Source organism: Doryrhamphus excisus, chromosome 15, assembly GCF_030265055.1.
Source record: "Doryrhamphus excisus isolate RoL2022-K1 chromosome 15, RoL_Dexc_1.0, whole genome shotgun sequence".
Classification (NCBI taxonomy): Eukaryota; Metazoa; Chordata; class Actinopteri; order Syngnathiformes; family Syngnathidae; genus Doryrhamphus; species Doryrhamphus excisus.
This window is the reverse complement of record NC_080480.1, coordinates 8,399,561-8,465,535: the sequence shown is the minus strand read 5'-3', so window position 1 is coordinate 8,465,535 and position 65,975 is coordinate 8,399,561. Positions and strand designations below refer to the sequence as shown.

The 65,975-nt window shown below is 40.4% G+C and overlaps 2 protein-coding genes across 6 annotated transcripts; one reads left to right on the top strand and one right to left on the bottom strand.

Moving 5' to 3' along the window:
- The first annotated feature begins 6,573 nt into the window (after positions 1 to 6,573).
- On the top strand, positions 6,574 to 13,397 carry LOC131103249 (transmembrane ascorbate-dependent reductase CYB561). The gene is made up of 6 exons (XM_058049355.1): positions 6,574 to 6,778; positions 7,454 to 7,658; positions 10,217 to 10,315; positions 10,447 to 10,550; positions 10,893 to 11,050; positions 11,876 to 13,397. Exons 2-6 carry the CDS (start codon positions 7,454 to 7,456, stop codon positions 12,066 to 12,068), a joined length of 759 nt encoding a protein of 252 aa, XP_057905338.1. The 5' UTR covers positions 6,574 to 6,778; the 3' UTR covers positions 12,069 to 13,397.
- Positions 13,398 to 15,444: 2,047 nt separating this feature from the next.
- Positions 15,445 to 64,961, bottom strand: tanc2a (tetratricopeptide repeat, ankyrin repeat and coiled-coil containing 2a). Of its 5 annotated transcripts, none has more exons than XM_058049171.1 (29): positions 64,671 to 64,961; positions 47,768 to 47,845; positions 46,520 to 46,630; positions 37,268 to 37,410; positions 36,925 to 37,096; positions 35,859 to 36,176; positions 33,915 to 34,040; positions 33,577 to 33,843; positions 32,306 to 32,430; positions 30,982 to 31,213; positions 30,021 to 30,193; positions 28,993 to 29,073; positions 28,705 to 28,905; positions 28,480 to 28,614; positions 27,811 to 28,007; positions 27,604 to 27,712; positions 25,915 to 26,037; positions 25,634 to 25,771; positions 25,454 to 25,552; positions 25,158 to 25,349; positions 24,729 to 24,822; positions 23,670 to 23,803; positions 23,279 to 23,402; positions 23,030 to 23,205; positions 22,820 to 22,952; positions 21,644 to 21,735; positions 21,426 to 21,560; positions 21,218 to 21,318; positions 15,445 to 20,178 (listed from the first exon to the last, which is right to left on the bottom strand). In XM_058049171.1, the coding sequence occupies exons 2-29, from the start codon at positions 47,823 to 47,825 to the stop codon at positions 18,438 to 18,440; spliced, it is 5,730 nt and encodes a 1,909-aa protein (XP_057905154.1). In that variant the 5' UTR covers positions 47,826 to 47,845; positions 64,671 to 64,961; the 3' UTR covers positions 15,445 to 18,437. The 5 variants fall into 5 exon arrangements, with proteins under 5 accessions (XP_057905154.1, XP_057905157.1, XP_057905156.1 ...); XM_058049174.1 differs by having other exon boundaries at positions 35,859 to 36,146; XM_058049173.1 differs by lacking the exon at positions 64,671 to 64,961 and adding an exon at positions 48,562 to 48,735.
- Positions 64,962 to 65,975: the final 1,014 nt, after the last annotated feature.

Here is a 65,975-nt window from a genome sequence, read left to right as displayed (position 1 = left end):
ACTGAACAGCGTGTGTGTTCATGTGTCAAAATGTCCGCACAATGCGTAACGTTCTGCACGATACACTCCTCCACGCTGTCTCCCTTCTTGCCTCCCAGTCATGTGTGTAATTCTTTCATTTTGTGATCCCTGCTGAGCTCTTACCAAAAGACGTCTGCCACCTTGTGGCCGTTTTTATGGCTTAAAAGTGCTCTGAAATGTTAATGAATTAGTGGAGACTTGCATCATCTTCTTGCGCAAAAAATGTCAAATATGTATCAATAACCCTCAACCTGGATTGTGTTGTGACTGAACAATGGCAATTGAAGAGAGAAGGGGCGGGTTCCAATCTAATAATGTAATCATTTTTATTGCAAATGATCCAAAATTAGAGAATGGAGGGGGATGGTGATCTCAATTACTCGCTTTTTCCTTTCGCTGATTGTCCTGGAACGCAAAATAAAAACAAATAACATACGTAGACTAGGCCCTGAACGTGACACAGACGGGTTGGATGGGAGGATGAGGGAGAGGCGTCTAGATGAAGAGCATAAGGAGCTGTGGAGGTGGAAAGAAGGGAAGGAGAGAGACCGAAATAGAGAAAGAAAAAGCTATTCTGGTAATGATGTTGTTGCCATGGAGATGCTATTTCTCAGTCAGACTCCACAGGTAACTTGTGGGTATTTTTTTTTTTTAAAGACGTCAATGATTGGTGGTGATATTTAGAAAAGTGGCTACAGAAAGGTTGATATGCTAACCTTCAAAACTATTTGCCTTTTTGTGGCAACTTAAATTGTACACTGCAGGCACTTGGATACATTTTGTGTCTTACAGATGCTAAAACCAATCCAGTGTGGGTTAATACATATATATACTAAGCCAGGATTCAGCAAACTGTGTTGCACGGGCCACATCAGGCACGCCAAACGCCTTCATCTCATCCAAATGCCTTTTTTTTTTAACCCTAAAAAAACTTTTAGAATTGAAACTGTACCTGGCAACATGAGGTAACAACCAACAGCCACCACATGGACATACAAACAAATATCTACCCACAATAAATGCCATTAAAAAACACACATATATTCCCGCTGCAAGGCATGCTGGGTAGCTTGTTATACTGTTTCTCCCAACATTTTGCTGTGTTTGTTGCATATTTGCTTGATTGCAAAATAGGTTGAGGAGGTCGTCAGTGAAGTAAACAAGGAAATAACATACTTTTGATATCCAATGTTTTATTGGTCATATTTCTCAGTGTTGTTGTAGCTGGATGACCCAGCATGTCTTGCAGCATTTGGAAATGACAGTTTTAAGTTTTTTTATTTACGGGTTAACTGCCGTGGATGTTTTCAATTTGTTGCACCGTGAGCAAGTATGTCGTACCGCTGGATGCCACCTACGTATATCTAGACTGCTCCGTCACCATTATTGCAGTGAATAGCATAAAGATTTAAATATGTAGAACCTGTGGGCTTTTTTAAGTTATCTATTATTCATACATTATTACTGACTTATGATGAATCAGATGTATTTTCTACGGCAAACGACCTATTTTCTTTCCAGAGTATATAATATACACAATGATGTGAACATTTTTTTGCATGTTTGTAACACTTGAATGTTTCAGATCATCAAACAAATTTAAATATTGGTCAATGACAACGCAACAGGAATTTTGTCCCACTCATCAGAATTGTTGTCATTCAGCCACATTGGAGGGTTTTCCAGCATGAAGCGCCTTTTTAAGGTCATGCCACAGCATCTCAATAGGATTCAGGTCAGGACTTTGACTAGGCCACTCCAAAGTCTTCGTTTGGTTTTTCTTCAGCCATTCAGAGGTGGACTTGCTGGTGTGTTTTTGGAGCATTGTATCATTGGATCATGCTGGCCGGACTTGCTTATTCAACAAAACAGCCCAGACCATCACACTACCACCACAATATTTTACTGTTGGTATGATGTTCTTTTTCTGAAATTTGGCGTTACTTTTACGTCAGACCTAATGGGACACACACCTTCCAAAAAGTTCAACTTTTGTCTCGTCAAGACCAGAGTATTTTTCAAAGGTCTTGGGGATCATCAAATTGTTTTCTGGCAAAATTGAGACAAGCCTTAATGTTCTTTTTGTTCAGCAGTGGTTTTGGTCTTGGAACTCTGCCATGCAGGCCCTTTTTGCCCAGTGTCTTTCTTATGGTGGAGTCATGAACACTGACCTTAACTGAGGCAAGTGAGGCCTACAGTTCTTTGGATGTTGTTGCGGGGTCTTTTGTGACCTCTTGGATGAGTCGTCACTGTGTTCTTGGGGTCATTTTGGTTGGCCAACCACTCCTGGGAAGGTTCACTACTGTTCCACTTTCAGGTCCTGTTTAAAACCCTTTAAGTACCAAAGTCAATCACTTTTTCCCACAGGGCCATGTAGGTTTGGATTTTTTTTCTCCCTTTAATAATAAAAAACTTTCATTCAAAAATTGCATTTTGTGTTCAGTTGTGTCTTTGGGATGATCTGTAACATTTGTGACGTACATACAGATACACCACAGTATATCTGAGTCATTTATTATGTAAATGAATGATTCCAAGGCCAAGTATATTCTTTTTCAACGTTACTCTTTCAGATGTGAGTGGGTTTAAGAAATTCACTTCTGGCTTTTTGACTTACTGTATTTCTGGTTATGAAATTTGCTCCAACTTCTTTAATACTTGGACTAGAATGAAATGAAGTGAATGTGATATGAAATGAGAGGTTTTGCCTCGTTTTATCAGAACGAATGAATAACAGACATGATGTAACATAGTTCAAACCTACTGTCAGGTACCGCAACAACAACTGTAGTTGTAGCAGTGACACTGGCAGCACACAACATTGGCAATTTGCACGCTTTGAGGAACAGAAACAACACTTTTTCCACTTTTTCATTTTTAAAACCCAACAAAAATTGGGAAAATTTATCTAAAAGCACTAAGAGAAAAAGCTTGAATGTTGACACGGTTAAATAACACAAAGCTTTGTCTTGAGTTGTACTGTACGTTTTGTACAGTGACCCTTTTACAAAACAAAAAAAAACAAAAATCAAAGTGGCCTTCCCATCACTTACAAAAAAACTTCAGCTGTAACATTTTATTTGGTGTGTTTTTTTCCAAATAAGAAAGAAGGAATCTCATCGAACTCGTCCTGTTTGACCCTCGGCTCGTACCATACTTTGAAGAAGTAGCGGTGACCGTGGCTATTACTAATATTCAGCAGAAATGGACAAAAAGAGGATATTTTGATTGGTAAGTTTAGCTTTAAAGGCCTAGCAGATGGCTCTTGCAACAAGACCAACATTTATTTACACCTACATACATACATTGGTATCTTGGCATAGGAGATATGAGGTGTAAGAAAAAGGGTAAAAATAAGATATATGATGCGTTTAAGGACCGTCAAACACCACTTGTTTTAAAAAAACTGGGGGGTTTCTAACTGTATATTTTTTTTAATACAACAGTGGCCCATATTTCCAAAATTGAGAGTTAACTAAGGACAAAATGTGTAAAAAAAAATGCAAAAAAAGTTACAAGATAATTGTATAATATATTTGTTTGAAGTATTAAAGGTAATAAAATTCCACAGGCCACATAAAACAATATGGTGGGTGGAAATTACACAATGCTACACAGTGATTGCACTATCTCTCTTGCAATGCCATTATAAATAAAGCTTTCAAAAACCCCCATCCATACCAGAAACACTATCACTTCTGCACATGTGCAAAACACGTCAACATCCGGTCAGCAGCTTGTTAGCCTATTTGACATAACTCCAAGTGTTACTATTGAAGTTCGTGCCATGTTTGTGTGTGTGTGTGTGTGTGTAAAACTAAAATTGTCAATGTATAATTCGGCAATCATCACATCTGATTTGTGCTATGTATGTGCAGATGGAAGAAAAGAATTTTAAAAGTTACCGCATAATCAATCGGTTTCTGTTCTCACTGAGCCTGAGAGTTCCACTCCACCCCGAAGCAGCAACTAGCGATCGATTAGTGCACAGTCAGCTTCCATGCCACACTAAGAACATAGTGAAGCTCTACTACGTGCCCCCCTGCATCCAAAGTGCAAATGAATCACGCATGCATGAGGCGCCATGCCAAATGGGGTGGATCCCACCCCGTTTCACAAAGCGGGATCTACATAAATGTTTCTGAATCTACATTAAATTTCTACTCATTCAGACCCGGTCACTTACCTGGTCCAATGTGTGCCTCTGTGACTTGATCCCGGTAGCTGTAGCTCAACAGGTCCCAGCCAAAAGTACAGGAAGGAATGGGAGTCCAACCCTAATTTTAAAGGTTGGTTCAAGCCATGTATTGTGGACGATACAAGGGCATGCTGCCTCTTTTGTAAGACAGACTTTTATGCCCAAGTCAGACATTAAAAAACTCATGACAACACAAAGGCACATTCAAAAGGCAAAGACTTAGAATAGTTCCAGTCACACCAGGCTGCTGGTCATTATAAAAAAGATGACTCAGGAAAAAAAGCTAAAGATACAATAACATTGGCTATTCCCAAGCATTGTTCCCTGCTAGCATCGGATCGGGGAAGCATGCAAAGCTAATACAAAAAGCACACGAAAAAGTGTATACTAATGATGCCATTCTAGAAAAGTTGCTTGCAGGTATACATACACTGTTTCTGTCTACAAATGTGTACTTTAGGGACACAAAACACACAACTGTCCACATTTTCGGAGGGAGGAGATACCAGAGATATAGCCCGGGCTGTTTTAGTGTTCTTGAAGAAGTGTTGTCTTAAATAAGACAAACTACTGAGCATCGGAGCAGATAATACCCCGATTATGACAGGGATTAATACCGGGCCTGATAAAGTGCTGAAAGAGGAGCATGGTCTCCAAGATCTGGTACTTGGTTGTGTGTGTCTGTCTCTGCAACTTGCTGGAAGTCATCCCTCCTCGTGTGGAGTACTTGGTAAGGGAGACTACTTTTCTTACTGAGCAGTTGGCAACAGAACTCAAGTCAATAAAAGCGCTGGTCCTGATTGCATCTGTGGCCGCCTTAGCCCTATCTTTCATTCATTCATTCATTTTCTACCGCTTATCCTCACGAGGGTCGCAGGGGTGCTGGAGCCTATCCCAGCTGTCTTTGGGTGAGAGGCGGGGTACACATCACAGGGCATATATAGACAAACAACCATTCACACTCAACCCTTCACAAACATTCACAGTCGCCAATTAACCTAGCATGTTTTTGGAATGTGGGAGGAAACCAGAGTACCCGGAGAAAACCCACACATGCACGGGGAGAACATGCAAACTCCACACAGAGATGGCTGAGGGTGGGATTGAACCCTGGTCTCCTAGCTGTGAGGTCTGCATGCTATCCACTCGACCGCCGTGCAGCCTCTCTATCTTTCATTTTATCCTCAATGCTTCCTGGCAGGAGCAAACCATACCTCAGATATGGAAAGATGCCACGGATCTTCCTGTCCCCAAAATTAAATCGGCCAAGATTTCATACCAGTGGCCCTTACGTTACTTTTAATGGAAATGTAATGAAAACATCACTTTATTGAATTTGGGTTTGAGTCACTCCGATTGACTGACAACCAGTCCAGGGTGTACCCCGCCTCTCCCCTAAAGACAGCTGGGATAGGCTCCAGCATACCCGGGACCCTAGTGATGATAAGCGGATGCCCCCAATTTCAACAAGAATTTGAGCAGCGCATCAGACACATAGAACGTAGAGAACAAGGGTCAATGGAGTGTTGTCTGATTCTATCTTTAGTTCTGCTGGTTCACCACAAGAGGGTGCTGTCCCCTTTTACTTGTCATAGAGTAAAAGCTTGCTCCAGGATGGGGGAGGAAAGCCATGTAATCATTGACTCTGGGCTCTTGGAAATATGTCTGACTGCCCTGAAGATTGTCACATGGTCTGGCAAGTGGATTGGACAGTCAGGGGTGAGCTTGGAATCACTTTACACCAAACACCAAGCTCTAGCTTTATGCTTTATGACTTACTCAAAATGCTTTTTGTCTCACTCCCATTTCTGCCTTTTGTATTTTGAAGCTCTATTTCGAACCTCCTTAAGATCTAACAATTAAAACCGGATTATTGGATGAAGATGAGATGTTTTATTTTAATACCATTACCGTGTATTTTTTTTGTAAGTATATGAAGTATTTACATAAATGACACTGCTGGCGTGGCAGTATTGATTCAGTGTCAGGCACACCCATATCCATCTCCTTCTTCCTTGACATTCCCATCGCCTCCGCGTTGCCAAGCAACCAACCATTTACGTTAAAGCTGCTCGTCATCAATCTGCACAGTCGCCATTCCATTTGATTTGCCATTTTCTTTCGCCCTCCACATTTAAACACTATTTGGCGCATATCTGAAATCCCACAACAGAGAAAAGCGTCCTAAAAGTGATGGCGGCAACATCCTGGATGTTATTTCCGCACCTAGGGTCACGTGGGTGGGGATTGTTTAGGAAGTAGAGGTGGGGGATATTTGATTTGGACTTTTTTTTGAGTCATAATATAATCAGACCAGAACACGTATCAACAGGTATTTGAGAACATTTTAACTACGGTAACGCAACAATTACGCTAGTATCGATCCGATACATGGTATCGGTGCTATTGACATTAGAATCGACCCGCCCACCCCTGCTGAGCACACACGCAGGTTGGCGAGGGCGTGTACGACTTGAGGCAGGAAAAAGGCGGATATAAATCCACACACTCCGGGAACACGGCTTTGCCAACCAAGCGGTGCACGTTGCCGTCAGCGACGTAAGTATTAATATTAAGCAAGCTATTTCCTTAAATACTCATTTTTTGTTTTTTACTGTTAAAATGAATGAGGCACAATGACGGATATCAGTGGGCGCTCGCTATTATTATTATTATTATTATGACTATGACGTGACTATTTCATGTATTTATTAGATTTATTAGAGAGTAAGGAGAAATCTGATGAGTCTTATGAGTCACAATTGGGATATACGTATATCCACGCATGCAAAGAAACTCGCACATGCGCAGCGAAAGTCGAGTAAACACGGGAACATGCATGCAAAACTGGACTGAAAAAGAGTCAACACACAAGCATTATTGTCTAAACAGCTGACCAAAGTGCCAGGTACTTGCAGGTAATGGCGAGTTTAACCAACATCCTGGCTTTTGATTTTGACAACTAATGTTGCCATCAGTCATCCAATGCCAGGGGCGTTGACATTAGCAGGTTCCGCTATATTGTGTCTTATCAACTGGTGCAAACTCATTAAAGACATTATGTAATGGATGCCAGACTAAAAATAATATTTATATTGGACAAATAAATCAGTTTACTGTGTTACTTGATGTTCTGACCTTATCTATTCCATAAGTGGATTTGGTGTACAAATAGCAGACATCCAGACATTGCTCTTTTTTTTTTTTTTTAGTGATCTGTCTCTCTCTCCTCAGATGGACAGTTCTGGTCCACGCTCTGCTTGCTCCATGTTTGCCTTGCTGGTGGGAGGCTCGCAAGTTTTGGGTCTGGCATCAGTGGTGCTGACCGGCGTGTGGATGGGTCACTATCGCGGGGGCTTCGCTTGGGACGGCTCCGAACAGGAGTTCAACCTGCACCCTCTGTGCATGGTGCTGGGCCTGGTCTTCTTGCAAGGAGACGGTGAGCTGTCCAACACACTACTCTAGCTTTCTGGGAAAACAGTAGGGCTGCAGCTATGGAATATTTTAGTCAAGAGTATTCTACTGAAGATTTTCTTGATGAATCGAGTCATGGTCTCGTTGGTAAAAGTTCATTCATTAGTTCTGTTTAGTTCTAATCTCGCAACATCTCCTTTATTTCAGAACTAGTACCAATTGTTTAAATACTGTGCCACTCACGAGTCAGTGTGGAAATGATCATTCTTTTTTTGGCAGGAGACAATCACAAGCTATCAGAGCACTCATAACAAGCATGTCAACCCATTGGAAATTGCAGGAGGTCATTATATAGAACAGCTGTGACCTTACTAAGAACACTAAACTCATCACACAGCAACTTAACACTCAAAACATTTACCTGAGGAATATGTACACATGTACCAATGCATTCATTCATTCATTTTCTACCGCTTATCCTCATGGGAGGTGCTGGAGCGTATCCCAGCTGTCCCAGGGGTACACCCTGGTCGCCAGACAATCATAGTTGGCTATTAATTTTGAGTCGCCAATTAACCTAGCATGTTTTAGGAATGTGGGAGGAAACCGGAGTACCTGGAGAAAACCCACGCATGCACGGCGAGAACATGTAAACTCCACACAGAGATGGCCAAGGGTGGAATTGAACTCGGGTCTCCTAGCTGTGAGGCCTTAGTGCAAACCACTCTAGCTCCTTGCAGCCTTGTACCAATGCAAGTTTAAAAAAAACACTCCTTTAAACATTTCCCATAATGCATTTCATCTGAGCAATGCATTCATTGGGGCGCTGCAATTATGTCAGCCCCACCATGGTCTCCTCTGGTGGAGCAGTGCCATCTAGCCATTTATTATGTTGCTTGTCGTCCAATGAAATGCTCTGCTCAAATGAAATCCATTATGGGACAACTTAAAAATGTGTTTTAAAACTTGTATTGGTCCATTGTTGTATATTTCCGAGGTGTACGTTTTGACTGTTAAGTTGCTGCGTGATGGGTTTAGTGTTATTTATGTGCTGAAACCATGAGTTGTTGCCTCATACACCAGTGCAGCTTATATATGCACAAATCTATTATTTCTTGTGAATTTAGTGAGTGCGATACATATTTTATGCATGTTGCTGTCATCCGGATCAGCTGTTTGGTCCCAGTGATGATTTCAGTCGTGGTTGTATGTATAGCCGCATTCTTTGACCATTTACACCCCCTATACACATTTAGTCCACTGTATATAACAGATTACACACTGTCAGACTTGTCTGAAGCTGATCTTTGAGTTAAAACCTCATGAATGTGATGCAGGTGGATTTGTGTGCTTCTATTGTTCCTGCAGCTCTGTGTAGAATCGTATTGTAGAAATAACCACATTAGTTGCACTGCTTCAACTGGACAGCTGTCTGTTACAAAGACCGATTACATTAAAGTGATAACAGCAAAGGTCAGCTAGACATTAGCGCGGGACTCACAAGTGATGGAAAGACCCTGAGGGCAGTCCTCATGCACAGACACACAAACATGTCCCAGTTGTCTCATTTACTGCCTCCAGCAGTATCCACACCCATGAATCCACATTAGACCAGGTACTGTCTTCAGTCATCACTTGTTTTGAAACATTCGCTTGTATATACGTTGTTTCTTTTATTTACTAATCATTTCCATAATTGACCTGTATATTAACCAAACTACAGTGATATTGTTATTGTAGCAGCTAATACAAAAACTCTATTTGTCTAGCAGACTAGCACGACGTCTCCCTTTTTGCTATAGCGGACATTGTAAGTGGCGTCTCTGTTTCTACTATGCTGCTGCTGTGAAATCGCCAACGAAACAAGTTTCTGTAATGTTTTAAGTCAGACAAATACGGCAAGATACTATTACATATCATACATACAATCTATGTACTTGTTAATGCATGATCACAGCATGTATATATAAAACATTTTTTAGAGGGCTTCATAGTCAAAATAGGTAATGGTAATGGTTTTATTTCATTTGAACATGCATCAGATTACAATTGAGTGTATCCCATAATCAGTTCACAGTTCCACATGTCCAAAAGGAGTAGGAAGAAGCAAAGCTTATTAAATCCTACCCCTCCATCTGGTACTTTTACAATCAGTAACTGTTACATTTGTTCACTTCCTGCTTTCCTAATATAGTTTAAGGTTTTGTTTTTTTTTTATTTTTTTGTCACATACCGAAGTACGAGGTGATATGACCATCCAATGACATAATGGGTACCATAGTAAGTGTCAATATAGTGATATATATAGCACATCATGACTGGTTCAAGACTGGTTCAAAACATCAACTGCTTGTATTGTATAGGTATGTCCATTGACGTTCAATGTTTGCTGACTAACTTGTTTTCTCTCATTGGAATGCATAGAAAAGGAAAAGAAATGTGTGTTCATGTTTCACATAAGGATGATGGACAAAATTCCCCAAAAAGTGCATTTCCCTTTAAGAGTCAGACATTCTGGAAGGGTTTAATGATGCTAGCCAGAATCCCTTCATCGCACTAACTCTCAATGACTTCCCTTTGCAGCCATCCTGGTTTATCGAGTATTCCGTAATGAGGCGAAGAAAAACGTGAAGCTGCTTCACGGCATCATTCACTTGCTTGCCCTCATCATCAGCATCGTTGGTAAGACGTCCATTATAAATTATATTTATTTCAAGAATGCACACACGTTCAATAGATGGGCAGTTTCATTTTGTGTTGACTTTGCAAATAAATCCAGTGTACAGTGAGGGTTGTGTGTCTGTTGTGTACAGGTATTGTAGCAGTGTTTGACTCCCACAGAGCAGCCAAGTATCCAAACATGTACTCCTTACACAGCTGGTGCGGGATGGCTACTTTAGTCTTATTTAGCTTGCAGGTAGGTGTATGTTTACATGCAAACACATACTGTACAGTTGCGGTCAAGAGTTTACATACACACATCATGGCCGTGAATGTCAATAATTTGGTGCCCAAGTCTGAATTTATTTTACAGTTTCTCTAATTCACACGGGGTAAAAATACAGGCTCAAAGAAATACAGGTAGAAAATGTATATAACAATATATAATGCATCTGTGGTGCTCCAAATTTATCAGTGGCGGGCTGCCGAAAATAAAATCCACATGAAACACTGTTAAAATGTGTCACGGCCATGATGCATGCATGTAGCCTTCTGAACACCACCATAAAAAGTCACATTTATCTTTATCTCTCACCAGTGGGTCATGGGTTTGTTGTTCTTCCTGTTCCCTGTCTCGTCGTCATGGTTGCGAGCCTCGTACCTCCCCGTCCATGTGTTCTGTGGTCTGGTTCTGCTGGCCATGGCTGTCGGGACCAGCTTGCTTGGTATCACAGAGAAACTCCTCTTCAGTATCATGTATGTCTGCGTCTACGTCAGTCACTATGTCACCCATCTCTCTGTATGCTAGGTACTACTATGATGTACTAAACATATCCATAAATAAGGTTGATAAATGATAAATGAAATATATTGAGACTGGCCTTCATGCTTCTTATGCTTTTGATGAATAATTACTTGAATTATGAATTTCATAATAATTATATATTATCATACACAGTATTATAATGTAATAATAATATCAAATTTAATATTACCTCTCATACTATAGTTATGGACTATTGGGGTATCTTTAGCCATAGCATGTCGGCTCGGCAGGCACTGTTGCCAATCCCCTAGTAAGAGAAGTAGCCATTGGCTGTCATAGAAGACGCCAATGGCTTATTTGCATATGTACATCTCGTAGGAGAGACAAGAAAGTGAGTAAAGATACCTTAATTACGTTTATAACTACAAATAAACTCTTCGCACTTCAAATAACTACACACTACATATAATATTTTCAACCCTTTAAGCGCAAAAGACGAAAAATTGTGACAAGCAAAGTTACTTACGATAAGCAAATTGATGAAATGTAGAAGGTTCCTGGTAAGAAAGAGATTACAGGTATTTAATCTTTTGCAGTGTAAGCCTCATGGGCATTTTAATTAGCAGTTTGCATGAGCTCACTAACAGCTGAGGGTTGCACAGAATAGGTTGGTTGAAGTGAAAGAGGTGGAAGAATTGTTGTTGCTTAAGGATGATAAATTGTTTAGTAAGATAGTTAATATAAGAAAACTCAACAAAAGAATTCACGGTTGGAATAAAATGCATGAAACTGTATTTTATTTATGTCTGGTCCAGGTCAACCTATTCCATGTTTCCCCCTGAGGGGGTGCTGGCCAACATTTTGGGTGTCCTGCTCGTGTGCTTCGGCCTGCTGCTGGCCTACATGATCACCAGGGAAGAGTACAGACGGCCACCCAATCCAGAGGAGGAGTCTTTGGCGGTGCACTTTAAGACCCTGACTGAAGGAGGCTCACCCACCATGCCTTAAGTCGCATGCGTTCATTGACTACTCCGAGTGAACACATGATTTCAGCCATGAAATACAGTGGAACCCGCTTATGTTGTCCATGCCTACCAACTCATCACATCCTGATCCAATGTGTATTTCTTATTGCTAAAAAGTACTTGGTATTTCAACATCAACATACATAGTCGACCGCTATTTTCGACATAAAATCTGAGAGCCCAAGAGGTCATTTCTATGAAATATGGGTCTGTTTATGTGGTCATGTGTTGTAGTATTGTAAACTTAATTATCATTATCGCTAAGCTACGACGGCGTATTAGGGCCACATTAAGATTTCAAGAATAAAGTTGTAGATTTACGAGAAAAAATAACTATCATAAGTAATTCAAATTAAATTTATTTATTTAATTCAAAATTACAATTAAGAAAATATCAAAGGAGTCCCTCATACATAATGATGTTGCTGTTGTTAATGGACGCTGCTTAGTACGATGCAGTACGAGGGCCACATTTGAAAAAAAATAAATAAATCTGACATTTCAAAAATAAAGTAGGAAATTTCAGAGAATAAAAGTAGTAAATTTATATTTACATATTTAGATTCCTTAACCATGGAAACATACCATGCAAGGGTTTGAATGACTTAAAGAATGCTAGTATGCTACACCTAATAACGCTAGCTGTTTGTATATGTGCCTACCTCGGAAAATGCTAAAAATGTTAGTATAATTATGTTAGCATGCTAACGCTTAGCATGACAATGCTAAGTGTTTGCTCAAGGTGGTGATGGAAAATGGCCGCAATGGGAAGAATTTGTAAAATAAATTCCTGGATCAAGACGGTAATCTTTATCACCCCCAAAATGTAGTCACTTCTTCCAAATCCCATTTCCGACATTTCTTGAAATTTTCATCAAAAGTCACTTTGAACACAAACAAAAAACAGACAAGATAAATGCCGGCAAAAACATAACCTCCTTGATGCACTTGGCAGAAGTAAATATACTATATATATATATATATATATTTAATGTAACATGTTTTTAAATGTAAAGTCATACTGATTGACACGTGCCAAGGAGTGAACATTACCGTTGATAGCAGCCAGTGGACGCTCTAAACTTGTGACAACTATATGCTCCTCTGTGTGCTATTGTGAAGTTGAATAACTTGCCTTTCCAGATTATAAGTGTCTCTTCATGAAAAGTAAATGTGACTTATAGCCCAGTGTGATTTATTTATGTTTTTCTTTCTCTTCATGATGTTTTTTTTGTCTGATACTCCAGAGCGACCTATATGGTAAATCTATTTTTCATCAGTGAATTTTTGTCTTTGTGAGATGTTTCAAAATAAAGCCTTAAAACTTACCATGGGTGTCTTTACAGGACTTGCACACATCTTACAAATGGAACTGATGAATGTTATTGCTAAAGAAGCTAGGCTAAAACACAAAAAAGTAGTTTTAAGAATAAGGAAGTCTTTAAAAAACCTGTTTATGACATTCTAAATACAGTTTTAATATTATTTGAGTCCAATAGTAACGCTCATATGGTCAGCTTTAAACTCATTATTATTCATTGTTTACGTCAGAGTGCACAACTCCTATCCGGCAGACAGCTGCTAGCCAGCGAGCTAAGAAGCTAGCGAGCTAATCAGTTCCCCTCAAATGTATTTCTTCCGGACTTAAAAAAAATGGTTTCAAACCGAGTGGCGTAGACGAAAGACTAGACGAAAGAAAGACTAAGGAAGAAGCCAAAAACTCACGACTTCCTATCAGAGGAGAACCTTTTTCCCCCAGTCAATCTCAGCCATGGGGTATCTTTAGCCATAGCACGTCGACTCAGCAGACACTGTTGCCAATCCCTTAGTAAGAAAAGTAGCCATTGGCTGTCATAGAAGTCGCCATTGGCTAATTTGCATATTATTTGCATATGTACATCTCGTAGGAGAGACAAAAAAGTGAGTAAAGACACCTAAATTACGTTTATAACTACAAATAAACTCTTCACACTTCATACAAATAATATTTTTAACCCTTTAAGCGCAAAAGACGAAAAATTGTGACAAGCAAAGTTTAGGAGTTCAGTGTGTTTGAATCCTGTTGAATCCATCATGGATGCTTGGAGCTTCACTGATGGCTTTTGGCTGTGTAATTGATGTATATTTATATTCATCATTTGTGGAGACATTGTAGAGTGGTCATTGTGGTCTTGGAGATATGGATAAGAACATTTCATGCAAAGGTGAAGTGAGTATTGAGTACATGTTTCATTTCTCTTTATTCCCTTGGACAAGCCAGCAGTCATTCATCTGTGGTGATTGACAGTACATTGTTTAAATGTTTCTCACACCCAACAACACATAAAACAAATTCTGCCGAGTTGTTATCCACTAATAATGTTTTACATCCATTTAACTGACTCATTCAAGTGGTCAGTTCACTGAGCTATTCCACTCAAGGTGAAACTAGCTGCTGAAACAAAAAGTACAACAAGTCTAGTGGAAAAACTGCATTCATGTTCACAAAACACATGAATGTTTACGCAGGTCGCCATTGAGACTGCACAGAAAAGGGATGATGACTCTCTAATTGAGATTATAGATCTTCATGGATGGCTACTTGTGCTCTCACATCGTCCACTAAGTGCTCTTGAGCCTCAGATGTTGATGAAAACCAAACGACTGTCACTAGCTTCCATGACGATAAAAGTTCTGAAAAAAGTATACAACAGTTTTGCACATTTAGAATAAAGTTGTAATGTATACAGCAGGATCCCCAGTATTCACACCTCCCTTGAAAGTAATTTGAATGCCCCCTAAAAAACGTATATTTAGACACTATAATAACAACAATTGCTTCCCTTACTCACGGTGCAACCAAAAATAACGATATAGTATGTGGAACATGTAATGCAACACAGTGACTATGTGGGTGTCGAAATAGACACTAGCACACCAATATACATGAAAACGACAATACTCATTTATAACCCACAAAGCATGCTGGGTAACATCCTGTTGGGACATGTGCGCAGGTGGGCTTCCCAGCATGCCTTGCAGGTTGTAATTGACTCTTTATATACATGAATATATAAGAATCTCTTCCGAGACTCACATAGACTGTGTGGTAGTTACATTGTGTACGTATTTGTGCTGTTTTTTGTTGCACTGTGAGAAAGTTAGGCTTTTGATTTGGTAAGCTCCTGATGGTTTTTGTGTTGTGCGAGGAAGGTTGTAAATATTTTTGAACAAGTTCAAGTGACTACTGACTACTTCCTTGGTTGAAGGTGGTCTTCATACTCTGTCATATCAACAAGCGTCCACACAACTTACGTTTTTTTTACTTCGTGCTCACTGCAAAGTGACATAAGAAATAAGTGTGTGCACACAACATGATATACATCTTACATTTTTAATTTGTATCCTTTCAAATAAGCCATTCTGAATGACAACAGATGTAAAAGCAAAATACAAAAACAGTTGAAAACATAACAAAATGTACACATTTTAAGACAAACATAACTTAAATACTATTTTTTTTGTACAGTAAGTCAGGTGATGCCCATGTTTGTCAAAACTATGGCTTGGGGTTGCGGGTATCTTCTAGTGGTTTCTTCAGGTTTCAACGGCGAGCAGATAAGTGCTTTGTGCTGCTCTTCAATGAATATAGCTACTGCTGAGTCATCATCTGCATCCATTTACTGTACAAAAGTACTGCAAAGCAGTCAAGGGACGGCAGAACATAGGAAAGAATTCCATTTCTTGCTACTTGTGCTTGTACAAACAACGTAAGCCCTTTGGTCTTTCACCAGGTTACTTTATGTCCTTAGCTTGTAGCACGTTACCAGCTGACCAGATGTTAACCTTTTGTCTTCTGGGGAATGAACAACACTTGTAAAATGGACTTCCTATTGACATTCACCACTGGAATGTTGGCAGGATTTAAGGGCATACTCAGACTAGGCCACAAGTGTCAAACTCACAGATGGGTACTAGCATGGAGAGACCGTGAGACGGGTGGAGTGAGCTAATGCTAACCCCTAACCCTAACCCAATTTAGCGACTTAGGAGTTGGAGTTGGGTTACAACAGTCATTTTTAATGCAAATGTTGATCCAAAATTACAGAAGGTGCTTGCAAAGGTGGGTTGTACGCCCTCTGAACAAGTTGGGTAAACACACATAATGGCCAATTATGTAAATCAGACGGACGTCATGTAGCAACTTCGAGTGACTTTCAGGACAGCCAATAGCTACTGTCCTTACTGAGGAGTTGGCAACACTGAGGGCGAGTGGGTGGGTGCTCCACAGAGAAAACCACAACTTGTTGCTTTTGTCCACATACTAAGTGTTTGATATCCTGAAATTATTACTAGCTGACTGCATATCCCTAATCCTAACTCTTATGCCTAATCTTAACCCTAACCGGAATACCTAAAACCCTATTCCTAACTCTTATCCCTAACTGTAAAACCTAAAGTCCTACTCCTAATCCGAAACTTAACTATAAAAAACCCTATCCTTAATCCTTAAAACCTGAAACCCGAACTCATATCCCTAATCCTGACCCTAACCATAAAGTCTAAAACCATATGCCTAACTCTTATTTCAAACCCAACTCTTATCCCTAACCCTAACTGAAAAACCTAAAACCCTATCCATATCCTTAATTCTAACCGTCAAAGCTAAAACCCATCCCATCATCCTAATTCTTAATAACCCTAAAAACTTAAACCCTATCCCTAACTCTTAACCCTAACGGTAAAGCCTAAAACCCATACTTAATCTTAACACTTATCCCTAATCCTAACTGTAAACATAAAATCTGTAACCCTAGCACTAATCCTAACTGTTGTGCCTAACCGTAAAACCTACAGCCCTATCCCAATTCCCAACTCTTATCCCTAGTCCTAAACCTAACTGTTAAATCTAAAAACGTATCCCTAATCCTAACCATAAAACTTATAACCCTAACACTAATCCTAACTGTTGTGCCTAACCGTAAAACCTACAACCCTATCCCTGATCCTAACTCTTATCCCTAGTCCTAAACCCAACTGTTAAATCAAAAATCCGTAATCCTAACCCTAACCATAAAACCTATAACCCTATCCCTAATCCCTAGTCCTAACCCTTATCCCTACCCCTAACCGTAAAACCTTAAAATCCTATCGGTAACTCTTATCCCTAATCCTGACCCTAATTGTAACACCTAAAACCCCATCCCTAACCTTGGTTCATATACCAATTAGAACATTTCTCCAGGTTTGGTTTTCTCCAGGTCCCCCAGCTTCCTCCCACACAAATTGTCCATGTGAGCGAATGCTTGCGTGTCTACACGTGTCCTGTGATTGGCTGTTAACCAGTCCAGGGTGTACCCCACCTCGCTGTATTAGGCTCAAGCTCCCCAAACATTTATTTTTGATGTAGCCTCTGAAAAGAACAGGTCTCAATAAATCTCACACTGACTTCCAGACTGATATTGAACATAGATGCTACCAGTGAAGCATTCCACACTCTCCACTCAACACAACACTTGAGCTTCACAGGAGTGACAGTAACATTCTGAATGCATGTGCAGAACGTCATTAAAACCATTCATGCAATCATAACACACATAGCTGTTGCTCTTTCTTGCTCAATGCAAAACAAAATTGCACAGTACTGCAATTTTTCTTCACTTCTTACACAATACACACTATGACAAGCAAATGTTTTTGTAACCAAACCTTTTTTAAAATAAAATGTACAATAGTTGCATACATGACTGCTTCTGCTTACCACTACCTTTCCTTAAATTTTCATTTTTTTTCAACTTGTTGGCAAAAAAAAGAAAGAATGAAATTTGCTAGTGCCACTACTTTTACACCGTTCCATTACTGCAGTTTTTTTTAACTTTCTGTAGTCTTTATTTATTTCTACCCTGCATGGTGGCAAAAATTAATGAAATTACATCATGACTATTGGTGGACTATTTAGAGCTGGGGTGTCCTAACTCGTTTCCCCCCAAAAATGCAAAAAAAAAAATCCAATAACAAAAAATCTTAGCTGTGTGTTACACTGTAGGTGTGATATCCAATGATTATGAACTCAGTTTAAATTTGCCAATATGTCGAGGGCCGAGACATTTAGAGTCTTTTGATTTATTTCTACTATGAAATGTTGCCGTGCCATCACTCCTCACATTCCATTACCTGTGCATGACCAATTATGCCGTGCCCTGGCCCGCCTCTTCTGTTTGTGCCCCGCAAGACAGGAAGTGTATCGAACCTGAGCACGGATCAGAGTGCTCACACTAGCCAGATTTTAGGTCTTGCGTATGGCCTAGTGTGAGTACACACACTTACACTTTACACAAATTCGGTTTCAAGGTTTTTCCCTTTCTCTATTTCTTTATACATTTGACTCAACAAAGGGTCTTTTGGCTTTAACAGGAGAGGTCGGACATGCCTTTCTGTTCACTGGCAGTGTTCGAGCGAGCTTGACGTCAAGGTAAGGGAACTTCTGACCACCAACCTGAACGGGGCTTGGATCCTGGGGACTGTGGCTTGGTATCATGTCGTAGTAGGGCAGCTGGTTGTCATAATGGCCGTTGTTGTTGCTGCGGTTGTGGTAGGCGATAGAGAAGGGCGGTTGGGATTGGTTCAAATCTGCCTGTTTGGTGGGGTTTTTAACAGGCGATGTGACGATGGTGTCCACCGAAGACACGGCCCAGGATCGAGAGGGGCTGAGGATGGATGAGGAAGTAGGAGGACCTTGTTGCTGTGCCCTCACAAACTTGTCATTAAGACCCATGTAAGGAATGTTCCTTGAACGGCCGGCCTCTCCGGGATAAGTGCCCCCCCCGACCAGGCAAGTGTCTGCCTGTGTAGAAGAGATCAGCATGAGATCGTCACGATGACCAATCACCTCTCCTGCGGAAGGTTGAGAAGGTAAGTCCATGTACTGGGTGGAGGCTGAGGTCATGAAAGGTGCTCCTCGATTAGTCTGCTGCCCGCTAGCGAGGCTGCTGCTGCTTGTGGGGAAACGGCTATTAGGGTTCTGGGAGTGCTGGGCATGCCTTTGGGGAAAGGCAGGGGAGGCTGGGTGCGCACTAAGTGGACGTCGTAGTCCACCCTGGTGGAGGTACTGGTGTTCATCTTGTGGGCCTTTTGCGACTTCAGTTACTTCCATGGGGTAATAGGCAGCTTTGGATTGGTTGCGGCTGAACTGACGGCCCTGTCCAAAATGACTCATCCCTACCCTATCCCTATCCCTATCCCCTCCTCTTCCGTACACAGGTGCAGGTCTTGACTGGCAAACCAGGTCAACATCCACATTGTCTTGTTTATATGACGCTGCAGATCCCCGTCCTGCGTGGGCCTGCTGACTCGGTTGCATATCAAAGGGGCTTGGGCAAATACTGTCCCCCAGTTCAGCCAGTTCTTGTGGCAGCTGGGCAAACTGAGAGTAGCCTGAACTCCCCAAAACCACACTGGAATGAATCGCTGAACTGGGTTGGCTTGTTCTGACTAACTGGACTTTGGCTTGCTGGAGCCACTGGTTTTGAACAGGCTTTTGATTCTGAAAGGATCTTGAATTCGCCTGATGGTGATACTGTTGTACTACCTGGTTCTGGTCTGGGTGTTGAGCAGATAACAGTATTTGCGCATCTTGCAGACTGGACTGTTCCAACATTGGGCTGGTTGGCTGCTGATGTTGCCGTGGAGAAGTTGGAGGGCTGAAGCAGTGGTAGGAAGGTGCAGAGTGAGAGGGGGAATTGGTCGGACTGGATTGGACATGAAACAAATGAGTTGGGGAGATGGAGGAAGGTAGCTGCCCTCCTGGACAACCATAGATGTTAAGACTTTGAATCATTGGAACAGAAACGTTCCCTTTCCACTGATTCCGATTATCTTCAGTGTCGTCTTCCTGTGTAGTCTCCTCAGTGGGATGCACCTGCAGGTAATCAGGATCTCGGCCCCTGGCATCGTGAGTGGAGAAGTTTTTTTGACAAACGTGTTGTGTTGAGGGAGTGGAAGAGTCTTGTTGTCGACACTCTTCCTTGACCCGAGAGAGCAGGCGTTGAATCTCTCGGTTGGATGGACACAAGCGGCTGGCTTCCAACAGATCTTCAAGGGCCGCATGAAACTGCCTATGTTTTTTGGAAAAAAAACAGTCATGAAAAAGTATTACTGATGAGACAGACCTATAAAATCAAACCCCCGCAGCATTTGTTTTCGCTGATACACCTAAAAATCACTAGGGTGTCAGTAATGTACTGTTTACTGTAACTTAATGAACAACATCCACAATAATCCCTAATTACAGCTACAGTTGTGGCCGAAAACCAGGCCAAGCTAAAGCCCCCAATATCAGCCCCCAATATCACTTCCTGTCCGCCCACAGCAGCAGCAGCTCCCCTCAAATTGGAACACATTTACACACAAGACACACATGAGCACAACTACATAAACACATTACTAATGCCCTCTAGGGTCGTTCCACTGTAGGAAGTACTGTACAGAATAGACAGTTAATTAAGAACCTATCCCAATAATAATGTCTGCGGCTATATTATTGATGTCCTAAATGGCTTATTTTGTCTACTATATTGAGTAATAGGAGTGTAAAGGTGACTATAGGGGTATTACTTCCTGTCTACAGGGCTCTAATAATGTTAAAACTGTATTTAGAAATTTGTAAACAGATTTTCTGTAAACAACAAATATAAAAATATTCACTCATTCATTCATTTTCTACCGCTTATCCTCACATGGGTCGCAGGGGGTGCTGGAGCCTATCCCAGCTGTCTTGGCGTAAGAGGCGGGGTACACCCTGGACTGGTCACCAGCCAATCACAGGGCACATATAGACAAACAACCATTCACACTCACATTCATACCTATGGACAATTTGGAGTCGCCAATTAACCTAGCATGTTTTTGGAATGTGGGAGGAAACCGGAGTACCCGGAGAAAACCCACACATCCATGGGGAGAACATACAAACGCTACACAGAGATGGCCAAGGATGGAATTGAACTTGGAATACAAAAATATTTGATTTCCAAAAGAGGAAATCCACTTATCACAATCCAAATGCTGTTATTTATTATTAACAAGATTTTTGAACATTGTAACCTGAATTTGTTCCATTTAACTCAGTTCTAGTCCCATGGTTGCTCCGCTCACCTGCGACTGCGTTTAGCTCGAGCTCGGGCATAGAAGGCCTCGTAAGATTTGGCTTTCAGTTCGAGAGCCTTGGTCGCAAACTCCTCAGCGAGGCCGAAATCCTGCAGGCAAATAATAGATCATGTTACGACAGAGGATAGATCTTTGAGATCCATTTTCAATGAGAGAAATCACACTAGAAGCATAAGACATTGTAGGTGAGTCTCACATTCATCTTGCGGCGACAACGTGACAGGTTGAGGAGCACACACACTCTCAGCTGTCTGAAGGTCTTCATCTCGTCCCCCGGAAACTTCTGTAGCGCAGACTGATAGGAATGAGCAGCTTCCCTCACTTTGCCTTGCTGCGCAACAAACACAAACACACATTCCTTATAAAGATATTCCATCCTTTCATCATTTTGACTGATTTATGTTGATGTGTTACCTTGTATAGTTTGTCCCCCTCTTGAACCAGTTTACTAATGAGCACCATTAAAATGTCTGGTTTAGACGTAGCCATAGCCCAGGTTGCTGGTCCTTCACACACATGAACAACAAGTCAAATCTCAAGCAATTGGAGCTTTACTTTACCACATTGTAATCAAATGTACACGTTGAGAGACTTCTCCATGTTATTGTGTCTCCAAACTTGTACATTTACTGAACCGTATTCATACATCTTTTATGTTTTTTTTGTGTAAGAGGTCAAAGAGGTGATGATGCAACTCCACGGTAGAAGAGAGCCCGTTCGGTACAGTTTTAAGCAGAAAAAACAGCCGAGGTGCATTTTATAAGCGCATTCCCATTGAAATACATGCTCTACAGCAGGGGTGGGCAAATATATTTTTATGCCAGAACATATATTTAACACACATACACTATTTTATGCTTATAATTTTCCTGTAAAAGTGTTATACTATCAGCTGTATGTTCTCGTGTCTCTTTTTTCAGGACCACTTTAAACATCAGACCACATCAAAGTATATAATTTAATTTTACAGTTTTTGTTTTTTTATTAAGTAAGACATCCGACTTGCAAGTCATGTTGCCAGTTTGTATGTTAAAAGTTGATATACTTAGAAAGCAACTGGTGGCCGGATTCAAACACTTGGTGGGCCACATGTGGCTTTTGAAAAATGGCTGGGCTTGTTAATATCCCCACGTGAGGTCTTGTAATATTTGACTTTTTCCCCTCCTTGATCCTCACAAGGCCCCCCACTTTTGCTGCGTGTGTATGCTTGCGACCCCGCCTCCCATCACAAAGACAAAGTGACTGAATGACTGACAAGAGGTGTCACTCTGTTTTATAAAGCTTTGGGGTGCTAAACAATGGGTGAGCTCTCTTCCTGGTTGTTTGGAGGTGAGACACGGAGCCTGGCAAAATTGATAAAATTTTGTCTAATTTATCACGTGATTAATTGATTTATTTATTATGGCAGGACACTTTTTTCTCGTCACACCCCTACGATTGAATGGGACAGGATCTCCAAACTTTTAACAGGGACTGTATATAAGATGTGACGTTCTTGCTGTTTTTTTATAAGCCGAGAAATTTACATCTTCTGAATTTGCTCTTTATGGTTTAAGGCGCAAGCAACATAACATTCAATTGACTCTTTACCTATCTTAGCTCCCTTTTTGAGCAGAGCGATAACCGCTGAGGTGTTTCTGCAACCGACTGCTCGGTCCAGTGGACGCATGCCACTGGAATCAGTGTGTTCCACGGATGCACCGTGATCCACCAGATGCTGCACCTGACCAAAGACACAAGCAGAAAAAAATCTTGAGCACGGTGGATTGACCGCAATCCAAAGACACAAATGGCACTGACCACTTCAGGGTCGCCACGAAAGGCAGCCAGATCCAAAGGCGTACGCCCACTGCGGTCAGTGTGTGTCGTTGCTGCGCCTCTCTCCACCAGCTCTCTGACCAATTGGAGCTGACCTTTCAGACAGGCCCAACTCAGCGCTGTTAAACCTTCCCTGTCAGCCTGATCCAGAGAGGCCCCTAAAAACAATTGTAAATTACAAGTGAATACACACAAAACATTTAAGTGTACATTTTCTTCGACTCAGTTTACCATGATCCAGCAGCAATTTGGCTGTGGTCATGTGACCCTCTGATGCAGCTGTCATCAAGGCGGTTCGACCCTGCTGGTCCATCATGTTGACCTCTGCTCCATGATTCAATAACAGTTCCACCACCTTGGACAACAATGGAGGACACAGCTCAATAACACTACAAGAATCCAATTGATGCAAACCTGTTTAAGTCGAAATCCCTCGGGTTGGCTGACTCATATCGAAAACAGCTATTGCTGACACTTTAACTTGTGACTTTGGCCAAAGACATAATGAGAATCAGCAACAATAAAAGATTTTTGAACCATCCTTTGTTTGTTTTTAACATAGGAGAGATTGTCGATTTAAACAGGTTCTATTGTACACTTGCGTGTTTTTTTTTTCTCCGACCTGCCAGTGGCCTCCCCGAACTGCACAGAAGAGTGGCACGACCCCCTGTCTGCTGCTTTGCTGGAGAGCAGCACCTTGATCCAACAGCCGGGTGCAGACTGACAACCTGCCGCCTCCTGCTGCTGCTGTCAAGGCTTCGAGATACAAGATGGACACATGTAAACTTATAGCAGGAATATGGAAAACTGGGTACTGGGTAGTATATGACGATATATGAGAATTAACATTAAAGGGGAACTGCACTTTTTAAAAATTATTGCCCATCATTCACAATCCTTATGTGAAACATGAACACATTTCTTTCCCTTTTTTGTGCATTATAACACGAGGAAACAAGCTAAAATTACCTAGCAATGGATGTCATGAGAAATACCTATTTTGATGCTAAAGCCCTCACAAAAAAACAAAAAAAAAACGCCAACAGCGATATTATCATTGTAGCAGCTTACATGGAAAAACTATTTTTGTCTGGCGGACTAACACAACATGTTGCTAATCACTAGTCTCAGTGTCATTCACAGACAAAAGAGTGGATACCTAGCTCTCAATTTCGCTACAAAGACTCAACAAGATGCTCGTTGGACGTCAGAATTTTTTACCTGAGGACTGGAGCACACGTCTTGTGCTGGAAGACACAGCTATGCAAATGAGAGCGGACATCGTAAGTGTTGTCTCTGCTGCTGTTGCTGACAGAACTAGCATAAGTATGTGTATCAATGTGCTCTTGAAAAGAAGTTTCAGTAGTGTTTTAAATCATCAAAATACGGCAAGATACTGCAACTATTACATGTTATCATCAGTGTACGTGTTAATGCATGATCACAGCATGGATATCAAACCATGCAACGTTGTTAGAGTTATTTTTTTTCCATAGTCGAAATAGTTGTCTCCCAATGACTGATTTTAACTTGTTTACTCGTGTTATAATGCACAGAAAAGGACAATTTGGAGTCACCAATTAACCTAACATGCATGTTTGTGGAATGTGGAAGGAAAAACCGCAGTACCCAGAGTACTGCAATGTTTTTTATTGCATTGCACTTCTGGGATTTTAAATACCTGTCTCTCCCCATAGACTATCAGGTGTGTTGATTTCTGGTCTTTCCTCCTCTTTATTGTCTTCATCTGGTGGATCCAGGAGATGAGACACAATCTACACACAAGAAAAAAAACACACAGTTGAATAAATCAGTATGTTTTTAGAGTCTTACTTTTTAAAATACAATATAAAATCTGTATGTGTACTCAGGACCAAGTAATGCACCACAATGGTCAATATAAATACTGTATAATAAAATAGCTTGTTATATAGATTACACTATTATAATATGAAAACAGTAAAAATACATATAAAAATGAGTGAAGAATGCCAGCCAACTGCTGTGGATTCAAATATCCTTGATTATCACCATTGGCCAAAGTAAAGGCTAGTTTTGGTTTGAGTTATGCTGACAAGCGCTTATGTCACTGTACAATCAATGTGTGTACCTCTGAATGGCCCATGCTGGCTGCTGCAATCAGTGCCTGCTGCACCGCCTGGCTCCTGCTCACCCCCCTGTGGCCACAGCAGGTATTGCAGCTCCAGTCAGCAAGCTTCAGCAGGAAGCGTAGCACCTGGAGATGGCCCCGTTGAGCTGCATGCACCAACACACACCGGCCTGAGCTGTCCACATGACCCACCTGAGCACACACAGGAACATGAAAGACATAAACCATGCTAAAATCTTAAAATACGTGTGATTTGGTTGGTGAGAGTGAGAAAATCTACGATTGTCAGCCATTACCTTGGCTTTGTGCTGACTCAGCAGGGTGATAACATCCAGATGTCCAGCTGAAGCCGCAAATCCCAGTGCGGTCAAACCATCTTGCGACTGTGCATCCACCTAAATGCACACAGTGTCAGCTGCAAAGCAACATATTTCCACCTGTAATCACTTCTGTGATTCTCATGTTTATTTTTCTACCTGAGCTCCGTGGTCAAGTAAAAGGGCCACAGCATCACCGTGGCCCAAGTGAGCGTGGACACACAGCAGGGGAGCGTTATTCAGAACTCCACTGCGATAATCCACATCAGCCCCGCTCATAATCAGCAATCTGCTAACCTGGAGAAGCAGGGAGCCAGGTTACAATCCACCATTGGTAAGTGCTTAATTTGGGATTGGGGGTGAGTATATACTGCAATTGAATAATTATTGAAAAATGTTGTGTTTTTGCCCTTCATTTGTTGGTCTTATAATGCCAATACCTTGATGTTTGGGGTGTAAAGGTTTCGCAATGAGGAGAGTGCATCATTCAAGCTCTCCGTGCTGTAGGACAGCCAAAGGCCCTGCAGAATGGACGAGGAAATCCCAAGCTTCTTGCTTAAACCCTGCATGCAAGACAAATGCCACAGTGCAACAAAATGTTAGACACCTTTCACATTTGTCATGCATAAACGATCCTACAGACAGAGCAGAAGGCTGAAGAATTTTTACTCATTCGCTATCAAAGACACCCACTCCCAAATACATATTTTTTCACATTAGTTTTACTTTTTTTGCACCACAAAAAGAGGCGATGACTGTACAAATGTTTATATAAGGTTGTTTATATATTTTGGCTAAATACATATGGCTAAATCTGTGTCAAAGTTGTGCTTTTTGCTTGAAAATTATATTTTGCTGAAACTTGCCCATGTTCTAATGAATCTTACTAAAGGAAGGAAAAGGTATTTCTTTTGGTCTATATAGCCCTGAAACACAATATTCAGTGTGTCTTGAAATATCGGTCAAAAGCATCAAAAATGGCCTTTACCAAGAGGAACAGCTTTTGAAAAATAGCTGGGATTCAATTAGTTTATTTTGACGTGTTAGTATTGTTCATTTCCTAATAATCGCAAAGCAGCGTGAAACAACAGCGACATAACTACTATCTCACGGATAGTTTTCTCAATTGGGAAAAATAAACCACCAATGGAGGTGCCTAGGGCAGCGGAGCCTTCGTCCCGACAGTCAATGTTTACTGACGCAATTGGTCGGCAAATATAAAGAAAATAGTGCAAAATGGTGTGTGCTCACAGACAGTGTCGCTCGCTACATTGGAAAAGAAATGCAACTATTCAATATGGTGAAAAATGTTGTCAATAATAATAACAATAATAATACTGGGTTCCCACCCTCGGCCATCTCTGTGTGGCGTGGGTTTTCTCCGGGGACTCCGGTTTCCTCCCACATTCCAAAACATGCTAGGTTAATTGGCGACTCCAAATTGTCCATAGGTATGAATGTGAGTGTGAATGGTTGTTTGTCTATATGTGCCCTGTGATTGGCTGGCCACCAGTCCAGGGTGTACCCCGCCTCTCGCCTGAAGACAGCTGGGATAGGCTCCAGCACGCCCGCGACCCTCGTGAGGATAAGCAGTAGAAAATGAATGAATGAATACTGGATTCAATTTTTATATAGCAGTTTTCTAGGCCCCCAAAGCGTTTCAGAATGAACCCTTTCTTTATTCGCTCCACAGTCTCACACTGGTGGTGGTAATCTGTATCCACAGCTGCCCTGGTGTTGTCTGATGGAAACATGGCCGCCAATGCCAATCTGCTTGATAACCACCTCAACCATAAGGACCTCGATTTCCATTTGACTGGCTATTCATGGTGCAGTTCCATTGATGAACAAGCCCACTACTGATATGCCTTTTTGACCAATGAGGTGCTTTGCATTGATGCTTCAAGGTCTAAAGTGGGTGTGCAAAGAATGGGGATAGGATGAAGACCCTGAGTCATACATTTCCAGGTGGAGTGTCATTTACAAAAGAAAAATTATGTGCAGATGCGCATATGCGATTTTCGGCCCACTTTTAGCCAGAATCCTACGCACGTTTCCTGAATGCCATAATGATCATCAAGAAGCCATCTGTTAGGAACCGAGCCACTTGACTTTATACGTGAGATTACCTTGTAGATATGAGCCTTCAAGATGTGATGTCCCAGTTCAAGTGTCTGCTGCCGGTTCAACTTTCCTCTTTGTCTGCAGAGCCAGAATGCCAGCAGAGTGTGACCGCTCCTGTAGGAAAAAACATTACAACGCCGTCTTTACTCTTGCCCATCAAAAACAGGAATGGACACACCAGGAGATGCTGAAACTGAATCAATGCAGTCTACCTGGGGTCGCACAGAAACCGGTCATCCTGCCCCTCCTCCCTCCACACCAGCCACTCCCTGAAGGAGGTGTGGTTAAGCATCCGACTCCCATCAGTCCGCCGCAACAGGAAAGGAGACAGCTGCTCCAGACGCTGCACAAACTCAGGCCATTGCATTGCCCCTCCTGTTAGTGTGCCAGCATTCACCACCTCAAAGAGCTGATGTAAGAGAGGAACAGTTACAATCCAGGTGTAGCAGGTGTAACGATATACCAGAAACATGGTTCGGCATGTATCAAGGTTTAAAAGGAACGGTTCGGTTCATTATTGGTAAGGGAAGGGAAGAAAAAGCTAAACATAAAACAGCTCATCTTTAGTGTAACCACCTTCAATTGAGTTTATACTGATTGTATTAGTCCAGAGTTTGATACTCAGCACTTTACTTTGTTGTTCAAAGTTTGTGCCACACAGAAATGTGCAGCTTGCCAAATTGTACGTTGCAAGCATCATTTAATTGGATTCGACTGAATGGGGTCTGCAGGCTGTGTCTCCTCCTTGGCATTCTCTAGCCACTGTTCAAGTTCTATATGACCTGTCTCCTACTTTTACTGAACCAAAAAATGCAAGCCCCTGCTTTTTACATAACAGCATAAATAAAATAAACCAGATTTCAGCTATTGGTAGTCCGTACCTGTTGGTCAGTCAGTGGGTGAAGTGATGCTACAGTTACATTGAGCAGTGGCAGAACTCGCAGAAATGACGACTGTGTGGGAAACCGCATGTTAAGTTGCAGCAGGTAGACCTCGGCGAGGCTTACAGGAACCACCTAAAAAGAAACACAGAGGTGTAAAGACTGATTGGCTGAGGCTTTAACACCCTATTTAAGAAAGTGTGTTGTCCTCGGTTCCGTGCACACCTTAAAGCTGGAGCTCTTAAGGACCAGGTATCCTCCCTCAATCAAGTCCATGGTTAGTTTCAGGTAGAGGTACGAGCCTTTGCTTAAGGTCTTGAGGTGACTTGTCAGCTTGGCCAATGCCATGTTGTCCAGGCGGCCATTGCTTAGTGACACGTTGCTCTGAATCTCAGGGCTGCTGTGGATTCGTTGCATCAGGTAACCCTAAATTAAAAAAAATAATGTCAAATTTTTACAGCAAGATAGATATAGAGGTAAAATCCAGTGAACAGGTAGTTTATTTGTTTTTACCTGCAAGTCTTGCTCTATGGCGCTGTTTTCCTCCATCTGGTCTAAAGAGATGCGGTAAAAAGGTAGAGACCGAGTGATGTCCTGGTTTTAGATATGAAACAAACATTGCAAACAGTTAATGCGGTGACTTGGAGCACACCTTTACATGTGGACAGATGGACATTTTCCTATACAGTGGATCCCTGCACACTTCAGCCTTCACGGTTCTGCAACTTTGCATATTTTTGGTAAAAAATATACGTATATTTTTCTCCCATAATAGACCATTTTTCTGCACAAAACACAAGTCGGTAATAATGTATATACCATTTACATATTTTGACTTGTGGGCCGCATTGAGTTAACAAAATTGTCCAATGGCCAGAACATATATTTAACACACACACACACACTATTTTATGATTAGAATTTTCCTTGAATTATTTGTCTAATTTTATCTGTAAAAGTGTTACACTATCAGCTTTATTTTCTCATGTCCCTTTTTTCAGGAGCACTTTAAACATCAGACCACATCAAACTATGTCATTTCATTTTACAGTTTTTTACTAAATAAGACATCCGACTTGCAAGTCATGTTGACAGTTTGTATGTTAAAAGTTTAAATACTTAGAAAGCAACTGGCGGACCGGATTCAAACGCTTGGTGGGCCACGGGCCATAGTTTGCCCACCCCGGATTTACAGAATACATTTACAATACTACTGTTGGAAAGCCCACCATTTTTACATGTTTAGGTCTTTATTAGGGATGTCCGATATTGGCCTTTTTGCAGAAAACCGATATGCCGATATTGTCCAACTTCCGATTACTGATACCGATATGTGTAACATGACATATCTCCTGTGGTGGAATGAACATGTGTGTTCTATACAGCATTTTTAAAATCTCAGTTTTCATGATTGGGGAAAAATCAAATGACCTTTTTTAAGGCTGTATTGATGACTTGACGTTTTTCGCCATTCACTGGTGGTCCTGAGATGGAAGCGGAGATCTACTGTATATAAATTAGGACGCCTGGAAGACACATACCTGTTGACTGGTTCTCACAGTGGCAATGATCTTGAACCATGGAGGAAATTTGTGTATGTTTCGTGACAAGAAGGACGTCAGTGTGTCACCATAGTCCGGCCGATGGAACTCTGCCTCGTTTAAACCATCAATCAGTAAAATGATCCCAGTTCCTTCCACATGCAGTGTCTTCTCTGCAGAAAAAGAAAGCAAAATTACAATATGTGCAGTATTTCCCTGTATTGCAGAATAGAAATAAAACTAAATTCAGTCAAGTGAGCAGCTTTTGTATAAACATTTCCAGTATACTTTACCTGGATAAAAGTATTATTGGTAATTTATCGTATGTGGTGTGCACCTCGCCACATTTTGAAGGAAAGCTTAGTTTTTTCATTCATTCATTTTCTACCGCTTATATTATTGATGTCCTAAATGGCTTATTTTCTCGTATTTTGTCTACTATATTGAGTAATAGGAGAGTAAAGGTGACTATAGGGGTGTTACTTCCTGTCTACAGGGCTCTAATAATGTTAAAACTGTATTTAGAAATTTGTAAACAGATTTTCTGTAAACAATAAATATAATTTTCTACCGCTTATCCTCACAAGGGACGCAGGGGGTGCTGGAGCCTATCCCAGCTGTCTTCGGGCGAGAGGCAGGGTACACCCTGGACTGGTCGCCAGCCAATCACAGGGCACATACAGACAAACAACCATTCACACATTCATACCTATGGACAATTTGGAGTTGCCAATTAACCTAGCATGTTTTTGGAATGTGGGAGGAAACTGGAGTACACGGAGAAAACCCACACATGCACAGGGAGAACATGCACAGAGATGCCCAAGGGTGGAATTGAACTCGGGTCCCCTGGCTGTGCGGCCTGCGCACTAACCGCTCGTTGCAGTCCAGCTTAATTTTTTTACACCAGAAAAACAAGTTTTTCCAAATCCCAGGTAATTGACAAGGAGGGCTACTGTACCCTTGTAGAGAGCATCCAGTGGTTCTAAAATTCCTTTCTGGAGGGCTGAGCTTGGGTCTTGGATGCAGGATCGCAGACTGAGTGAGCTCTGAAGCTGCTGTGATCGATGCAGCAGCTCTCGATACGCTGACAGCTGAGGGGCCTCGGTTAGCTTCGCCGCCATGGTGTGGACAAACTCCGGAACCAGACACGTGTGGCAGTTATCAGCCTGACAGAAGTGATAGGAAACTACCTGCAGAAGCAGAAGTCATTAGTGTTATTAGTATTCTGTCTCATTACATTATGCCTTTTTGCTCTTTTTTTATGACTTATCATTTTCTTTATTTCCACAGGATTAACAAAGTATATGTACCTAGCACCACTGTCAGAGACAAACACATCAGGGTAATGCATTTTTCAAATACACTTAGCATAGGTTTTCATAATTCAGTTTTCATTCTGCATGGCCTAATTAGTGGAACTGAGTTACAGTATATGACTGATATTCTTCAACATACTGCAGATACCATTAAAGCCAGATCTGGATCACTCCCCTTTGGCTGGTAGCAGTCTGGATCATAAATTGTACCCCTTCCAAGTTATGAATGGGTCTCAGGCCACATGTCACATAAATGTTTGAGTAGTTCGATGCTATAAAAAGGGAATCTTGACTTCAACCTTATAGTTGACAGCAGCTCTGAGCAAACTATCTGTCGTCTCAAGAGGCATTATGGTTGGAAAATAATCCATAACAGAGCAGTGAGAGGTTGTCATACCAATCATTTCTATAACCACTGATGTCTGCTTAAAAAAAAAAACTGTTCGGCAGAAATGATGAACATTGGCGTCATTTTTGTACAGTGGAAGGAAATACTGAGTGATGTTTTAAATGATATACAGTCCTCCCTCGTTTATCACTGTTAATAGATTCCAGCCGAAACCGTGATAAGTGAATTTTGGCAAAGTAGGATTCAATGTTAATAAACAGAATATTTTTGTAATTATAGCATATAAAACCAATTTTTGATCTTCTAAATATTTTTTACCATTTTTATAGCCCTGTAGACCCTCCTATTATTCTTTGTTTACACGACAGTGCGCAACACTGATGCGCAGGCTACGGGATCACTGCAGGGACATAAGAGACGGCCAGTACTTTAGTACTTTAATGTCTCCACAATGCCACATTGCTAACACCTACTGAGCATATGTCTTACAATATTTTTTGACTGGAGTCAACCACAAAACAACAGTCATTTATTAACTTCATTAGCCAGGGAGTCATGTTCAAACTGCAATGTAGCGAGGGACGACTGTGGTAGATTTTGATGTAAAGTGGTGTTACCTGTCCTGCGAGCCTCTGCAGCGCCTCCTGCTGTCTCCTCCTGATCTCTGGAGTCCCTGGACAGCTACCTCCTCCTTCATCACCTCCTGCTCTTCCCAGTGAATCATGGGGGAAAGATTCAGCATCTGAACACAAAGTACATACAATAAAATCACTGTGAAACCATAACTTCTATATCTCACTGGTGTTTTATTTTCCACTATGTCATGAGCTTTTTGCAGTCATTGGCTTGGCAGTGTGTCTAGTTCGGGTTCATTCTGCATTACGATTCAACTGTCTGGACTATGAGTCTTTGCGGGTGGAATAACTAACTGGGGGTCTTGTGCTTCCAATTCATACCAAACTGCCTCTCTTCTCTTATGTTATATGTTACAGTCAGTAAAATATGGTTTGATATTACAATGTTTTGTGTCCATTATGCAATTTGATTTGACTATTATACAAAAACATGTTGCTTCAGCATCTCATTTGAGATCACCTTTCCCTTTGCATGTGCACATTTCCTGTAGAAGTTCAGACTTTTTGTCTAGAAGCCGTCCATTCGGGTTGTATTTATTTGGTTTAATTTCATTTGAACATGCATCAGGTTACAATTGAGTGCATCATATAATCAATTCACAGTTCCACATGTCCAAAAGGAGTAGTATTTTTTTTTGGTCACATACAAGTACGAGGTGATATGACCATCCAATGACATAATGGGTACCATAGTAAGTGTCAATATAGTGATATATATAGCACATCATGACTGGTTCAAGACTCTTCATCCTTGTATTTAGCAAACATCAACTGCTTGTATTGTTTCTTGAATTGGCTCATCATTGTGCATTGTTTGAGTTCCTTACTCAATCCATTCCATAGTTTGATTCCACATACTGAAATGCTATGGCTTTTTAACGTAGTCCTAGCATATAAGTGTTTCAAATTTTGTTCTTCCCTGAGATCATATTTCTCCTCTCTTGTAGAGAAGTATTGGATGACATTTTTAGGTAATTGGTTATTTTTAGCGTTATCCATTATTTTAGCTGTTTGAAGATTAACTATAACTATATTTGTCTCATTGCACGCATGTTTTCATTAAATTGTTCATCTCAAAAAGTCTATTTGGAAGCCACTTAAAACATTGTCTGTACAGTTAATACAGGTCTGATTCAGATACTGATTAAAATGATATCTGATCCCTAGTTCACTTGGGTCAGAACAGAAGAGGTTCCACAAATTTCTATATAGACTTCATGCCACATCATATATTGTTTTTCTGTGTTGCTTACATTTTGGCAGTGTTTGGATGCCAGTGGAAGTCGGCCACATCCGGTTTCCATGACAACTAAGGGCCACCAAGCGGGCGATGATGGCAGTCTTGCCATAGCCCATGTTTCCAACAATTACCACCCCTCGGTTGACGGCAGGGTCATCACTGCGCAGACGGGTGTCCACTTCCTTGAAGAGCCACTCCCTGCCAGTGAATCGCCAATCAGACAACAGTCCAGGAATTTCAAAGTGAAGGGGCTTCAATTTGAGATACGGCGTGAACTGAACTGTTGAGGAAGAGGGACAATATGTCATACTACATATAAAATAATCAGCATTAGCATTAGTATTTCTTTACCTCTCGGCTCCTGTTGACTTCGACTTCCAGAATTCTGTCTGGGCATTCTGAGGGACGATCTGGAAGGAGTGGGCCTTTGTTGTTCATCCAGGTAGGCCAGGTCTTCAAGATGTGCAGAACTTGTGGCTGAACAAAAAAACAACTTAGCTTGAGTTGTAATGTTTTCACCAGGTTCTCGTTGTCAAAGTTCACTTCTAGTCACATGACGGTGATGGGTCACTGATGTCATCGTATTAAAAAAGCAGCGGATTGCTAGTCCATATGGAAACGGCGAGCATGCATTTTCAGTTTAAAAAAATATATAAAAAAAAAAGTTTCTGGTCACCCATAAGGTCATTTTCATGTGGATGAGAGACTGAAACAATGCAATACTTTGCCTTTTTGACCTGAAAACGTTCCTGTGGGGATAGCCTCTTCGTATAATCCCCTCTTGCCTCACACTCCCCCTATAGTGGTCTGCCCCACTGTTTGAAATATATATTTTTGGGAGCTAAAACACCTAAAAACATCCTACCCAAAGCAAACTGTAATGAAAGCATCTGGACAAGAGGTGACCAATCCAGGGTGGTCCCCGCCTTTCACCCAAGACAGCTGGGATAGGCTCCAGCATACATGCGACCCCTGTGAGGATAAGCGGCATAGAAAACGAATGGATAGGCCTGGATCCATCTGTTGACAGCACGAAATGCTAGGATAATACATAACTTGAATTCTATCCATACTTATTATCAATGCAGTGCAGGTCAGATTGATGATTGCAATATTATAGCTTGACATAGATAAGATACAAGCTGATTTGCTTGTCTCTAACTCGTCACTGCAGCAAACATTGCACGTGTACATCATCATGAGGAACGCATGCAAGAGTTCAACCAGACTACAAAGTAGGCAGGGGGTAGAGGTTCATTAAAACTAAAAGTAAAATGCTGAAAACACATTCTGCCTTCAAGAAGAGAAACTTACCAAAACGTGTGAAAACAAACGCAGTCACAACCGTTTAACACCACAGAGAATGTTAGCGCTGACTCTGCTTCATATCCTGTGTGTGTGTTATAAGACGTCATACATGTTACTTCCTTCCTTTGCCAAAGTGCTCCTCTTGAGCGTTTATGCGTCAGTGACCAAGAAGAAAGGGGAAGAGTGCACGACATGCAGCCACGTTGCAGACAACGTTAAACTAGTCACTTTGTCAGGTTCTCCAAACTTGTGGACTAAAAACCAAGTCAACATTTGAAGTTGAAGGGCACTCAAAACGTGCTCCCCATCATAAAAAAAAACACGTAAAAAGATAATTGTACAATGTTAGGTTCATTAAAAAACTGTGACAAATAAAATCTTGCCTCACCAAAATATATGCCAGCATAATTTGGACACCACATTAATTTTAGTTATCAATACATAATTAGCTTGATAGCATTTCATTAACGTGGAATAATTTGGCCTCATTACTTCCAAACCCTCTTGATGACATATTTTTTCAAAAGTGATTAGCGACAAATGTAGCAACTTTTTCTGGCATCGCTTTTCTGCTATTTGGGGACTTAACAGTGAAAGCACGTATTGACTTGCAGTTTTTGTTCTCACTGAGCAGCAGTGGGTGCTGCTGAGATGTCTGCCCCGCCCCAAAGCAGCCGCAAGCTGTCAGTTAGTGCACTGTCAGCTTATTTACGTGACAGAAATAGGGTGCTTATTTTGCAAACAGCACATCACGACTTCCATAATCAATCCAGGAAAGACTAACCGTTATCCGAGAGTCAGTTTATCATCACTATACTTCAATAATGTAACAATTACAAACATAGGAATCCATGCTGCTTGTGAACTTACAAAAGTTGAGAAGGAGAGATAGGTTTCCTTCCTAACAGGAAGATGCAGTGAGAGACTGCAGACACACACACACACATGCACACGCATACATGCACACCCACACACCATCCATCTTACCAGCAACTGAATTTGGGCGGGGTGTAAGGTAGAGCGGGATGGAATGGGTGGATCCAGACAAGCGATTTGAGTCTTGTCCCCATTCTGGGTGGAGTTTGTTGAGACTGTATGTGGAGGCCATGCTGTCCCCTGCCCTGTACGGGAAGTCATCGTTCATGCTTCCTGTCGCAACCATACAGGAAGAGGAGGTTGATGTCACCACGGGCCATCCCTCTTGCGTCCACAGTTTGAGGCTGCTGCCTTGGTAACCGTCGCTGGGCTGCTTGGTGTTGTCATCATGCTCTGGTGCTGATTCAACAGAATAGCTGGTCAATGTGGCTGCAAGACATTTTAGTTCGGAATTGACAACTGGAAGGTTCTCATTGCAGAACAGCAGATTGTGGACAAAATATGCATTTGTGCATAAGTACTGTATATCCCCTGACAAAGACATGAATAGTCCAGATTTGTAATGGTTTCTTTTACCAGCAAAAGTCACAATATTAACAAAAAAAAAAAAAAATTATATATTATACACGTATATATATATATATATATATATATATATATATATATATATATATATATATATATAATTATACAAATTTCCCCACTGAGGGACGAATAAAGGCATGTATTAAAAAAAATAAAGAAAAGAAAATTATGTAAAATGTGTCTTATTACGTTAAATAATTATTTAGCCCCCAAGCAAAACATGTGCTTGCTGGAGAAGCCCTTTTTCGTATGTGCAGAGGTCAGACATTTTTTTAGTTGGTCACTAGTGCTACGCAAATCTCAGGAGATACTGTCCAAATCCGACAGCGTTTGAGGCTGTCACTGCTTTGGCCGGATTTGGATCGCAAGACGCATCCATCATCAGTGTTGTGGCTGACGGGCCAGGAGGTTCTCATCCAAGTTCTCATCATGCTATGTCTGCAAATTAGGTTAGTCAGCTCAGTTTTTGTTGATATTGTGCCTCCATATAAATTGTGACTGTTGATGCCTTTGTAAGGGGATAAAACTTAAAATCAGCAAGGGATCAAATACTTATCCCCCCCCACACACTTATCTACAGTACCCTCCATACCTATGATGCCGCTATCTCTACTCTCCAGTGTTGATGAAGGGGAAGTGACAGAGGCTTGGACGGATGAAGTGTGCTTGTTGTTGTTGTTACCCTCAACTCCAGCAGGAGGCGGCAACGTGGAGGAGGGGGATGTGCTGCTGCTGGCCAGGCTGGAGGAAGGAGAGATTCTCTGCTGTAGAGGAGAATGAGAATGATAATCTATATTTATTTTATTCAGTAATGATTCATTTGATTCAGGAAAAAAAATGACTGAAACGAGTACATTTCGTAAATAAAAGTCAATAATGGTCCACATGCCATGGTTAGATTTGGTTAAACGTAGGAATATGATGTATGGTTATACCTGTCCATCAACCTGACCATGGTTAGTTGAGCCAGGTTCTCCACTGATGATCTTTTCCCCCAATAAAAAGCCCAGTCTGGTCATTAGAGCATCAGCTGCCTCATCTACTGAGGGAGGCGGTCCTAACGCCTCCTCTTCTTCACCTGCAGAGTCAGAGAGAGAACATGAAAAAATGGATGTTGGAAAATAGGAAATAACTGTAGTTGGATGCACCTGCATTAGCAACACACAGATGGCTTGGGTGTCTTGCATGTCGCTATCAGCTGTACAGTGACACAGCAAAAACACAAAAACCCACAGACTCTTCAGGGTGTTGTTCAAACCAGAGTTTACTCAAATCTATGGGTATCTGACGCCATGGAGTCTTTTCAATCGGAGAAATCATTCCAGACATTTATTAACAAGCATTCACACAAACAAGTTTAACTTGAGATTTGTCTTGGTTGCTTATTTTGGCTACCTTTCCGCTCTGATGAGATCTGGTCATGAATTTCACTGTTGGCCCATCTGGTTTCACTGCAGTGCTACTGCTTTCCAACCGCATACACCGAAAAATTACAGGAACGCAGAACAGTAACCACACCCACTAATAGGAGAGTACTACTGAATTGCATACATGTACTGTAAATTCCACAGTGTCAGTTGGATAGATGTACAAACAATTGTGAGGGTCTATCATCATATTCCTGAGGTCATTTGGCACCTCTGTGGTCTTGCCCATGGTGGTGGAGGCTGGTTGGTAGGGGACCATGTACTTATTTTTTTCCATTTTGTTGATATTCTGTCACTCACTGCAAAACCCATGAAAATCCTGTCTTTGTTAAGCTTACTCACTATTCAGGGGATCAAATAATTGTTTTCCCCATTGCAAATAAATCAACAAATAACTTTAAGAGTAAGAGATCCTGTCCGTACCAGGCTTGGGTACCACTGCCCTCCCTCTCCTAGTGGTGTACCAAACTTGAGTGTGGATTTACATGAATTTACATGTACAAATATGTAAGGTTATCTTCAAACTAACCAAATCTGCCAAGACTCCTCGATCAACACCGGCCACTCTGAACTATTTTGACATCCCCAAATTCCCTCCACATTTGACAGCCAATTGTAATGGTAATGGTAATGGTTTTATTTCATTTGAACATGCATCAGATTACAATTGAGTGCATCACATAATCAGTTCACAGTTCCACATGTCCAAAAGGAGTGGGAAGAATCAAAGCTTATTAAATCCTACTCCTCCATCTGGTACTTTTACAATCAGTAACTGTTACATTTGTTCACTTCCTGCTTTCCATAATGCAGTTTTAGTTTTTTTTTTGTTTTTGAATTTTTTAAATTTTTTGTCCCGTACTGAAGTACGAGGTGATATGACCATACAATGACATTATGTGTACCGTAGTAACTGTCAATATAGTGATGTCATGACTGGTTCAAGACTCTTCATCCTTGTATTTAGCAAACATCAACTGCTTGTATTGTTTCTTGAATTGGCTCATCGTTATGCATTGTTTGAGGTCCTCACTCAATCCATTCCATAGTTTGATTCCACATAATGAAATGCTATGGCTTTTTTGTCGCTGTGTTGGTGATGAGTTTCGCCAATTGCACTTGTTTGTCGCCTCCCGTTTGTTGCGTTGGACAGAAATAACCAACACGATAGCCTACCACATAGCTAAGGATATGGCTCCCATCGCTACAGTGGAGCACAAATGTTAAATGCTTGTCACTTCTGGTTACGCGACGAAGACATGGCGGTGATGTCATCATTTTCCGCAAGTAGCGGTTTGCTCGTCTACACGCCAACGACAAAGTCGCGTTTTCAGATTTTCCCATTCTGGAAGCAGTTTTCAAATAATACCGTTTCAGGCCACTCAGAACGCCGTTTCTGTGTGGGTGGAAGGCTGAAACGCTAAAATACTTTGAACCTTAGACCTAGATATGCAGAGGAATACTGAATGGGTGGATGAATTATGTACAAGCAAGGTCAAGTATTGCTGGAGTTTGACTTATTACCACAGTTCAATTAGTCTCTGTATTTTCTGGCCATGTAATATCATTTTCATTTTTACATTTTCAACAGCATAAAAATGTTTATAAAAAGACCCATTTAATCAGCCCAACATTAGCTTTTACTAAATGAAATAACTGATGCTACTGCCACTCGGTAAAGCACTCATTCATGTCCCCACAACACACACACACAAGAATGTAAACCACAGCATACAAACTCATACTGGCTCTTGACAAGTCTATAATTACAGCTATAAATTGATGACTAGTGGGTTGAATAATAGAAATGCATTGTGTGTGCAACCACATAGTCATGTGTGGTCAGCCAATGACAGAGTATGTAAGTTGCAGAGCAAAAATAAAACAGAAGACACAAGGAGTATAGACTTTCCATTTCTGTCTCCTGGGTTACTGGAGCATCTGGTTCCTACAACCATTCCATTTTTCCTTTCCTCAACTTGCTCTGTCTATTCTTTCCCAATGTTTACTCTCTTACTTTAAAAGATCCACTTTCCTTTCTTGCTTCTTTTTTGACTGATCTCTCTCTTCCCTCACCAACAATTTCCTTAAGATTGTCCAATTTTGGATTCTGCAAATGGAGTGATGAAGTAAGTAGAAAGGATGAAACTAGCACTTAGGAATAATATCACCTGACATGTTTCAGAGTATTTGTCTCTGCGTGATCGTCAATCAGAAGTCAGTGGAACTGACTTGTGTCTGAACTCCTTCCTGGGCCCGTATTTTTGTAGTGTGACTAAAAATAAACTGCCTGTTACTTTCTAAAACCAGGAAACCAGTAACCAAAACCACTTGACAGAAGTTAAAAAGTAAGCTGGATTCAAAAACATTATCATAATTGGTGGAAGAATATGCACTATTTTTATCTCATCTTACTGTTTTTTTTCTTTTTGACAGGCTTTTTACACCATCTCTAGACCTCGGACAACTTTTCTTGCTTATTTTTTCCTCTCAAAAACACATCATCTTGGACCTTACTTATTTTCAGCCAACAAGAGCACAGACCAAAGTATTCCAAGTTGTACACGAGACTGAAAAATTATAAATTTGGCCAACATTTTTGGGTAAAAGATATTCAGTGAGCAACTAAACCCCCGCATGTTTTACATATGTAAACAGAGTCAGCATATGGCTCATGTTTTCAAAGCTAGCGTTTTTTGTTGTTTTTTAAACTTTTACTATTATAGGTGGAGTTGAAGTTAGACATTCTCTTAACATGTATAAGTATCTGCTCCTGTTAAATGTGCAGTGCTAAGAGAAAAAGCAGCGTAGTGGTCTCATTATTGATATGTCCACCTCTCAGTAAGCCTGTCTCACTCTTTGGAACAACCACAGGGATAAAATTCAAATTCAATTCTTGTATTGAAACTTTTTACTACTGCAAAATACAGCGGATCGGCAGCCAATCCCGATTCTAATGATCGGATCGAGACAGCTCTACTTTTTAAATAGATTTTGTAGTTCACCTTTCACATTGCCCTTTAAAACAGTGAATTCCCTTGCATGTTTCCTGCACATTTTCTGGTTTCAGGTAATAATGTGGAAATGCTTGCTGACTCAAATGCTGTGTCTGTGATGTGCCAAATATTTGGGAAAATCTCTGTGAAAGAGGCTTATCGCTTGGAATTCAGCCACAAAAATGACAAATTAAGGTGATTCAGTGGATACTAGGAAAAAATAAATTGATGTCCGATTCCGCATTTTCTTCATTATAATACGATCGGAGGATGAGCCCACCCGATATTTACAGCAGCTGCCGTGAAGTATTTTGTGTTGTCATGTGCATTTTAAATGAAAATAGTACTACACTCACTTGCAATGTCTGACAACTTCAAAGGGTGGTACCAGCAGAGCTGCATTTAATACAACATCATAGTAGTGTGAAGTATTTAGCAAGGCTACCAACGAAAAGGCTGCTACGCCAAAACATAAAACTTTGGACTTTCGGAGGAAAGACAATTATCCAAAAAAGAGCAAAGAGATAAAAAGTATTCACTGAAAAGGTAGTAAAATTTCTTTGGACAACTGCCCATCTCTGTCTCAATACCAATACACTAACTTCCTAATTCTCAAGATTCAGAGCCGATAACTTTCATTCATTCATTCATTCATTCATTCATTTTCTACCGCTTATCCTCACGAGGGTCGCAGAGGTGCTGGAGCCTATCCCAGCTGTCTTCGGGCAAGAGGCGGGGTACACCCTGGATTGGTGGCCAGCCAATCACAGGGCACATATAGACAAACAACCATTCACACTCACATTCATACCTATGGACAATTTGGAGTCGCCAATTAACCTAGCATGTTTTAGGAATGTGGGAGGAAACCGGAGTACCCGGAGAAAACCCACGCATGCACGGGGAGAACATGCAAACTCCACACAGAGATGGCTGAGGGTGGGATTGCCGATAACTTTTTATAGATATATTTTTTAATTTAGATTTAGGTTGCAGTTTGTGCTCAAGTGGAGTCAAGAACAACTAGAGCAAAGTTGGATTGCTGGACCTGTAAAGGTTTTCTAATTCAATATCATGACATCACTAAAAAATAAAAAAAAACATAAAAAAAACAGTGGCAGCTCAGAAGTACAAACCTGGGTTTAAATTTACGAACCAAAAAGGGTTGGTTAAGGGCTGGTCATTCAGTGTCATAATCGCTTGAGCCCACAGGTCATCTCAGACCAACTTTTTTGCACTTTTCAAACAGCAATAGGAACAAGCCCTGGGCAGCTGATCGGGTTTGGTGTGTTTTAGCTCGATATTTTTTCCCCTCATGGCAGAGCATTTGGTGAAACTAGCATGTGAAATGTCTAATGAATGTTGAAGTGAGCTCAGGCTCGGGTGCAGTTACAACAGTCTGTGAACGTTGCAGGCCATAGAAAAAAGGAGCGCTTGATTTGTTGGTTGATATTATTATTAATTTGGTTGATTGATTTATTGGTATAGCAAATTCAAAATGTAATTAAATAAGCTTTATAAAAATGTATTGTGTTGACTTTAGTCACTTGCTAAAATAAAAGCCTTTTGCAGTTCCAAAATCTATCCTGTCAAAGTATTGGATGGGGACTCAAAATTGGAAGAAAATCGAACATGGATCGGTGGCCAAAAATGCAGATTGGGACATCCCTAGTTATAAGGTCTTCATCTAATTTTAGGGCAAAATAGTGATCTACTGGTCCACACCTACTGTAGAATTATGGCATGAAAATTATCGATGAAACAGATGTTTCTTGTTGTTGGTCACCACCAAGTGTGCACACATCACAGGAGGGATGTTGGGCAACTCCCATCTTGTTGTTAAAATAAACCTACCATACACATTATGGACTTTTCATGACTTTTTAAGAAGGGCAACTTCACAAAATCAGCAGTGGATCATATAATTGTGCCCGCCACCAGACTAGAATAGTCACAGAAAGACATACTGTGTGGCTTCCTGCATAGGTCGACTCGATACTTGGAAACACAGACTGCTCTCCACTCTCACCTTCCTCACATCTTCTCCCTCTCCTGTCTCTGCTTGTTTCGTCGATGGGAAGATCGACCCAATCCCGACACAGATCTGAGTTTTCCTCATGGGTGAGACAGCAGCACACATAGAACAGCAAGCCCCGGAGTGAGGAGGTATGGCTCAAGGTGCCAACCGCCCTGACATCTCGGCCACAGCGGCAATTCTCCAGAAACCTCCACGGGTGATGCACAGAGGTCCGTCCATGCCGACACCACATGGTCCTTAAACGGGCACATGCTTTCAAAATAGCCGCCGTGCAGTCCATGTCTAGCTCCAAGCCAGAATGTAATTGGTTCAGAGTGCTTCCATGTGGAAGGTGGCGTCAAAACATCAAAGGGCTATCGCCGCTGCAGAAAAGAGCTTTCCTTTGGTTTGATGAATGAGGGAAAAGGTTATTCAACACGTTATCATTTGTTGCCTTTCAGCTTCCAATCTTCATTACAACATTCAGATTTCCTGGTGACCAAAAAAAAAAAAAGACCGATCACCACCCCTGACTTTCTGAGCTCCTCCTCCAGAGAGCACAAAGGAGAAAGGAGAGACAGATGGGGGGGAATGAGAAGATAAGAGGGACGAGTCTCTCCAGGAATAGAAAATCACTTGAGATACTCCAGCTTTGACTCCACGGAGGTAAAATAAAGTGAGCACCACAGGAAAACTAAGTTTATGGTCAGCAAACGGAATGTCCACAGAGCAGTTAACGTTGACCGCAACTCACATCAACCCAGGGGGGGTGTCCACTGCTCCTTTTAGTCAAAAAGTGCACCATTTTCATTCACAGATGGACCAGCCTTAGACTTCTTAAAAAAGAAAAAAACATCCGTAAAGCTTAAGTTTAGATGAAGATCATCTTCTGCCAGTAAAGAAGTAACGTCTTCAAGTCTTGTAAGACTTTTTCCTTTCAACGACAGAGCCTCCATATCTGGTCTGAAAGACGATCTCTCTCTCGTCTGACTTCAGCGGGAATCAAAACTCCCCTCCTCCAACCAAAACACACACACTTACACACTCGCACGAAGGAGAAAGAGACGGATTGGAGGAGAAGCCCAAGAGCAAGCCTGTACACTTTTCAGCTTGTGTGCACAAGGCTACAGAAAACATCAGACCACAAATCACACACGGAAAGTTGACTGGATTGCAGAAAAAGAACAGCGATAACGTATCACCCCAGGATAACGTATGCTGTGTATGTATTGTGGAAGTTAAAGTTTATAAGGGAATGAAAAGCAGTTTAAACATTGCTAGAAGCTATTGGAGAGGTTTGTAAGTTTCAAGTTGACCAAATGATGACCAAAAATTCCATAAAAACCACTACTTTTTCACACCCTTTGGACCCTGCAGGTTAATCAGTAATTCATAATTTATGGCTTAAAAGGAGAACACCACTTTTTGGGAATTGCGCCCATCATTCACAATCCTTATGTGAAACATGAACACATATTTAGTTCCCTTTTTGTGCATTACGACACGAGAAAACTAGTTATTTTGAGCTACGTTACCGTGTTGTCATTGAGATAAACCTATTTCAACTTTGAATTCCTGCAACAATGTTGCATCGTTTGATATACATACATGCTGTGCTCATGCATTAATGCATTTACTGACGATAACGTGTAAAAGTTGCAGTATTTTTTCGTATTGTGATTATTTAAAACACTACCGAAACTTTTCGAGGCACATTGATACACACAACAACAGTGGCGACAACACTTACGATGTCCGTTCTCCTTGGGATGGCTGTGTCTTCCAGCACAAGACGTGTGCTCTAGTCCTCAGGTAAAAAAATGCTAACAGCAAACGAGCATCTTGTTGAGTCTTTGTAGCGAAGTTTTGGTAGTGTTTTAAATAATCAAAATACAGCAACTACTACATGCTATCATCAGTGTACAGTTTACAATCATAGCGTGTATATCAAACGATATCCCAATGACAGCATTGTAAGCTAGCTCAAATTAACTTGTTTTCTCGTGTTATAATGCACAGAAAAGGGAAAGAAATATGTGTTCAAGTTTCACATAAGGATTGTGAATCGTGGGCAAAATTTTGGGCAAAAGTTCCCCTTTAAAGAACAACAGTTCCCATGATGCTTTCAGTGCAGATTCAGGAAGTAATGAATTGGACACAACCCACAAAACAACAAGCTACAATTCAACTCTAAATCCCTGACGTCACCTCCTCATCAATTCTGCTCCCCTACAAGGTAAACTCTACTACATATATTTGGTAATATAAATGCAAGGGCGACTATTTGGGTATTATTCCAAGTCTAGATTGCTCTAATAATGTTAAAAATATATATTTAGAAGATCGTACACAGGTTTTCCATGTCATATCTACAAATATAATCCCCCACTTTGCTGAAAATCAGTGACTGAGTCTGGAGTCTGGTTTTGATCAGACAAATCTACGAGACCCCGAGGTACTTAAACTCCTCCACTTGGGGCAGGATCTCAGCCCTGACCCGGAGATGGCACTCCACCCTTGGACTCGGACTTGGAGGTGCTGATTTTTGGCTGTGAACCAATTTAGTGAGAGTTGAAGGTCAAGGCTCGATGAGGCCAGCAGGACCACATCATCTGCAAAAAGCAGAGACCCAATCCAGCAGCCACCAAACCAAAACCCCTCAAAGCCCTCACCATGCCTAGATATTCTGTCCATAAAACTAATGAACAGAATGGGTGACAAAGGGCAGCCCTGGCGGAGTCTAAAGCTCACTGGGAACAGGTCCGACTTATTGTTGGCAATGCGAACCAAACTCTGACACCGGTCATACGGGGAACGAATAGACTGAATTAGCTGGTGTGATATCCCATATTCCCGTAGTACGCCCCACAGAATTCCCAGAGGAACATGGTCCAAAGTCCACAAAACACATGTAGACTGGTTGGGCAAACTCCCATGCACCCTAAAAGATATATTTGAGTCGTTCTTTTCACTCCTGTTGTACAAGGTATTGGCTATCATTTAAAACCCTGCCTTTATGAATGCCTTTATGAATAACATGTCCCATTTTGTGCGTGATCGTAATTGAGGGACAAGTGAGAAAACGTGTGGTTCAAGTTCAACTCACGGTTGCTCTGTGAAAGGGTTGGATAGTTTAGTAAAAAAAAAAAATAAATAAATTACTGATGATCCTGTTTTGAAAGATTGCACATGGGATTGTTTAGTGAAAGTGTGTCAAATCCTGAGGAGGAGGAGGACGAGGACCAGCAGCACATGATGATGACAAGGAGTAGTTTACATTTCTGTGTTTTATCTCTCGTAAAGGAAAATTAGGAGTCGTACTTCAAACCACCCCCCAATATAACAAGTCGCAGATGTGTGCTTGTCAGCTGATACAGAGGGTAAAGGTGCTCTGGAAAGTTCAATCTAATATACAGTATTATTATAATACAATATACAAGGATTGTACAACAATATCACCATCATTGTTGGAATCATTGACAACAAAACAGAGGGTATTGATATTAGTGATGTGAATGAATAGGTGTCAATGTGTCCTCTATATGTCAATATGATTGACTGGTGATCCTTCAAGGGTGTCGCCCACCTCTCACCCTAAATCATCTGGGATAGGTATCAACCCTGCCACCCTAACACCCCTCTCCCTTGACCATGAACATGATGGACAGATAGGTGAGCCATCCCTTGCAAAATGTCCAGACGTGTTGGTCAGATTGGCACTTCATAGGAAGAAAAGACAACACCTACCAGTTGTTGTTTTGGCCAGACGAATGTTAAGGAGAGGAGAGGAGGGAAGAGAACGAGTGAATCCCTCTATCAGTCTTATCTCAGAGCTCCCAGAGTCCGTGCTGGCACCACCTGTAATAGGAAAGGAAGATTTAAGACCAATGGAAATCTCTTAATAATAGCTTCTTGTTTTTTTTAACAATATATCATTTCTATATAGTTACTATAACTGTACTATATTTTTATATATGACTAAAATACAGAAATATAATGCACTTCTAATAATCACACTGAATCCGTCATGGCTCCGTTGTGGCCGCCCGAAGAATTCCACAAGATTGAAATCCCTGTTGTAGACTCACACAAACTCCGTCATGCCGTATGGCCTACGGAATCTGTTTGGGGTCTAACTATTTTCAGACGCCACAGATATCAGAACACTCACATATAATATCATCATCATAGCAATACAAGAAATTGATTGAACAGTTTGGATGAAATCTATCAACTTTGTTCACTCAAAGAACAAACAACAATATGACGTAATTAAACACTATTTAATAATAATAAACATGAAATATACAGTTTTGTACTTATTCATTGTATGAAGTCACCAAAAGGCACCAAAAAACACCACAAAAATGTACAACACCGCGGCTAGTCAGGCAAATTCGCCTGTTGTTTACAAGAACTTCCTGTATACAAGGACTACACTATACACTATACTACAGTGCCTAACGGATTAAGTGTGGGCTTGTGGTAAAATGGCTTATTTTTAGTTCTACAAGTGTAAAGTTGACTATAGGGGTGTTATTTCATGTTTACAAGGCTCTAATAACATTAAAAGATAAATTTTAGATGGTCATAAACAGGTTTCCTAAGCTCTAACTACGAAAATATTCAATTTATTAATATTGAATTCTACTGTGGAAATTCAATTATCACGGTTGTGTCTAGAACTAATAAATGTATTACTATGTTTTCTATTATAATTTCCTTATACAGTATTGTCATTTTCCACAGCGAGAAAACATACACAAAATTTGAGGTTTTCATTAGCTTTAGACTATATTCAAAATTCTGAAACTGAAATTCACCTACTGAAATAAGACGTATTGAGATGGATCTGTGCAGAATCATAATAACTGATCCCAATTAGGAAACTCGCCAATACAAGTACATATAGTAGTTCCATGAAGAAGAGGTGACACAATACAGACAATAGACAGTTGTTTCACAAGATGAAGAGTGACACATAGCGACACTGACCACTGTTGTTCTTGCGGCTTTTGCTTCCCAGCAACATCTTCAGGCTGCTTCGGAACATGGTCGCTCACAGTGTACTTCCTGTCAAGAGACAATCAACTATTAAGAAATGTTCATGGATGACCACGCTGTTTACGAAGCGTCACAGAAATCTGACCTATGAATCAGACTGCAGCCTAAAGTCAACAACACAAGAAGAAAAAGTGAAGCCTTAGCTTGACGCTGCAAGGAGCAGGTCAAAAGTTATCTGCCCTCCATGCAGACACAAGTAGAGCTTCACTGCAGAGTGGTCTGTACATAATGATTCCAAAGATGAAAGGTAGAAGGAGGTGCATGTTGATGCAAGGATGCTCAGAGGTTTTATAGAGATCAAAGAAAAAGTAAGGTTGAAAGGAACAGAACTTGCAACTGGCAAACCCAAAGAGAAATCTGTTGGTCAGAAATATACATCCACACATCATGGGCATGGGTGTCTTTCTCCAATTTAAACAGGATCCAAACGATTTATATAGGCTGAGATATGCAGTAAATATTATATGTATAGTGGAACCTCTGTTAGTGTCATTAATCCATTCCAGAAGGTCCACTTCAAAAAAATATGTATGCTAACAGAGTCAACATGCACAATAACTCTTCAAAAAAATCCCTAAAAATCCCACAGTTGCGGCTGTTATCAACTCTTAACCTGCAATGTCACTTCCTGTCTGCCCACCACTCTGCTCTCATAGCACCGGGACACATTTATAGCAACACATAAGAGCACAAGTGTTATTTATGTCTTATGTCTTATGTCTTACCTATGATGCTCATTTTCGGACCTTTGTATTGGGGATTTCTATAGAGCAGCTACACACGATAACCCACACAGAAAGTTTTGGATATCTTCCAGAATCTGCACCTATTCCAGCTGTATTTCCTTGGATTTTCAAAACAGTTTTCATCCATGCGGCTGTGATTGGTCACACTCCCAAGGCAAAAGAGTGCAGCAGAGTGTGGAAGAAGGCAGGCCTACTGCTTATACCGGGGCATGCCCATATAAGGAAGTTCAGCTGTGATGTCACAGTGAGCCGATGTTAGAAAAACTTCTCAGAGCCATCCCAAATGTCACTTCCAAATATGCAAACCTCATTATCTGAAACATTAGCATTGTTTAACATGAGAATATAATATTCGAACTACATTTGTAGGTCAGAAAAGTGGAAAAAGCATAATAGGCCCTATTTAAATGGCTTATTTTCTGTTATTATGTCTGCCATATTGGATAATACAAGTCTAAAGGTTATATGGTTGTCGTTTGATTAAATTTTTTTTTATATACATTTCATTTTTATATATATTTAAAATATTAATATTATATATATATTTTATATTAACATTTATATCCTAATTTATTTTATTCTCCCTTGAAAAGAAGTACAGTAGTATATTAAAATGGTTGAGGGATGTACTAGCCAAAATATGCGGGGAGGTTGTGAGGAGTTCAAAATCCTGGAGGGTCTGTACTACCAGATGTTCGTAAGGCAAGTCAAGTTTATATATCGAGCACAATTCATACACAAGGTAATTCAAGAGTAAGAGTACATAAATTGTACAAGAATTGTTCATTGAAAAGTTGATTTCCTGGCTTAAGCACAGTCCACAAATGTTCAATAGGATTGAGTGTGGAAGGAAGGTCATCCCAGAAGCTTAATGTTATCCACAAATGTGAATATTCACTTATTATTCTATGATGATTATTATGGTTATTGTTAATAATTTAGCTATTAATGATAATAATTCCATGTGATAAAACATTTATGGGACAGTAAATTGGTAAATTCGCTTTTTGGGAAGTCCATTTAGTCATTCCTATACTGCTTGATGTCATTCGGGTGTAGGCTGAGCTGGAGCCTATCTCAGCTGACTTTGGTTGAGAGGTGAAGTACACCCTGCAGTGGGTGACATATAAAATCTAATAGGTGGCGCCCCCCAGTGGTGCCCCAAAGTGTCATTCATTTAAACGTTTCTTTCCAGACATATTGAAGAGGGTACTGTATGTAAACGCGTGAATGTGAGTGAGTATAAAATCACACAATATTGAACAAATACAGTGTGCCTGTTTTAATAAATTGTTAGTTAGATAAGTCAATTTTAAATCTATAGCGCTTCTATATCATCTCATGGCACTTTACACATTGAGCATGTCTATAACCACTCTCCTTGCACATTCAACAAAATAAACAGAACCCTGCAGGAGACGGATGCAGGGAAAAATTCCCTCCCTGCAGAAGAGACAAAGGGTGTATTCTACGAAGCGAGTTTAGTGGGTTAGTGAACAGTGTTGAGTGGAAAGCCGGACTTGACTGTTCAGCGACGGTAACTGTCTTTTAATGCCGCTATATCACCATGGCAACTTAGGCTATAGTCATAACCTGGTCCTGACCAGGCTTTGCGCTTATAATTAGCTGCTCACGTTTCAAGGCTAGAACCAGGAGTATAATGCAATATTAAATATTGTAATTAGGCCGATGTTAGCAGATGTCAGTGTCACATCAGTCCTTGCGTGAGTACTCAGTACTCACAGACTAATTTTAACTAAAGTTATCTGTTAGTCTTGTCGAATTACAATATCTGCTGGAGGAATAAAGACCATGATAAATGAAAAGACCAGAAGGGTATAGGGCAGGGGTCTCAAACACACAGCCCGCGGGCCAAATTTGGCAGGACACTAGTTTGAGGCCCCCGCCTTGATATGAAAGTTTAATGTTAGTGCGGCCCGCGCAAGTTTGATATGGATGCTGTATGGCATCATGTACCCAGAAAAAATTATTACGTTTGATTAATGTTCATGTTAAAGGTTAAATAACTGTTAATAGTTATCCTCCCTATCCGTGTGGAAGTGGTACGTTTTTGGCTTTTTAAGTTTAAAGGAAATAACTTGGAGGCTACTGTTTAGGTCGCAAGCTCTCTAGTTCGCGAGTTAGCATGTGTCACAAGACCCTGCAGTTGCGCAATATGTTGTAAATAAAAAGAGTATATATGTGACTATAGTCGTGTTTTGTCATGTCTACAGGGCTCTAATAATGCTTTGTTCATTTTAATCTGAAAAAAATAATGTCTACCCACCAACTATATGTGGTTTCTTAAGTTTTTATTATTTGCCGTTTTATTATTATTATTATTATATTTATTTATTTATTACTGATTGATTGATTTTCTTTATTCTTGATTTGTTTATTTCTTTTTCATCTTATTTTGTGTAGAAAAATAAAAAGATATTTGAGAACAGTGGAATGTTTTATCAGAGCTTTTCTTGTAGAAAATCGGAACCAAAGTTTATTCATTTTTCTGTTTTTAATAAATGCGTTTTTTTTTTTTTTTTTTGGAAAACCTGATGCGGCCCAGCCTCGCACAGACCCTCGCTCCAGTGGCCCCCAGGTAAATTGAGTTTGAGACCCCTGGTATAGGGTATAACAATCAGCGTTAACTTGTTGCATGCCAGCGATCCGCCCTCGCTCTATTGGAGCGGGCAATGTTGCTTTTAGCAGTCATAATGTGATGGGAACTCCTCATAACACAACAAAATAATTACTTGGTCATCTTGTACAAAATAGGGGTGATTTCACTTGAAAGCGGAAGTAGAATAATATGACGCCACCTTCCATGTTAAACCAGCACTTAGCACTAGAGCCGAAAACTGGACTCAACAAAGTAAGTTGATAACAGCCATCGAAGTCCCACTCGGTTCTGTTTAAGGAATTTAGGTTTTGTTGAGTTGCATCTTGAGCACAAAGCCTGGGTTGTTTGAGACACTTTTGCAGAATACCCCCCTTTTAGGTCGGGTTGACATTAGTGAGACAGAGTGTAGATGGAGAAAGCAGTATAGAGGGATTGGGGGAAGGATGAGAAAACAATGTGTAGAGCAAGAACTGTATCAGTAACAGTACGATGATGATTGCATTAACAATGATGAGTCTGTTTTATTTACTTTTGATTGTATTACTACTACTGTAAACAATGGCTTGATGGGTTTGGGTCAACAGGGTTTTAGGGGGTTCCTTCCCAGTTGAACATTGTTGACCCATCTGCTGATTCATTATTCTTTGTTGAAGCTTCTGGATCCATCTGTTAGAGCCTGAGGTTCTCTCACAGTGCTTTATTATCCCTTATTTGTCGATACAAAAAGAAACTAAAATATAGAACCTGTCACCACTCCCACATGGATTTCCACAATTACTGGTGTGCCAGTTTTCATTTCCCTTGTTAGCCCTGCAATGTACTTTCTTTGTTTTCAGTTCCCCAACATGTCTTGTTCACCATATGATATTTATTTGCCTACAGTCGGACAGTTTGTTTACTGTTCAGTTTGTTCTTTGTTCCTTCCTACAAGCTGCCAACTGTGGCTTGAGAGTCTGGATCATTCGTGGCCGCCCAATAAAGTTTATTGCTTGTGTTTGAGGGCACCCACTGGCAAACCAAACTGTGGCACAATGCCAAGATGCATGGATATAATTAGACTGAAGGAGATAATCTGATTAATCTAATTCTAACTCAAAACAAGACCATATTTCAATAGTCTATGCAGATATTTCTTTCATAATCCTGTTGTAATACATACAATTTCTGTTAAAACAGATCTCTTAAAAACCATTCCATTCACCCTAAATTGGTAATAATTTATGAAAAGTGATAATACTGGAAAAATGTACAGCATACATAAACCACTGTTGTAAAACATCCCATATTTTTACTTGTTTAAGTCTATATGCTTCACTAATAATGTTTTTTCGTCAAATGTTAAAGGCAAACTGCACATTTGGGGGGAATTTTGCCCATCGTTCACAATCCTTGACACATTGTGAACATGAACACATATTTCTTTCCCTTTTCTGTGCATTCTAGCGCATGAAACAACTTAATATTAGCTAGCTAACAACAGACGTCATGGGAAGTACCTATTTTGACGCTAAAGCCCTCACAGAAAAACTCAAAATGAAACACCAACAGTGTTCCTTTTACATACCTGACTGGTATATTAACCAAGCTACAGCGATATTGTAATTGTAGCAGCTAACATGAAAAGCTATTTTTATCTGCCGGACTAGCACGATGCCTCACTAAGCGCTCATCTCAGCGTCATTCAAAGACAAACAAGTGGATACCTAGCTCTTAATTTCGCTATAAAGACGCAACAAGATGCTTGTTTGCCGTCAGAAACACGAGGACTGGGTCTTGTGCTGGAAGACACAGCCATCCCAAGGAGAGCGGATGTCATAAGTGTTGTCGCTGTATCTATGCTGCTGTTGCTGACGGAACTAGCATAAATATGTGGGGGAGAAGATATATTTACAAGATATGGGCATACCAATTCATCATGGTCACGTATGGTCCAAGAATGTAAACCCCCACAAGATGCAGGGGTCTATTCTAATCTTGTTCTGTTAAAAGAAACCCACACTAAAAATTCTGGCCCCCACTATATTTAGTCAACTGTTGTTCCAACATTTAACAGTAATTTGTCAATGTTTGAAGAGGTTTGGTTAAAAACTGCAGCACTGTTTTGAATTTTGATCTAAATCACCTTGATATCATGCATCAGACTGATTCAAAATGAATAAGGTCCTTTCTTAAATAAAAGAACAATAGCCGCTGAAAGCTTGAAGAACAGTTGGTAATTGCTAGAGAAAAAAAAAACACTACGGACAAAGCAGCCTAGGTTCAAATCCAATAAAACAACTACATCTATCTGCATGGCTAGTCTGGGAATAGACATAATCCCTGTCTGAGAGCTGCCCCACAAAACCTTCATTTGCAGCAACTAGTTGCCATCTTATTTCTTAGATATAATATGCAGCTCGCTTATCCTTGCGTGTGTGTAATGTGTGTCAGTGTGCTAATCCTCAATGACACAAGCATGCAGGAAAGATAGGCCGAAGTGTAAAAACTAAAGCTGCATCCACCCCCACATCCAAGCGTAATAAAAAAGACAGATTACTGAATAGCAGTGCATATATTATTATGCCAACATGTGAAAGAAAATGCTTAATAAATACACTGAAGATAAATTAGACAGTGGCCCGGAAAATAGAGCAAGGCACCATGTATCTGGCTAAATGAGACATGTTATGTGCTATATAAATTACCTAAATTAATGCAAAGTGACGAGAAAATTGTATATCTGGAGAATTTACTGCTACAGTAGAACGTGTTTAAGTCGGACATACCTCGGATTGATTGACTAAAGTCGACATACCGAACTGTAAACAAACCAGCCATTGATTGTACAATTATTTGTGACTTTTGCCAGAGACATAAGGAGAACGGGTAATAAAGGATTTTTGAACCTACGGCATATTGTATTCCTCCATTCATGAAAAATGTTTGGCTAAGAAGTCCATCCATCCATTTTCTATAACGCTTATCCTCATTAGGGTTGGAACAGGTATGCTGGAGCCTATCCCAGCTGACTTTCGGTGAGAGGTGGGGTACACCCTAGACTAGTCGTCAGCCAATCGCAGGGCACATATAGACAAACAACCATTCACACTCACACTCATATGTACCTATGGACAATTTGGAGTCGCCAATTAACCTAGCATTTTTTGGAGTGTGGGAGGAAACTGGAGTACCCGGAGAAAACCCATGCACGCACAAGGAGAACATGCAAACCCCACATAGAGAATTGAACCCAGGTCTTCCTGATCTCCTGACTGTGTGGCCAACATGCCACTCATCCGCCACTCATCTACCGTGCAGCCATGGCTAAGAAGTCAACCACAAAAAAATAATTCACAACCTGAACTGGGGCAAGTGAGGCCTGCAATTCTTTGGATGTTTTGTGGGGTCTTTTGTGACCTCTTGGATGAGTCGTCGCAGAGCATTCGGGGTAATTCTGGTTGGCGACTGCCCCTGGGAAGGTTCACCACTGTTCCATGTTGCCAGCCATTTGTGGATAATGGCTCTCATTGTGGTTTGGTGGAGTCCCAAAGCTTTAGCAATGGCTTTATAACCTTTTCCAGACTGACAGATCTCAGTTCATCTCAGTTATGTTTTAACAGAGGGGCAGTCAACTTTTTCCATAGAGGGCAACGAAGGGTTGGATTTTTTTTTCTCCTGTAATAATAAAAAGTGATTTTGTTATTGACTAACACTTTTTCACACCACTGTTATTGAGGCCAGCTTAAATGGGTTTTCCACTCCAGTAGTAAGCAGTGTTGGGAGTAACAGCATTAAACATTCACATTCCAGGTCAATTACATTTTTTACTCCTATGTGACTTGTATCTGATTTTTTTTAACAGTACAATTCAGATTTTTTTCCCATACATTCATTCATTCATTTTCTACCGCTTATCCTGACAAGGGTCACGGGGGTGCTGGAGCCTATCCTGCCACTTCAAACGCTGTTACCGTTATTGACAGTGAAATGTCCTGTGTTATGTATATCAACAATCTGGATATCGCTTCTGTGCCATAGTTCACTACTAATACACAGGAAGCTAAACAGCTAGTCACGAAAGAGTAATGCTGTTACTATTTGCACAACACTAGTGGTATGTGTTGATTGATACTGATATTGTCACATTCATGCTGTACATCTATTTAGCACCATTTAACACCATTGCAGATGTTTCACAGCCCCTGGCAGATGATGTTATTGACATTTGGCTTCCTGCTTGTGTAGCATGAGCACTGAATGCCCAGTCATCTTGATAAAAAAAAGCAAGGATCTCTGCCCCCTCCGGTCACATCCTGTTGTGGTTCTGGTAGTTACCGGGAAATGCGTGAAAGAAGAAACTGATTTCATGTCTGATCCCTGAGTCACTCGTGGCAGTCTGTAGCAAGAAAACATGACTCAGCACTGGCAGCTCATTCATGTGAATCACGCACACACATGTGCACGCACACACAAACACACACACACACACACACACACACACACACCATCTGCCGTCAGTTACTGCTCCATCTGACCTCCTCTATCCTTGATAGCAATAGAAAGGGTGGGCTCAAACAGATTTGGCTGACTCCCCCACCTTGTTCATATGCTAATGATGATGCAAAAAGCCCAGCCTTAATACGTATATTATATGCTCCTTTCTGCATCCATGGCTGTTCAAAATATCCGACTTTCCACACATCTGTACAGAGGAACATTGTGAAGTTCTGCATTGAATGTCTTGCACATACATATGTGAATATGTGCACTTGGTGACAACCCCACACAATGAAAATAAAAAAACTCAGATTATCACCACACTAATGGCTTCCTTGCCTATGCACCATCTCTCAACAAAGCTAACAAAGCGTCTGTCCTACAACGGTGTAATCTGTTGTGTTCGCCATGTAAAAGCAAGCGTTGTCCTTGTACATGCAGGCTCAAAACAACACAAATGTAACGTATAGAGTCTGAACATTCACAAACCAGGATTAATAACTGGTGTCAGTGCAAGCTTTGTTATATATTTTTGCATATGTACAAAATAAAAGTGCCCCACTTCCTGAGACAGCACAGATGGACAACCCAATTACTGCTGAACAATGATTTAATGCTACCATCTGACATACAAATGGAATGTATGCAAATGATGTGGATAGCATACAAAGTGGTATATCTCAGATTACTCCTCGCAAGAGTTACATGAAAACTAAAAGGGTAGTATTTACATTCTGCACTTCAGTCAAGACAAGGATGTTACAAGACTCAACAAACAGCTATCAATCTCTACGGTTACATGCAGTAATATTCCAGTTAAGGTCAATATTCCGGTTTCTGAAACAAGGGGAATAATGCATTTACATGCATGAGCAAACAGGGTTATTCCTGTATACATGGTAATTGTAAACAATTGGGATATCCCGATCACAACAACGACGCACAAACAATGTCTCAATGCACGGAGAATGTTGTAACGCAATGCCGCTTCTTGAATGATGAACAACCCGGGACATTTCACCACATTAATGAGATGGTTAGTTTCCTCCTCGCTCCAAATATCTAAACCCCAAAAATATTTTGTTTTTTAAAAACTGGAATATGAGCATACTCCTGTTTTTCAAAAGGGTTATTGGTGCATGTAAACATAGCCAATGTCTGAACAACTGGCAACAAACAAAGTACAACCCTAAATGGGCCTGGCATGATGAATTTTGCTGGACAATAATTGTCCTACAAATTACTATCAAAATGACTTTGAGACCGTTTTCTCATTAATGCAGTGATAATATATGGAATTTAACACTGGAATTGGAATGTAAAGCACATCAAATATATTCAACAAACATAAAAAAATGTACAAAAAAATCAATTGAAAATAAAATGTCTCTGGCTGATATTAACAGGTGGTAAAAGGCAATATGGTGTAAATGCACACAGCATGTTCTGCTAAACTAAGCTAACCCTGCTAGCTTCCATTCACGCTCCACAAGGGGAGTTTTAGTCTGCATGATGTCATCCAGCTATGATTGAGCGGTCTGTCTGGGGAAATACTTTCTGTATGCACGTCAATATTTTAGAGGTCGGCAAAATTACCGTGTTTGTTTTTATGATTGATTCATTGATTATCTTGACGGGGCAACTTTGAAGGATTATAATAAAATGCAAACATTTTGTATTCACTTGTGCACTGACAAAATACGTTTTGGGTAAATGACTGTTGGACTTTGGTAATGGTGGCATTCGTCACAGTGTTGCCATGAGGTAATTACGTTTCTCACAGCTAGCGTTGAACCTTAAACAAAAACACTGGGAACTGTCCTCAAGGGTATCCCCCACTCCAAACACAGACATACACACATTTGAGAAATGACAACAGGAAACACATGGGATCGAAAATACCAGTAGCAATGGAAGAATGGGTCCTTTCAGTAAAGAACTGTTTAGTCATTTACAAAGCTCAGAAAAAAGACAAATGTGCAGTAATTTGTTGATTTCTTAATGAAGAAGGTCTTTTGGCTTTTTTTTTTTTTTTTTACACACTTCCTTATGCAACCCGCCCATTTATCCGAGTTTGGGACACGAGACACTCCAATAGCTAGGGATTGGGGCTCTAGCCCAGTGATTTTCAACCTTTTTTGAGCCACGGCACGTTTTTTACATTGGAAAAATCTTGTAGCACACCACTAACCAAAAATGTTACAAAATGTCACCACGACCTCACACATGCATCAATAAGTCTATTGGAGGAACAAGGTAGGTGTTGCCACACGGACCAATATTACATTGCTCTGCCAGTCTTTACACCACAGACACTCCACAGTAGCCACGTTTTTACATGACGACTTTTTCTCTTTCCGAATGACCTGTCGGGAAACAGTGGTATCCATAGAAAGAATATTCCAATCTCTTGTCTACATGGGCCGTGAAAATCAACCAGAATAGTCAATAGGGCATGCGCAGTAAAACGTAAACATCAACATCACGTGATACCGGCTTCCCCAAGTTTTTCTTTCACTTGTTGGAATAACTCCATATTGCCAGTTTTTCGTCTGTCCAGTCTTGAAATTTAGTTTGAATCAAAAACAAACTTTGCTTAGTCCAGTGCCGATTGCTGGCCTCCATTTTTAAAACTGAAGAATGTCTGGATTCGTGTGTTACGTCATATCTGAGCATGCGCTGAAAGAACGCACCCGGGTTAAATTTAAACAGGAAAAAATCAAATTTAATCTTGCTAATATTTTATAATTAAACTCAGGACATGTTTTATATAGGTATATATTTTCATTTTTAATAAAACTGCACTTGTGAATGGCGTATAGAAGGGTTTAGATTCTGTTTCACAGATGGCGCTAATGCATACGAAAGCTGCTTGCCAACCGCCAACAAACAACAGAAGAAGAAAAACACCACGAAGAAGAACACACCCTGACAGCTTTCCGTTTGAGCGGGCACAAGATACCTCAATCGGATTGGTTAAAGGAATATTCCATCCCTGTTCAATTCTTTCCGTTTGAGCAAATAAACCAAATGCAATTGGAATATTTGGGTTCATGTATACTATTGACATAATGGCTATTGACATAATATTTGCAAATGATGATTAATAAATGTTAATTATAAAAAGTGATATTGGATAATTCCTCACGGCACACCTGACGGTTTCTCAAGGTACACTAGTGTGCCGCGCCACAGTGGTTGAAAATCACTGCTCTAGCCAGTAATACAGTACAGTATAACCCGCACGAAAGGCAGCAAAGTACAGCGGAACCTCAGTTAGCATCCGTCCTGGTTAGTGTACATTTGGGTTGAAAATTTATATAAAAATTCTGGTCAGCATACTATATGGTGCATTATTATTCCATTGCATGAGTCCAACTGTATTTTTTAGCACAAAACAGCAGTGTGTTAGCACGGAAACCAGAACCAGAAGTCACTGTTCCCTCCTTCGCTTTTATGATGTCATCAGCCGTTGACACAGCAGTTTTTTAAGTAACCATTACGTCACAAGTAACCCCAACAAAGCGCCAGCATTTTGATAAAGAAGTTGACAAACGCTATTGAAATGAAAAAATACAACAGAATCTCTGAAGTAGGGTTCAATATTAATAAATGTAATATTTTAGTACTTACCGCATAGAACACCTGTTGATGACTTTCTAAATGTGCTTTTTTACCATTATTAGAGCCCTGTAGACATGAAACAACACCCCTACAGTTACATTTACACTATTAGTCTTTGTTTTCACCATGTTGCAAGACACGAGATCACTGCAGGGACACAAGAGACGGCCACGGCATAGCATGCTGGCAAGCTAACTAGTTAACCTCCATTTTATTTATTGTTAACTTTAGGAATGCTTTTCACGCAGAGTCAGGAAGAAGGTGAAAGTAAGAAACCCAAACTTTACCACTTCCACACAAGATGGGAGGATAACTTTTTTCCCCACTTTTTTCATGATATCAACATATCATGTCGGACATGTCATGGCTGACTCCATGCAGGGTGATGTTAATGTCATGTCCCATCAATGGTGTCAATTAACACACATTTTCATCATTCGTCATGTTGGGGTCATGTGAGCATTCTGCAACAGGTCAGGGGGGGGACTGCGAGAAAAGCCAAACCAGAATAAGTGTAGTATTTTATAGCGCACGTTTGAATCCTGTATGCTAAATCAACAGATCGCTTGGCAGATGGTTCAAGGCTTCCATTTGCATATGCTAATGACTCTCAGGTATCTGAAACACAGTGTGTCATGTGTTAGTGTTGGGAAACCTGGAATAATTAAACTATAGATAAGGCTGAAATGCTCATATGGCGGCAATTCATGCATTTTGTATGTGAGTTGTGAGACATCAGACAACTTAACTTTAAGTATCTTGGAAATGAAATTACCTACACCACTGGGTTAGCGATATCTATGCTGCATGCTAAGAATGATTAACAAGCGCCTGTGGTGCTGAAGCGTGATAAGACATTAAAAGACAATTGCTGTCAGGGGTACTAAACAAATGAAATAATTTGCATGGATGTGATGAAATCACTCACAGTTCCCCTGACCTCTTTCCTTGTTCCGTGCTAGTTCCATGAACTGACTGACTGACTCAATACGCTTCTCTGGTTATTTGTTTTAACTTTTAATATATAGTACAGGTATATAGTTATATTATCTATTACGCAGATGTGCTCTTCTGACAAGATGGGTTGAACTCCCGCATGACAACATGACTGTTTAGGGTTGTAAACATGTCACAGGACAGCTTCAAAATGCTTGGCACACACACAAGGGTGTCATAAGGCCTTAGCCCCGACAAAATGGAAAGCTGTTAATATCATCAAGGACGACAGTCAAGCAGCCTGCACTCTACTCTCTCTTGCCATCTGGAAACCTGAGTCACTAAATCACACAACATCTTCTTTCCAACTTGCAAACAGACTCTGCCTGCAACACTTTTTCACAGCTAATACTGAAAACAGAACACAAAACAAAAGACCGACAGGTGAACGTGCATTTGTATGAATCTGTCATATCAAAAATCAAAAGCACTTTTGTTGACATAAAATTTTAAATCCAAAGCTATCTTTCATTCATTCATTCATTTTCTACCGTTTATGCTCACAAGGGTCACGGGGGGTGCTGGAGCCTATCCCAGCTGTCTTCGGGCAAGAGGCGGGGTACACACCCTGGACTGGTCGCCAGCCAATCACAGGGCACATATAGACAAACAACCATTCACATTCACATTCATACCTATGGACAATTTGGAGTCGCCAATTAACCTAGCATGTTTTTGGAATGTGGGAGGAAACCGAAGTACTCGGAGAAAACCCACGCATGCACGGGGAGAACATGCAAACCCACACAGAGATGGCCGAGTGTGGGATTGAACTCAGGTCTCCTAGCTGTGAGGTCTGCTCGCTAACTACTTGACCTAACTAGCCCAAAGAGATCTTTTTTTTAATGAATATTGTCCACTTCCTGACTATCGTTAAGCATGAAATGACAACAACTACTGCCTGGATCAACTGCAGTCATACAGTGACTTCCTGTTCAGTGCTAAATAAGCTCCAAAATTAAAAGCAGGGAAGTATCATCCTGAAACTATTTTTTGGTTGCTTTTATTAGATTGTCGTCCACCAGAAGAAAGATTGAGTGTACGTATGAAAGCTTTATTGCAGCAGGTCTGTCAGATAAGAGGCAAACACAACTGCTCCTACAGCCTTGGGCTGGGCAAGATGAACTAAAACTAATATACTGAACCTACGTATATATATATATATATGTATATATGATATATACCCCAATATACCCCAATAACCTTTCCACAATAATTCCACAAAGTGAGTTTAGACAATGTCAAAGAGAGACAAACAAAATTAGTAAAACCTTCATTAGGTTTAGAACGACAAATAAACTTGATTCTTAAATAACTACAATCTTGGCTAGTCCCTTTCAAAGTCTGGACAGCGTAATAATTACATTCAGACTACTTGTTTACTTGGGGGGGGGGGGGGTGGACGTCTCAGGAGCAACCGCTGCTGCTCAATGACAACACACAAACTGAACAACAATACGTATTTTCACTTTACTTTCTCACTTTTATTTTCCACAAATACCAGAAAACAGTCCAATGATGCAAAAAAGGAACTTTTGAGAAAATATGTTGCCACAAGGGTTTGGAATGTCACCAGATTTAGCGACAGAGTCACCAAGCTGGCAATCATAACATCAATATATCACACAGCCCTAGCTTCTTCAGTATGATTGAAATTAGATTCTTATTACATAACTTTATTTTTATGTGTGATATTACATATTGCTACAGAACATGTAGTTAGAAATGTTTCAATGAAATAATAAAGGCAAAGTACAATCACTTTTTTAGAATTATGCCTTAAATATATTTACACAATTCAATATAATTTAGTATCCCACCCCTACAGCAGGCTCACGGTGGGAATGAACTGGCCAACAATCAGTCTGAATAAAATGATTATATTACAAAGGTCTGGCACTTCAAGTGCTGTGTGCTTGCGCCTTTAATTAGCACATACGAGTGATCTAATTAACTAATGAGTGACATGGTGGGAGGGATTTTAATCAGAGTAGCACTAAACCCAGACTATGGGCTACAAAGTTAGGCAGATTAACGTTGGATTACACCCATCTGCACCGCCACTGTTGAGGAACAAAAGTCAGTGGGGGTGGGCAGAGGACAAAATATGCCGAAAGAACATCTCAAACACCAAACTGTAGTGGAGGAAGCCATGTTTGCAGACACAATAACCTGTTTGCTACTTTGATGATTTGAAACAAAATCATTACTTCCAGGGTGTATTCTAAAAAAAAGGTTAGTGACTATGGTTATTTATTTTGAACTGCACGGCTGACCATGATGATTCAAATATATATAGACGATAGCTGGACATTGGATGATGGATAGGTACTGTAAATGGATGATGGGTGGGACGGATGAATGGATGATGAATGAATAGATGGAAAGATGGATTCATGCATGACATAGATACATGTAAATATGATATTTGAATTATGACCGGACAAATAAGTCCATGGATGACAGATGGAAGAATGACTGACGGATGAACAGATAAATCCATGGATGACGGAAAATGACAACATTTGAATGATGGCTGGCTGGATAAGTCAATGGATGACAGATGGATGTTGATAATGGATAGATACATGGATGTTTGGATAGATGGAGAAAAGGCTATATAAAAGGATAGAGAGATTGATAAATGCACTATGGATGCATTCTTGATGATAGCTGGATGGAGGGCAAATGATAGCTGATTGATGGCTGATTAGATCAGTAAATGGTTAATGGATTCTCAGGGCATTCAATGGATCGCATCGTCATCATCATTTGAATGGGATATCAACTAATGTGATACAACCCAAACGACCATCGTTGGTGGGCAGAGGCCCCACTCCATTGTATCCTAACGATCGTCACGGGACACCACTAAAGAGCCAACCGTTTCTGTCTGGACCAACCTCCTCATTTAGAGGATAAATAGATTGGATCTTGCACCAGGTTCTTAGACTAGAACTGTCCTATCTAGTCTGACTGGTGTGTGATCACACCAAGTCTGAACATGAAATAGACTAGAACTGTCCTATCTAGGTGTGTGATCACACCAAGTCTGAACATGAAATAGACTAGAGCTGTCCTATCTAGTCTGACAGTTCATGAACTAATGAAGCCTGCTCGGATGAGAGGCGAAACGTCTTCTAAGACAATCTGAACAGTCCGGTTGCGATTGGTTGAATGCCCTGAGAACACAATGACCTGGATACATGAGAATATTCACTGGATGATGGATGGAAAGATGGATTATAGGATTGGTTGACATGAGAAAGATAAAAGGAATGGATGGCTGGATGGGTAAATATATTGGATGTAGGATGTTTGGATGGGTAGTAGATAAATGGAGGATGCATGGACGAATGATGGATGTTGGCTGACTGTAAATAATGGGTGGATGCTTGAATGTATGGATAGATCCAAAACTGGACAGATTAAAGGATAGAGAGATGAGATTAATGAATGGACTACAAATGGATGGTTGATGGTTGGATGGATGAATTGATGGATGTCAGATGGATTCATGATGATGTTTAGATGGATGGTAGATAAATGGTTTGTGGCTGGACGAATGATGGATGGTTAAGTCAATGGATGACAGATTGATGTTAGTAATGGATGTTTGGATAGAGGATAAAGGACGGGGATATGACAAGATTGATGAATGTACTACGGATGGGACAATCGTTGATGGTTGGATGAACGACAGATGGACAAATGATGATGTTTAGAAGTCAAACCCGTGCCATGGAGGGCTGAGCCACTGTAGGTTTTCTTTCGATCAACACCTCCTTCAATTTGGTGGAAGGACCTCATCAGTTAATTCACCTGCAGTGCCTCGGCCCTCCATTGACACATGTGGCTTAGTGGATAGGTAAATGCAATGTGGATGGATAGACAGAAGAACTGATGATGATAGATAGACAGAAACGATACACAGAGAACACACACAAACACATTCAGAGCCACTATGGCGTTATAGATGTAGGAAGGGGCGTATGTTGTCATTTATTGTGAGATAATCCCGTCATTTCCTCACAAAGGATTTGCTTCCTGTCAAAACAACTGGTCACCACCAGCTTGGCTTGAACAGTTAAAAGTAATTTCCACATACAATGGCACACACACACACACACTGCTTGAATTGGGAGTTAGGCTATTATTCTATCATTGTAACTGTAAAACTGTCAGTGTGCTTTCCATTCAGACATAAATTTAATACAGATAATAAAACACAATGTTTATTCAGTATTCACAACGGTTTACATAGTAATCCTCCTCTTCATTTTCTAAGATAATGATTAGCAATACTAATATACCTGAGCCATGGTGATATTGTTGAGTGTATTATGCATAGTTATATAAATAAGAGACTTACCTGTGTAATTGTTTTCAGTTCAGCGTGGATACAAATGGCGTCATTAATGGCAAATAATAGGTCGGTCACGGTCGGGGTGATGTCAAGCCCTCGCTGCTTGTTCTCCTGTAAATACATCGGCAGAAAACCTCCTGGAACCCGACTTCCACGCCCCAGTCATTGCTGGGTGTTTTCATGTTCTTATCGGTGACGAAAAAGGCGATAGTAGATACTATGGCGGCGGATGTCTTTACCGGTGAAATGTACGCTTGACGTCTGGGAAGCTCCACTGGCACGAGCCTCCTCTGGCGAAGGGAGGGTGATGAATTATTCATGAAGGGGCGTGGTCTTCGTGTCCCACTGCTGCTGACAACAAGAGGCGGTGGGCGGAAGTTAGGGGTGGGTGATACTGCAAATGATGGAATCGATGTGATACCAAGTAAATGCAACACTGTACCTGTATTGATACTGATACTTTTTACAACGTCAATGAATGGTTATGTGATTTTTGCCAAAGAATTTCATCATTCTGCTAAAATATTTTCCCCATAAATAAGTTTTAAAAGTTTGTTCTTTATTTTCACATTAGAATTGGTTCTCCAATTTCGTTGTACATCTTGTATAATGACAATAAAGGCCATTCCAGAATCCGACCAGCTGCTTTTTCCATGTCTACTATTGTTGTTATTTATAAACATTTTATTCTCGTAATTAGGACTTTTTTAAAGAACTTTTTCCATAACCTAATTTTCCCCCAAATTACTGCTTTATTGTTGTTTTGTTTGTTTCTCATCTCATAATATTAAAATTGTAAAAATGTTTTCTTAATTTATTTAATACAGTATTTCAACTTTATTATTATTATATTACTATTTATTATTATATTACTATTTATTATTACATTACTATTTTTATTATATTATATTATATTATATTATATTATATTATATTATATTATATTATATTATATTATATTATATTATATTATATTATATTATATTATATTATATTATATTATATTATAAATTATTATAAATTATTATATATTATTTTTCCACAATATTAAAATGTTAATGTTTTCACTTTATTCTTGTAAAATTGTTAAATTATGAGAATGTGACACAGGCCTATGAAAAATAGCCGTGGGCCGCACATTGGACACCTCTTGTATTGGCATTGGTATCGATATCGGTAATATAAATATAAAAATATATTAATATATTATATTCATAATATAATATAAATATATATATATTTTTATTTTATTTTATTAATTATTATATATTATTTTTCCACAATATTAAAATGTTAATGTTTTCACTTTAT

Bases quoted from the DNA above. Each gene is read 5' to 3' on its own strand.
- LOC131103249 (XM_058049355.1), top strand. From the start codon at position 7,454: ATGGACAGTTCTGGTCCACGCTCTGCTTGCTCCATGTTTGCCTTGCTG. The intron at 10,551-10,892 runs GTAGGTGTATGT...ATCTCTCACCAG, and splicing joins TAGTCTTATTTAGCTTGCAG to TGGGTCATGGGTTTGTTGTT. The intron at 11,051-11,875 runs GTATGTCTGCGT...TGTCTGGTCCAG, and splicing joins AAACTCCTCTTCAGTATCAT to GTCAACCTATTCCATGTTTC.
- tanc2a (XM_058049171.1), bottom strand. From the start codon at position 47,825: ATGTTCCGAAGCAGCCTGAAGATGTTGCTGGGAAGCAAAAGCCGCAAG. The intron at 26,038-27,603 runs GTAATCTCACGT...TCTTGCATGCAG, and splicing joins TGAAGGCTCATATCTACAAG to GGTTTAAGCAAGAAGCTTGG. The intron at 25,553-25,633 runs GTAGAAAAATAA...GTGTGCATTTAG, and splicing joins TACTTGACCACGGAGCTCAG to GTGGATGCACAGTCGCAAGA.